The sequence below is a fragment of the Lactuca serriola genome, chromosome 4, assembly GCF_051521515.1.
Source record: "Lactuca serriola cultivar US96UC23 chromosome 4, Lser_US96UC23_V15, whole genome shotgun sequence".
NCBI classification, from domain to species: Eukaryota; Viridiplantae; Streptophyta; class Magnoliopsida; order Asterales; family Asteraceae; genus Lactuca; species Lactuca serriola.
The window spans coordinates 60,320,120-60,392,208 of NC_136411.1; the positions used below are offsets into that span (position 1 = coordinate 60,320,120).

General features: G+C 38.5%; 2 protein-coding genes across 4 annotated transcripts; both read right to left on the reverse strand.

The window, feature by feature from the left end:
• Nucleotides 1-30,247: 30,247 nt before the first annotated feature.
• LOC145098420 (zinc finger BED domain-containing protein RICESLEEPER 2-like) lies at nt 30,248-31,430 on the reverse strand. Its single transcript, XM_079036056.1, has 2 exons — nt 31,310-31,430; nt 30,248-30,726 (listed from the first exon to the last, which is right to left on the reverse strand). Exons 1-2 carry the CDS (start codon nt 31,428-31,430, stop codon nt 30,248-30,250), a joined length of 600 nt encoding a protein of 199 aa, XP_078892182.1.
• LOC145101680 (TMV resistance protein N-like) lies at nt 31,113-38,658 on the reverse strand. 3 transcript variants are annotated; one of them, XM_079038936.1, is made up of 6 exons: nt 38,043-38,658; nt 36,728-37,823; nt 36,321-36,626; nt 34,926-36,214; nt 31,807-32,136; nt 31,113-31,438 (listed from the first exon to the last, which is right to left on the reverse strand). In XM_079038936.1, the coding sequence occupies exons 1-4, from the start codon at nt 38,504-38,506 to the stop codon at nt 35,024-35,026; spliced, it is 3,057 nt and encodes a 1,018-aa protein (XP_078895062.1). In that variant the 5' UTR covers nt 38,507-38,658; the 3' UTR covers nt 31,113-31,438; nt 31,807-32,136; nt 34,926-35,023. The 3 variants fall into 3 exon arrangements, with proteins under 3 accessions (XP_078895062.1, XP_078895061.1, XP_078895060.1); XM_079038935.1 differs by having other exon boundaries at nt 34,919-36,214; XM_079038934.1 differs by having other exon boundaries at nt 31,807-36,214.
• Nucleotides 38,659-72,089: the final 33,431 nt, after the last annotated feature.

The window sequence follows — 72,089 nt, forward strand, 5'->3', positions numbered from 1 at the left end:
TACCCACCTCCTCTTGTACACTCCTCCAAAACCTCGATGTGAAACGACTATCACGATCTGATACGATCGTAAGAGGAACACCGTGTAGTCTTAAAATTTCGTTCACGTAAGCATTTGTGAGCTTATCCATAGACCACTTCTCGTTGGCTGCTATGAAGTGTGCACTCTTGGTGAAACGATCCACGACTACCCAAATCATGTCGTGTCCGTTCTTCTTCCTGGGCAGTTTAGTCACAAAATCCATGGTGATGTCTTCCCATTTACCCATGGGTATAGGTAAGGGTTCTAAACTCCCATACAGTTTCTGATGTTGTGCCTTAACTCTCGCACATGTCACACACTCGGCCATATACTTCGCAACATTGAGCTTCATCGTTGGCCACCAATAATAGGGTTTTACGTCCCTATATATTTTAGTGCTACCGGGATGAATCGAGTACATGGTCTTGTGTGCTTCTTCCATCAGAAGGTCTCTTATTCCTCCCGTCTTAGGTACCCAAATCCGATCTTGGAATACCTTCAGTCCTCGACTGTTTGTACCGAACATTAACTTTTTGCCCAAACATTCTTCCTTTCTATCATTCTTCTCTAAAGCTTCTTCTTGAGCTTTCCTAATACTTTCCACAATCGTCGAGACGACTTCAATTCTCAACGCTCTTGGCCTTTTCCTTTCAAGGTTGACTTTCCGACTGAGAGCATCAGCAACAACATTTGCTTTACCTGGGTGGTAAAGTATCTCACAGTCGTAGTCCTTGAGTAGTTCTAGCCAGCGTTGTTGCCTCATGTTCAACTCCTTCTGATTAAAGAGATACTGGAGACTCTTATGATCAGTGAAGAGCTTGCACTTCGTGCCGTAGAGGTAATGCATCCATATCTTTAAGGCAAATACTACCGCTGCCAACTTCAGATCATGAGTGGGGTAGTTCTTTTCGTGCTCTTTCAATTGTCGAGATGCGTATGCTATCACCTTTTCTCTTTGGGTCAGAAAACAACCCAACCCGACTCCAGATGCATCACTGTAAACCGGGAAGTCTTCAACTCCATCACTTAGAGAAAGTATCGGTGCTTCACATAACTTCTTCTTTAGCTTCTCGAATGCCTCATTGTGTTTCTCACTCCATGTATATATAGCTCCTTTGTGGGTCAACGCTGTTAATGGAGCAGCTATCGAAGAAAAGCCTTGGATAAATCGTCGATAATATCCGGCTAATCCTAGAAAGCTTCGAATCTCCGTGGGACTCTTTGGACGTTCCCACTTCATCACAGCCTCGATCTTTGCGGGGTCAACTATTATCCCTTCCTGGTTAATCACGTGACCCAAGAACTGGACTTCTCGTTTCTAAAAGTCGCATTTGGAGAACTTAGCGTAAAGTTTCTCCTTCTTCAATACTTCCAACACTTCTCGTAGATGATTGCCATGCTCCTCTTGGCTCTTCGAGTAGATCAGAATGTCGTCGATGAACACTATCATGGATTTATCAAGGAATGGTTTACAAACCCTATTCATCAAATCCATGAATGCTGCTGGAGCATTGGTTAGTCCAAACGATATAACCAAGAACTCGTAGTGTCCATATCTCATTCTGAATGCAGTCTTCTCGATATCCTGATCTCTCACTTTCAGCTGATGATATCCCGACCTAAGATCGATCTTTGAGAAGTAGCTCGAACCTTGCAGCTGATCAAATAGGTCGTCAATCCTCGGCAATGGATACTTGTTCTTCACCGTTGCCTTGTTCAGCTCTCGGTAGTCTATACACATTCTCATGCTTCCGTCCTTCTTCTTCATGAATAACACCGGAGCTCCCCAGGGTGATGAACTAGGTCGAATGAAACCGTTGTCCAACAGCTCCTGAAGTTGTGTCATAAGCTCCTTCATCTCCGTCGGTGCTAATCAGTAAGGTGTCTTTGCTATCGGTGTTGTACCTGGTAACAAGTCTATCTGAAACTCCACTTGCCTATCAGGCGGTAATCCGGGAAGATCTTTGGGAAAGACTTCCGGATAATCACACACAACCGGTATATTATGCACCTCTTTCTTCTCCTTCTTAGCATCGATTATGAATGCCAAGTATGATGCACATCCCTTGGACAAACATTTCCTGACTTTCATCAGGGAGATGATTCTAGAATTCACTCTGCGTTTGTCCCCATACACCATAAATGATTCCTTTCCGGGTGGGTTTATCTTAACTATCTTCTTTCGGCATAATATCTCGGCATCGTTGGTGCTAAGCCAATCCATACCCAAAACGATGTCGAAACTGTTTAACTCAATGGGTAATAGCTCTTCGTAGAATTCGTTTCCGTTTAGGTCGATGACGATGTTCCTAATACGATTACTAACAGGTACGAATTTGCTACTGGAAACTTCTACAATCAGGGCATTATCAAGTTTTTCTACAGGCAATGCTAATTTCCCACCAAATTTATGCGACACAAAGGAGTAGTTGGCTCCGGAATCAAATAGTGTATTGGCAGGCAAACCATTTACAAGAAAGGTACCTGAAGCGACGTCTGCTGCCTCCTTCGCAGCCTCGAGCGTCATCTGGAAGGCTCTCGCCTTCGGCTTCGGTGGTATATTGGGCCTTCCCGCATCTTTCTTCTTTGGGCAATCCTTAGCAATATGCCCTTCTTCATGGCACTCGTAGCACACCCTCTTGTTGGTGGTGCACTCATTGGCATAGTGCCCCGTTTTCCCACACTTGTAGTAGGTTACTTCCTCGCCACATTTTCCCGAGTGCTTCTTCTTGCACTTCTCGCACCATTTAAATTCATTTCCTCCTCCCCTGAGCTTCTTTGAACCGAACTTGCTCTTCTTTTTGTTGGGTTTAGCAGACCCTTCAAATGTCCTCTTTTCGCCAACCTCAACTTTGTTGGCAGCTCTTCCCTTAATCATATCCTCCACAGACTTGGCAGGCCAGATAGCTGCCTCCAGAGTAGGTGCCTGACGCACTGGCACCGCATACTCCCATGGGAGTCCCTTAGCATACTTGTCGATCTTTGTCAGCTCATCTGAAACAAGACGCAAGGCAAACTCCATCTTTCTGTGAAGTTGTTCGTGTATTCATCGATTGACATTCCCTTTTTCAGGGTTAGAAACTGGTTCTCTAGCTCAAGCAGGTTTTGAGCTGAGCAGTACTTTCGTTTGAATTGCACCAGAAATTCTGCCCATGTCAGTTGCAGGGGCCTGTTGGGGCTTAAAGTCTACCCCAAGGTATTCCACCAACGTACAGCGCCTCCTCGAAACTGACGCACTACAAACGTGGTCTGTAGCTTTCCTCTGCAACCGCACGTCATGAAAGCTAATTCCATCTCTGAGATCCAATCCATGAACCCGATTGGATCTTCCTTTCCCGTGAAAGTTGATGGATTGCAAGTCAGAAAATCCTTGTACTTGCATCCATTTCTCTCGACTCCGTCATCTTGGTTGTTTTGTTGAACTATTGGAGGGTTGAGTTGACCAACGGTTCCACTGTAGTCTCCCTCCTCAGTCTGCCCTTCGTTAAACTCGGGTTGTTCGATCTGAATAGTCACTTCCTCTCGATTTTGCTGGAGCAAACGTCTGGTTTCCTCCATTTGACGATCCAACATTGCCTGGATCATCGCTTGCACTCCGGCCATTGTTATTGGTTCAGTAGCGGCTTCCACAACCGGTATTTGCTCAATCACTAGGGGTTGGTTTATGTTCCCATTTGCATTCACGTTTCCGCTACGGGTCCTTGCCATCTTGATCTATACACCGAATAAGGTGAATTTAGATCTTTATTTAGGATAGATGTTTAAATCATCCTTATCACTCCGAAACGTTTATATGCTAGTTCTAATATCGTAGTCGTACGTTTAGAATCCTAAACACATAAGGTTTCCAGATCCGGTCGGCAACAGACCATAGATCCGAACAATTTACAGCATACCAGGCACAAAGCATTTAGCACATAAAATCATTTTAGGCATAATTCCTAAAATAAGCTAGTGCTCACACCTCACAATCATCGCTTAGCATTTTAAGTTTAAGTCTACAAATCCTACAATTCCTAGTTCGCTTAAACTAATGCTCTGATACCAACTGTGACATCCCCATTTTCAAGGCCAGAAAAGATCGATTTTTTTTATGCTTTGTTTAAAAATCAGAGTAATATTTTAAATAAAAGTGTTGTGGAATTTGTCCCAAAACAATATATGATAAAGATTTATCAAAAGCATTTCCGTAGAAATGTATTTCATTAAAAAGACTCGGGATGTCATGTTCGATACAGATCATAAGCATAAACAATACAGTATAGGCCTTACTACATTATTCCGTATTTACAGGCCTAAAATCCATTAATCTCTCATCCCAAGACATCACATCTATGCTCATGCGCCACTACCTGTAATACAAGAAACTGAGTGGGTCAGGCTTGGGAGCCTGGTGAGCACATAGGGTTTTCAACCCACAATAAATGAGTTTATTAACTTTATCAAACCAAACAAACCCAATTACCCGTTCACTACTAGAAAAATAGCCTTTTACAATGCGCGAACCATGACACGCAGTGATTTATGATACGCAAATGTGTGTGTCCAAAAAATAATGTCATCTCTTCCAAAATTTAAAGGATTTCAGACGCGCATTTTTGCATGCTATAAAATTAGTGTCTAAACAAAAAAAAAGTAAAAACACGGAGGGCACCTGCGTGTCGTCTAGGACTGTCACTATAAATTTTAATAGAACGCGCGTGTTCCATCCGGGGAAAATGAAATCCCAAAAACTTAAAATCCCCGCCTTCCTTTTTTTCTCCCTCCACTTTAGTTTCCCTAGTAGCTAGGGCTTTTTTTCAAGAACTTGCCCCGATCGCCCTCCTGTACTTCTCGTTCTCTCTTCAACTTCCCTTTCTATCCTTCTCACTTCGACAAACCCTTTCTCTTCTTCTCAGTTCCCGACGTCGACAGCTTCTCCCACCTCCGATGTTTCTCTTGGTGCTGGCGCCTCCCACCTCTGACCTCTGTCTAGCCCTGCCCCACCGTCCAACGCTTTCCAGCGACACTCAGCCGATGAAGCCCCTCCTCTCCGGCAATCTCACCTTGCCTGCCCTTTCCAGCAACATTAGGTCTGGTGACCTTAGGGTCACCGCTTCTATTGCTCAAATATACAAGCCCTATGTCTTATTAAGGTATGTTTTTCTTGATTCTAACTTCTCAATGTTTTCATTCTTCTATAAGAACCCTAGCTTGCTAAATCTGTTTTTCTTTCCGGCTTAATTTCTCTCTATTTCATTTACGATCGGCTAGAAATAATAACCGCCCGATCGGCTAAAAACCGCCCGATCTAATATTCGAATTTCGGGTTGTACACTGTTATTCCGAAACTTCGAAAAAATCATAACTTCTTCATACAAAGTCATATTTGGGCGTTCTTTTTAACGATGTTCTTAGTTTAACCTATTCTACGACTTTCGTTTAGATCGCTAAGGCTAAATCTCGCTCTATCGTAAATTCACTATTTACGCTTCCCGGTATCGTGTCGGTTCTGTCGCGAAACTTCGACGGGTCATAACTTCTTCGTTATTACTCAGATTTCGGCGTTCTTTATATCCCCGGAATCCTTGTTTCGACCACTACAACTTTATATAAAGATATCGTGCTTGTCTCATACTTTAATTTTGACGCTTATTTTTATTCTTTATTAATTATACATTTATAATTAAATAATAAGCACATAAATACAGATAATTCACATAATACTCAAATATTTCATCTTTATTACTTCAAAAAGAGTTACAATAGTTGACCTAGACTATTACATTGTTAAAAATGCTTATCCCCGAAACCCGGGCATTACACCGAGTGCATCCACGTGACTCGCCGAGTCCCCATTGTTCCTTCAGAATTGTAGCGAAAACCCTACTTTACTCGTCGAGTTATCTCATCAACTAGTCGAATTACCCATGTCCATACTCATCAGGGCAAAACCCTAGCCGACTCGTCAAGTTGGCTCATCGACTCGTCGAGTCCCTTAAGTCTGTTTTCTCATTCAGACGTTTTAAGGCAGAAACACCACCCCAAACTCTAGATCTAGCCTCCCAAGGCTGAGATACCACGTAAAGCTACAAGCTTTACGTCCATGTAGGTCTAGAAGGGCTAAACTCATCAAAACAAGGCTATACAAGGACATTAGCTCATGTAGGTTGTCCTAAGCTTGACAAAGCTTGTGTCGCTCAGTCCAAGGGACCTCCTACTATCCAGATCCGAAGTCTCATCTCCATATCATGCTCAAACTCATAAATGTCTCAAAAAGAAGCTAGAAAAGCCATAAACTCATAAATAAGGGGATCTAATGTTAGAGTGATCAAGGTAACAACTTGTTACCTGAAATAGGATGCCAAAATGAAGTAGATAACAGATCATCAGCCTCCCCCTTGATCCAAGCTCCTGAATCCTCAAGCCTCTTCAAGAATCCCACCAAAATAAGCATCTTAAGCCTCACACACACTTAGGATAAGGTTTCGCTCACTAGGGTTTGTTCTCTGGACGTGGAGAGTGATGAAGGAGATGGGGTGGAGGTTTAGAGTCCTTTAAATAGAGTGCAAAACCTGAATAATTAGGGTTTCCTCAAATAGCTCCAACTCGTTGGGTTAGTCATTAAACTCACGCGACCAACTCAGCCTCTACTCGATGAGTCTGGACCTCCAACTCGTTGAGTCACCCAACTAAAATTGAATATATAATCAATAAAATTTGTACCTGTAGTTCGGGATGTTGCAATTCTCCCTCACTTGAATTAGATTTCGTCCTCGAAATCGCTTCATAACAACCCATAGCTTCGAAATCAATGACCCGAGAAGCATCACCGAAAGATCTCGTGTCATACAACGATCTCCCTTCCAAGGCACCCGAACCTAACCAGGAACTCCCAATCCCGAAGCAGGACGGACCCCTCTGCTGCTGTGTTACCAGTTCTGACTCTCTAGAACCTAGAAACTCTAGTGGTCTGTCTCCTTGCCAGACCGCCCAAGTAAGATATCATCATGTTAATCGCTCACCGAATAACAGACCCCAATAACACACTGTCAACTCTGATTTTCTTGTTTCTACTAATGGAAAAAAGTTGATGACCAACAATTGGCTACCGATCACTCATGTCAGATATACCAATTGATCCAGATCGCAGCTCAAAGGAACGGAAGGGTCATATCTCACCAGGGACTCACCATCTGTACTACCATCAGAACCCATCTGAAAGATTAACCTCAATACTCTTTCCTCAGACACAAGAAAATGATCATGCCCGCTTGAAACTATCCTCTGACATCTATACTCATAAGCCCCAGCTTCCTCTCAACTACCCTCACCAACACTGAGCACAAGGTCAGCTCCCGACCCAACAGTGGAACCTCCAAAGGCTACCCATTGCACACCCAATAAATCGACTTTATAGACTTCCTTCTCACAATAGATATCTCTACCCATCATATGACACACCAGTCACTAAGTTCGCTTTACCTCAAGCGAATACTACAACCCCATCTAAAGTCGCTTCACCTCCGAACTCTGTCATCCACCATTCACTAGTTCCATGCGTCTCGTGGTCCTTCCCAAACCAACGAACTTACCCAATCAGGTCTAATACATCATATGGAACCCATTACCTCTCAAAATGAAACCCATCCAAAAATACAGAATCTCATCTTCCCTACTTAATACACAAAAAGAGCCAAACTCAAGCTCGAGAGTCTGAATCAACAGCAGAATTGGAACCACTCATCTCCAATCTGATACTCATCTCACGACCTGTGATCCATGTATCTACGTGTACATTACTTCTCCAATTCCTCCCGATTGTGGTAACACCTCCCTAACTCGGGACATCATGCTTCCCGACCGTCACGGAGACCCCAGTCTCGCCCCTGGTTTGGCCACCAGGTTCTCAAAGCCTTCGATCGCTTTAATCATCTTCTTAGTAAGATGATAAAGCATGGGATTGAAAGGAAATTCATTGAACAGAAGGTCACATTCATGAATGGCTTTAGACCCGAATGGATGGCTGTGGTGTCTACTATGAAGGCACACGAACAATTTAAGTCTTATTCTCTGGCAAAAACTGGTGGGAATTTTAAAGTCACATGAGAGTGCAGTGACTAAAGAAACGAATGTGGTTTCTGGCATGGGATCCTTGGCTCTTATCTCCAAAGGAAAGAATGCTTCTGAAGAAGAAGAAGATTTTGATCTTTCTGAATATGATCTAACAAGTGAAGATTATGCCTTGATGGTGTCAAATCCCAAGAAGTTCATCTGAAGAAGGTTCCCTGCTAATAAGAACCGAAACTGGAAGGGAAGCTACAGTGCCGAGAGAGTGAAGGAGGAACCGAAGAATGTTTCTCAGACCGAAAAAACAAAGAAACAAGTAAAACTAGGTGGCGACTCATGTTTCAATTGTCACTATTGCGGAGGAAAAAATCACTTTGCCAACGATTGTATGTTGAGAAAGACGTCATAAAAGAATGACGATGATGAAGAGGAGGCGAACCTCATACGACGATTGTAGGAAATCAAGAAGAAGAAAGTTGGATCTAATAACAATATGAATGCTCTTATTGTGCAGGGAAATACTATTGATGATGACTTCGGAGGTGTTGAAGCTTGGTCCACAGATTCTGAAGATGAAGAAGTGAGGAAGCCCACTCATCGTAGGAATTTGCTGGTGAAGGAAGAGAATGTTGCAGGAAAGTGTCTAATGGTGACTTCTGGAGTGGCACAAATGAAAGGATATACCACTAATGGGGATTAGATGAAGCGAAAGAGTGAGAAGACAGGTGTTTTGCAGCGAAATCTGTCAGTGAGCAGATCAACGAATGCGATGAGTTGATCAAGAAGGTACAATCTATTTTTGTTTCCTTACAAATCCCCATCACAAACTATTAAAAAGAACTTAATGGATTTAAAATCTAAATTTTCTAGTATAAGTGGTAGTTTAACTCAAACTCGCGTCACAAACTCTAACCTAACTGATCTAATCAGCAGGATATCCTCGAAGAGTGAGGAGAGGCGTATGTGGATTGAGCAAAAGGAGAAGGAGTTAATTAGGTCTAGGGATGAAATAATTTATTTGCAAAGAAATAATTTAAAGCTTTTAAAACAATAAAATGTTTTTTGTTTGATTGCTAAACGATTATATTCCAACATTACTCAATTGCATCTTGATTGTGAAATTGGGAAGAAGATACATCGTATGATTTTACCCTTCCTTGAGTTAAAGGAGGATGAAATCGATGCCGATCCATATAACTGTGAAAACATTATTTCTTCTAATAATGTTTCTCCCGCTTAAAAAATTGGTCTTGACAAAATTGAGTCCTTCATAAAGTCAAAAGACCATAAGGACATGCTCAAAAACTTGTTGGATGAAAATGACAGATTAAAAATCAAAACCGAAACTGTATAGAAATTTGACTCTTTGAATGCCAAGTTGAGTTCATAAAATAAAATTGATATTGAAAACAGTTCTGAATTCAATGAGGATGATGATATGAGTGTAATATATGTAGAAGATGAGGTTGACTGTTCCGAATCTGTCAAGAGCAAACCCGAAACCAACAAAAATCTTATTTCTGAAAATTTTGTTGAGTTCGCTCGTTATCAAAAGACAAGACCAAAGTCCTCAAGGAAAAGGCTGTTGTATATCAAAAGGTTCAAACTACTCCAAATCAGGTTTATATAGTTAAAGGAGTTACTCAGTAACAGATAGCCGAACTAACAACATTAGTAGCAGAAGATAATGTTGATGGCTGTGATGAGTTTTTCTGGTCAGCACAGATTGATAACGCCGATGAAACAAAAGGTCTATCTAAGAAAACATCATGGAGGGTGAAAGGTAGGTATGTGGCAGAACCATTTAATGAACCTACACGCTTTGATGTGCCAAGCACAAGTGGTACCAAAACTCCTTCAGGCAAATCGGTCATGATGTCAAGCGAAAACTGTTCACTAAAGAGCGAAACTCATGCTCAAAGACCGAAGAAAAAGGCCAACATCCACAAAAATCCAAAACAAGTATTAGAAAGAAAGCATCAATGAAATTTGAGATACAATAAGAATCTTTCTGAAAGGAAACAGTTTTGACGATCTCAAAACCCTAATTACGTTCGCTATGAAAAGTCCTTTAAGTCAAAGGAAGAAGCAAAAGCAAACTCAGCTTCTCGCGCTCAATATAATGAAAACAATTGAAAGGGGAGTTTCGGTCCCCAGAATCAATGCAACCAAAAGAGAAGTTTCAGTCCTCAGATGGACGACAACCGAAAAAGAAGTTTCGGTCCTCAAGATGAGAGAAACCGAAAGAATGGTTTCGGTCCTCGATCAACCAATGAAAGGAACCAAAGGGAAAGTAGTTTTGGTTCCCAACCAAGTAAGAGTAATGACCAAAAGCTTAATTCTGCTCCCAAGTCTCATCTTTCACGTTCTCACTCTCACTCACATAATGATCGAAAAGGAAAAGGAAAACTCTTTCCTGAAAACGAAAAGAAGACGTAGTTTGAACCCAAAGGGGAGACACGAAAGACTGCTGACGTCGATTCAATAACTGAACCTAAAGTACTCAATTCTAATAAAATCGAAGTGTTCACCATAAAAAGAAAAGATGAAACAACCTTAATAAAAAGAACCTTTCTAGTTGATGCTTCTCTTATAATTCCCTTTTCTGTAAAAGGCTCACATGGACCTAAAAAACTTTGGGTTCCTAAATCTGCTTAATTTTTGGAGGTTATGCGTGACGAGCAGTTCGACGATGAATGGTACATAGATAGTGGTTACTCACGTCACATGACAGGGAGGAAGGAAGAGCTGAGGGAATTTCGGTCCCTTCAAGATGGTGGAAACGTCAAGTATGGCAATAATTCTTTTGGCACGATCAAAGGTTATGGTATGATCACCAATGGTGATTTCTTGATACGGAAAGCGGCATATGTTGAAGGTTTACAGCACAACCTTATCAGTGTCTCTCAACTGGTGGTTGGTACTAGGTTAAAAGTTTCGTTCGATGACAATGGTTCAGAGATTATTGAAAAGAAGACGAACAATATCTTGTTGAAATCGAAGCAAAAAGGAGAGATGTACCGTCTGAATCTCAATCCCATACGAGGGAAACCAGCAGTTTGCTTGCTAACGAAGGCTCATTCAGACGAAAGCTAGCTCTGGCACCGAAGACTATCCCATCTCAATTTCAAAAACATCAACAAGCTAGTGCTTGGGGATCATGTTCAAGGTCTTCCTGTTCTGAAGTTTGATAAAGAACACTTGTGTACTGCGTATTAAATGGGAAAACAAAGTCGACATAGTCATCCTTTTCGAATAAACACAAAAATTGTTGAACCACTAGAATTACTTCACATTGATCTGTGTGGTCCATCTTCAATCGAGAGCATTGGTGGTAACAGGTATATACTTGTAATAGTAGATGACTTCTCTCGATTTACCTGAGTGTTCTTTTTGAGACAGAAATCAGAGGCCACTCCCAAGCTTAGACTCTTTATCAAGCAGGTAGAAGTTCAACTATGAAAGGTAGTTTGAAACATAAGAAGAGACAATGGGTTGGAGTTCAAGAACAAAGACTTTGAAGATTTTCTTGCAGAGAAGAGGATAACTCACAACTTCTCGGCCCCATATACTTCACAACAGAATGGAATTGTCGAAAGACGAAACCGATCTTTATGTGAAGCAGCTCGAACCTTGCTTAGCTTCGCTTCTCTGCCTCTATATTTCTGGGCAGATGCCATTGCTACTGCTTGCTTTACGCAGAACAAATCTTATCTCAACAAACGTTTCTCCATCACTCCTTATGAGATCTTGAACAATCAAAAGCCTAATGTAAAGTTTTTTCAGGTGTTCATTTCAATATGCTTCGTCTTCAATTCAAAAGACCACCGAAACAAGTTTGACGTCAAAGCAGATCAAGGAATATTTTTGGGTTATTCGTTGAATTCCAAAGCATACAGGGTCTTGAACAAACGTTCAAAGAAAATTGAAGAGACTTATTATGTCACCTTCGATGATAACTATGTCAAGAAACTGAAGACAACCGAAGGTTCTGTGGAGGAAATATTTCCAAAATCTGGTCAAGCTACGATACCAATCTCAAACCTCTTTGAGCAATACATTCTACTATTTTATGAACAAGAAAAGACTATTCACTATGAATCCAAAGCTGCAGACAACAAGGTAGACAACCTGAAGAAGATAATCGATGATGTTGCAAAGAAAATGGCAGATGAACAACCGACAACAACCGAACAGCCTAACTCAAGTGAACCTCCAAAAGATAGTTCTTATGTTCAGGGGGAGGGTTCGTATTCTCCAAATAACCAAGATTCACCATTCCAGGGGAGATTCCATCATCATTAATACCAACCAAAAGTCAAGTCCAGAGGGAGAATTCTAAGCCTGAACTTGAGGAAGTATCATCATTCGAGGGGGAGAATACAAATACATACGATGATGAAACTCAGTCAGAATTCGAAGAAGAGGTGACTGCTGAACTGGATCCCTCTTATGATCCTAATTACTCTCCTCTCTCTAAATGGACCAAAGATCATCCACAAACACAAATCATTGGTAAACCAACAGAAAAAGTTCTCACACGATTACAACTGAAAGTAAAACAAACTGCACTATTCTCTAAAGTGGAGTTTTGCATGTTTAATTCGGTCGTCTCCAAGGTTAAACCAAAGACAATCAAAACTGCACTCGATCATTCTAATTGGGTACAGGCGATACAAGACGAAGTCAATGAGTTCGACCGAAACAAAGTGTGGAGACTGATCCCAACACTAAAGGATGGTTCTGTGGTTGGACTAAAGTGGGTTTTTAGGAACAAGATGGATACGGAAGGAAATGTGATTCGCAACAAGGCAAGATTGGTTGTGAAAGGTTACTGTCAAGAAGAAGGCATTGATTACGAAGAGACTTTCACTCCAGTAGCAAGGCTAGAATCGGTTCGTATTTTTCTCGCCTATGCTGCACACAAGAACTTTGAAGTATATATCAAATGGATGTGAGGTGTGCCTTCTTAAATGGAGAAATGGAAGAGACAGTGTATGTAGAGCAACCATCGGGTTTCATGAACGAGAAGTTTCCAGATCACTGCTACATTCTGGACAAGGCAGTCTATGGTCTCAAGCAAGCACCAAGGGCATGGTATGAAACTCTAACTAGATTTCTCAAAATGTCAAAGTTTAAAAAAGGTTCGGTTGACCCAATCTTCTTTCATAAGAAAGAGGGTGACCACCTTATGATTGTTCTAATTTACATTGATGATATCATCTTCGGTTCCACAAATCCTAGCTTAACAACTGAATTTAGGAATTTGATGGAGACTAAATTTGAAATGAGCTCAATGGGTCCTATTAACTTTTTCCTTGGCTTGAATATTAGACAGGGACCCGAAGGCATTTTCATTAATCAAGAGGCTTACAAAAAGACCTTTTTTTCCAAGTTTGGAATGATGGGGGATTCGAAAGTAAAGGTTCATATAGCGTTTGGCACTAAGTTAATACCATCTCTAGACAAACCAGCTGCTGACATGACCCTCTTTCGTCAGATGATAGGGTCATTAATGTATCTAACAGCAAGTCGACCACACATAATGTTCTCTGTTTGTTATTGTGCTAGGTTCAAGCTAATCCATGCGAACCTCACCTGATAGCTTTGAAGAATATTTTTCGATATCTGAAGAGAACCTCTTCTCTCGGTCTATGGTACCCAGCCAAGTCAGGGTTCTTTGTCCAAGCATTCTCAGATGCTGATATAGGAGGATGTGGACTGGACCGAAAGAGTACCACTAGAGGATGCCAATTTCTGGATGGCAAACTTGTTAGTTGGTTGTCCAAGAAACAAACTTGTGTGTCTCTCTCCACTGCTGAAGCAGAATATATAGTCGCAACATTGTGCACATCTCAGGTCATTTGGATACAAAGTCAACTTCGGGACTATGGCATGAACATGAAGAAAATCCCACTATATTGTGACTTGGAGAGTGCAATTAGGATTTGTCATAACGCAGTGCAGCACTCAAAGACGAAACACATAGCACCAAGGTATCATTTATCAATGATCATGTGGAAGATGGTAATGTAGATATTCATTTCGTAAGAACCACTGATCAATTGGCTGACATCTTTACTAAGGCCTTGAAATCACTTTCACCTCAATAAAAGTTGGAAGCGAAATAGAGCGAACGCACAGTCCATTTCGGGTTCGGTTCTTTCGGGAACCGAAATGAACCGAACGCTTGGTCTATTTCGGGTTCATTCTTACAGAGCTCAGTTCGCCTCTCATCTCCAAGTGATGGTTTCGGTTGTATAGTATGTACACACTCTATTTCTCGTAATTTATTTTATGTTTTTCCTTTTAGTTTCATAAAATCCAAAAATATTGTTCTTTTTGTTTTTAATTCTTTTTCAGAAAATCTTATAAAATCCAAAAATATTTTTCATTTCTGTTTTTTTTTTTTTTCAGAAAATGCAAACCATAATTCAAAAATATTTTCTTTATTTTATTACTTCAGTCTTAATCTAATCAATGTATAAGGACCATTCTCAATGATGGAGCTGACGCAGGTATAATTCTTTATCTATGTATTAGCTAAGCGTCCCTAGAAGCATGTTGTTGTATGTTGACCCAAGTCTCCTAAGATTTCTAGTGAAGCCTTAATGACTTGATAAATACAAATCATGTCTTCCCAATTAGGCTGTCAAATTCACTCTAATCATGAGCTACCTTACTCTTCTCCAAATTGAGTTAAGAGTTTTCTGCTTGGTCCAATTTTATAGCAGAGGTACATTCTTTCTTTAACCACCTCAAACTTATTCTCCATCATCATTCATTTCATGAATGTAACCCTTGAGACTCTCAACACTACCACTGAGGTTTATGGTTACACAACTTTTGTGTTAATGATCTTAGTTTCGTGTCACTACGTGGTAAGTGAAACCCAAAATTCAATACCTATAATGCATTGATGGTGAACAAATAAATGTTCTAGCTTTCACCCTTGAATTAATGAAACCACTTTTGTGGAAGTACCTTGAAATCTCCTGTTATTTTTTAGAGATCCTTATGAAAACGTCTATCACCACGACTTTTCTTCCCATAGGATCTAGTTTTTATTTTTTGTTGAGATTTCTAATTAACTGTTGTCAACAAGTCACCGAATATGTTCCAAACCTACTTGTTTAACATGCCACATTTGTCTCACAAGTACTTCGTTCTATTTCGGTCTTATATCAAGTACCGAAACCTAAATTGAAGTGAAATCCACCCTTAATAGCCTTATATATAAAAGATGCCTTTCAATGCTTCTTAAAAAGTACTTGATTGTAATTCAACGGGAATCCTCACAAGCACTTTGAAGTCTTTCTTGACTTTGAAGGAAGAGATTCGTGCCCAGGATCCACTGCTTTATGTCTTATATGACATCACAAAATCCTACAAATAGGTTGATTTATTTCTTTATCTTTGACACTATCTTGCACGAAAATCTTGGATTTTCCAAAATTCTAGTTCGGTTATCACAGGCTATTCATAAAAATATAGCTTCGGTTCCTAACGGTGTAATGTAGTTATTTTCAAACGAAGGGATGGGTCAACATATTTCCTTGGTTAATTATGGCGATAACGATTCCATTAAAGGTACAAGGGGTGAGTCAGCAGGAAGTCCAATCGAGTGTAAATTTGAAAAAGAGGATAAGTATGGAAAGGCGTGTGAATTTGAACCGTTACCCAGTCATGCTTCGTCACCTACTTTATTGGGGCTGCTTATTGTCAAATCTCGCCTTTTTAGGCGTTGTTTCCCGAAAAGGTGGAATCATTGCTCCAAATTTTTCTCTCTCCACAGAATCGTATATAAGAGATTTGATTACCGTGATCTTATTCTTTACCAATCTTCAACTCTCTCAAGCAAAAGAAGGCAATTCGGCATTCACTGTTCATCCTCCTCTTCATCAAGCTTCAACAATGGCAGACTCTTCTTCAGCTCAAAAAACCTCTGGTCGCTCCAATCTTCTCTCAATCAAGCCTAATCAAAACTTGTTGATCGATCTCACACCGTTCCTCTACGATACTTACATGTATCAAGTGGTGGAATGTCTTAAGTATTCCCCACTAGTCAACGCTCTATCAACATTGGAAGTCGTACCCATGGCGTGCCACTCAACAATCTACTCCACTGCTACTTATGACAAAGCTGCAAAAAAGATTTATTTTGATATTCTCAACTAGAAGGATTCAATTTCAAAGAACTGATTATGCTCACTACTAGGGCTTTCTTATGAAGCATCCATGGTGAATCCTGATTCCATCTCCACATGTCATCTATTTTTGATGTTCTACAACATGGGGTATGCCGAAACCCTAACCACTATGACCAAGGTCAAGAAATCATGCATTCCTCCTCAATGGAATGGACTCTTCACCATCCTTTTCAAAGGACTTTCAGAATGAAGTGCAGGCTCAGATGGTGCTAGCAAGTCTTTCATGAATCTGCTTTGTGGGTTGTACCATGGTATCAACCTTGATTATGGTTCGGTTTTATGGCTTCAACTGGTACAAAGTTTGTCATCCGCCTCTCGCTTCACTGAAATTTCTTGTGCCCGGTTCTTGAACATTATCACTCAATGGACAATGGAGCGATTTCATGTTCCTATCATGGCAGATTCCTTACTCTTCTCCATCGCTACATTTCACTCCATGAAGATTATTGTCACCAATCCCTCGAAGTATCTCTTCATTGGCTCTATTCCAGAGTCAATGTATGCTTGCGTGTCACCTAAAAATAAGATTATCCAGGAGTACAAGAAGCTCCCTTCATCTAGTCCAAGGGAACTCAATCCAGAAATGATGAGGTCTATTGAAGAAGAAAACAAACCTGCTAAGAGAGGAAAAAACAAGAAGACAAAAAGGGCAAAAAGGAGGTAAAGTTTCAAAGGTGCAGACTCCTAAGGAGAAAAAGTCTGACAAGGCAGCACCTTCCCAGCCCAAGCAGAAGAAGGTCAAGAAAGCAGTTAGGAAGCTTATTCTTGCATTATCAAGTGATTCAGACTTAGAGTACGTGCCTTCTGGTCATCCACTGATCATTCAAAACGAATCAGAGAGCGAAAGCTCAGATGATGAAGGTTCGGTTCGTGGTGACACACCACCTCGTTCGCCTACACTAGAGGTATCAGTTCGCTCCCAAGCACCTTCTCCTCCACCCATTTCCATCCCTATTTCCTTTCCTCCCATTTCCCCTATCATCACATCTCAACCTTCCTCCACCATTCCCATACATACTCCTATATTTTCTGAAGCTACAACCACAACCACTACTGGAGTTTATGTAACGCCCGTGTTTCTAGGCTTGCCATTTTTAGCAATGTAATAGTCTAGGTTAGCCATTGTAACCCCAATTTGAAATAATAAGATGTGTTATTTGTGAATTTGTGAATTATGTGAGTTATGTGTTTATTTGCTTAATTATGTGATGTAATTAAATTAAGAATAAAATAAGCGTCAAAATTAAAGTGTAAGATAAGCCCGATATCTTTGCATAAAGTTGTAGTGGTTGAAACAAGGATTCCGGAGATATAAGGAATGCCAAAATCCGAGTTATAACGAAGAAGTTATGACATGTCGAAGTTTCGCGACGGAACCGGCACGACGTCGAGTGACGTAAAACATGAATTTAAGATAGAGCGATATTTAGCCTTAGCGATCTAAACGAAAGTCGTAGATTTCGTTAAACCGAGAGCGTGCGTAAAAGGAACGCCCAACTCTGACTTCGTATGATGAAGTTATGATTTTCTGAAGTTTCGACGTGGCAGTATGCAGCCCGAATACTCAATTTGAGATCGAGCGATTTCTAGCCGAAACAATCTAAATGAGAATCGAATATCACATTGTTAGTAGCGAAACGATGAAAAGATAGGCGAGAACGGACGTCGGACGAAGAAGTTATGATTTTATAACGAAGTTTTCCTGTCTGAGCCTTCTAAAAATAATTAATAAAAATAAAAGTCAAAATTAGCCGACGGAGTCTAAACGAACGTTGTAGAGCGTAGTCTCACCTTCGCGTGGATATAAAGAACGTTGAAATCGGAGTCCGTATGAAGGAGATATGAATTTCTGAAGTTTAATAAAATATTTAATATTTATTTTTATTTTACTCCAATATTATCCGAAGAAAGGAGAGGCGGTCTATCCGAAGTACGCAGCGCGTACTGCTGTACGCCCCGCGTACAGTGAGGTGCACTCGAGTAGTCCGAAGTCGTAAGCGATGACGTAGAGGGCCCGGTGACATAAGCGCTGACGATCTGCGAAGCATTACGTCCCGCGTACCCCCGAAGTTACGCCCCGCGTACGTGCGAGGGACAGCCTATAAAAGGGGTCCGAAGGCAGCTCATTCTTCACACACAATTCCCGCATTCTCTCTAGTCCTTTGCCTCGTTTTGCGTGTCGATTGTACCCCGAAGCCCCGGTATTATTCCCGAGCCCCGAAGCGAGATCCAAAGCCCCGAGAATCCCGAAGAGCGTTATTCCCGAGCCGAAGCCCTGCCCGCGAGGAGCCGGTTTTTGTGAAGGTCTTCCAGATCTACGGAGAGACGCTACTTCTATAAGCCGTAGTACTGTCGGATCATCTTCTGATCAAGTGAGTGTGTAGTTATTTTCTCTCCAACGCAATATTATGAAGTATTTAATATAAAATACGTGCTACGTGTATATATTTTGTGGTTATATGTGTGAATGTATATTCTCTATGAAATACGTGTTATGTGTGTATGTCTCATCTGTTATGTGGAATATGTATTGATTAAAGCATGCTATACAGGTTTTTAAACAGTGTATAAAAATGTATATTTTTATCTACTAATATGTTGGGTAGAACATGGGTAGATAATTGGTGTGTAATAAACAGATGAGAGGCCTCGGTGTTATTGGTGTTATTCTAGTCATTCAGCAGAGTATGGATGACGACCACAGACTATTCTAGACTGTCCTGTGGAACACTAGCAGGCTCATTACCTGTAGGTGTTGTGAACAACGTGTTCACCGGTGTACTCTATCCCCCACATGGTTGCCTTTAAGGCACTTATTGTTGAGGAAGCCCCTCTGCAGTAATGTCCGTCCCGATGAAAATCCTAAAATAAGTTCCTTATAATAGACGTTATTTTTAGGAACGTAAGGTGAGGATAACGGGAATGGGTAATCGGGTTTATTGTTAATTGATGAAATTAAATATAATTATTGTGGGTTTGAAAACCCTATATGCTCACCAGGCTCCCAAGCCTGACCCACTCAGTTTAATTGTATTACAGGAAGTGGCACAAGAGCTTAAAATGGGCAAATCATCAAGTTATTTTTGTTTACAAGTCTGCATATGTATATATTTGTTGAAAGACTTGTAATGTAATCGTTTATGCTTTGTGATCTGTATTGGAACATGACATCCCGACTTTTGATTATGAAATGAAATCATGTTTCTATATGAAATGTTTTGATAAATATCTATCTTATCATGTTTTGTTTTTGGGAACAAATTCCGCATCTCTTTTAAAAAAATCAAATGGATTTACTCTGAAAATGTTTTAAAAAGCATAAATGAAATCGGTCTTTTCTGGCCGAGATTTTGGGGATGTCACAGTTTAGACCAACGTATCTGATACGGGGGTTCGTACTTCCGCACCCGAAACCCCTATTACTACCAAACATCTGTCCCCTACCCAATCGATAAAAATCAACACCGTTCTTGGTGGTGAGGATATCGATTTTGATACCTTCTACTACAGTCCATTCAGGTTGCAGAGCGATGATGATGACAATGCTCCTGTAACCAAGAAGCACCTCAAGGATTTGCACGAAAAGCTTGAAAAGCTTGTGGCATCTTCCTCCTCTTCCCACGACTCCTTTTCCGAAGCTGGTGTAAAGGCTTTGATGACCACCTTTGTAAAAGAGCATGAAGCTTCAATTGTTAAGGCAACATCTGCTATAGATGCCTCCACCAAGTCCTGCAAAGATGCGACCGAAAAATTCGAAAAACTAATTCTTGATGCTAACATTTTTCTAGAGTCATTACAGGGTGCAACTGAGTTAAATGCAAACAAGGTGAACACCACTGTGGAAAAGCTTGTCGTGTCTCTTGAGACAGAAAAGCAACACTTTGCCACCATGCGTCAGACTATCCAGACAGATAACGTTGCATTGTGAACCTCTATCAATGAGCATCTTAAGAAGCTTTAAGAAGATTTGGCCAAGGAAAGAAGGATCATGGATGAACTGGCTCTCAAAATTACTCAGCTAAATACCAAGTCCCTACAACTTACTTAGGCAAACAAGGAGATTGACAACCTTCACTCAGAGAGGACTGTTGTCAAGAGTTGTGTCTCAGATGTTCATATCGTTCTGTTCAACGTTCTAGAAGCTCACGAATCAATTCTCACTCTTTCTGTCAGACGTCATCTTGCAGAAAAGCTTGGCCCAGCACTTGAAATGCCAAGTCACATAAAGGGTGTTTCAGAGACTGTTGTCCTTCCGAAACAAGGGGGAGAAGGAATTACAAGCACTACTCAACCTCCTCCTACAAGCAAAACTGCTCCTCCAAGAGTCCGATTTAACGGACGAAGGGTAATGAAGCTTCGAGTTCTAGTGTGAAGGTCAATGGGAAATATGTTCTAGAAGACAGTGATGAAGAAGAAGAGACCATTGCTGATGCTCTGAAGTGAAAACATAGGGAAAGGGAACATGATCTCAATGCTAAGGCTGCTAGGGAAGCCGAAGAGAAGGAGAGAAAAAGGAAAGAAGCTCACGATCTTTTGGAAAGCAGGAAAATGCTTTTTCCTATTTGGTCATTGGAAAGGCTAATTAAGGAAGCTATTGAATGTCCAAGCACACATTGGCTTGAGCCGGTTGTGTCTCTAGACCGTGAGAACTCTAGGGATTCACAGTTTGACATGCCTATAACCCGAAGGCATTTATATTTCACTGATTCCTTCCTATTGCTGAAGTTCCCCATCCTGATCCAAAAGTTGATAGGGATCTGATTGACTTTTATCTTGAGTTTGCACAACCTTAGTATCTTACCAGGAGTGCTCAAAAGATAACTTCTATCAGGGTTCTAAAACCGATTGCAACAGGGAAATTCATCAACGTCAAATTCAAGGTGACCAGAGGTTCAGCAAACTCTGAGCATACAATTTCTCTAGCTGATCTTCCAAATCTCAATCCTCACGACTGGATCTTGCTATACAAAATTTTGCTCTCTAATCCAGATGAATATGAGCCGATCATCAATCATATCAAGAGGATGTTGGTGTGCTACATTTTAGAAGTGGCAAAGATGGATCAAGAAATTGCTTCGGTCCTTAAAAAGAAGCCAATGGTTTTACCCATTGGTTCATCTAGCGACATCAACAGAATGACAATGGGGAAGATTGACCCGAAGCTCAACTCTGTGATGTTCACCAGAGGCGGAGGTCAAAAATGCTTGTTCTCTCTAATTGACAAACATCTTTTCACCACAACTTGCTTGGAACACATTTTAGATATCATTCGTAAGTGCAAGCAAAATAGTGAAGGTGATAAGAAGTATTTCACTGACATGATTAGGTGGTACATCAATTTTCGACAAGTCCTGCTCGCTATTATTCAAAAGTTGTTCAAGTGGTTAAGCATACTGAGTGAATCAACCAAAGTGATGTCTCACCTCAATTGATGCAAATGGGGAGATTGTTGGGACCCGAAGTGTTGCATCGGTGGCTCGCTCCTTAGCCCAGTTTTGTTACCGGTTTGGGCCTTTCCAACCGTGTTTATTTTTATTAGGTTTTTAGTATTTAAGGTGCATGCATGCATCCTTGGTGATTATCGCTTTCATTTATTATTCTCAGTATTGTACTACAAACCCTAGCTCGCCTCTACAGTGGAAGTTCTTCATCGAGCTCTGCTGAGGCGTGACTATTCTTGAATCATTAAGCTATACTTTGATTCCATCTTGCGTTCTTTGTGTTTGTTTGTTTGTTTTTATTGATTAACCTGTTGAAGAATTAATCGATCTAAGAGTTTTCAACTCATCATTGATTTTCCTTTTGAACACTTTCTATACCAATTCCTTAGTTTGAGTTCAGACACACCCGAAAGTGCGCCCGAATCCCTCAAACCAAGGCTCTGATACCAACTTGTAACATCCAAAGAATCCAAGCCAAAATTTTCATTTTTAACCCATTAATAAAACCATAATTATTTTTCAACATATAAAAATCATAAACTGTGTATCTCAAGAATAACATAACATCAGTCAAATATATCATAGTATAAACATCCCAGGCTGAAAAAAATGGTGTGTGCACTGCAATCTTCCCGAGCTCCTCTTTTGAAAACTAAAGCACCTGAAATCAAAAACTAAAACTGTAAGCACGAAGCTTAGTGAGCTCCCCCAAACTACCACATACTATAAAAAACACATATAAAAAATAACATAACTCTGGGACTACTCCCACTACATCGGGACGGATCCCGACATCGGACTCCTTTCCAGCATCGGGCTCACCCCGACATCCGACCGCATTGGGCATCGGGCTCACCCCGGCATCGGTCTTGCCTCGACATTAGGCTTACCCCGACACATACACAACATAACATATATCATAAACTCATAACATAATCACACAATCTACATCGGGCTTGCCCCAGCATCGGACCGAAGCCCGGAACAAATACATATAACACATAAACTAGCATACATCGGGCTTGCCCCAAAATACATAATACATGGCATAATGACTAACTTACATCAGGCTTGCGCTGGCATCGAGCTTACCCCGGAACACGTAACGTATAACATAATCACATATACTGCATCTGGCTTTCCCGGTATTGGACCAGAGTCCGGAACACATAACACATAACACATGACCATGCATGAATCATAGAGACATCAAGCATACATAACTACTTCTCGGGACCGCCACAGCATCAGACCGAATCCCGGAAACATATAGACTGCATCGGGCTAACCTCGACACCAGGCTCACCCCGACATACTTTACTACTTAAACGGGCCGACATTGGTGACTTAGACTCGTTCCTATTGGAGGAAAACTCACCTCTCAAACTGGATGTTGAAAACTCGGGCGAGGGTATCTCTGTCAGCTGCTCCAACGACTCCCCGACTATTATGACCAAAAATAAACACTTAGTCAAAAACTAAGAATACATCTAAGGGTAAAATGACTATTTTACCCCTTTGATCTAAATTGGACCATGACCGAGGCCCATAACTTTCTAGTCTTTCCAAACTCACTAAGGCCCATTAGAGTCCTCCAATGGCCCAATTTTCTAAATTGGGCCCAACTCCTCAAATGGGCTTTCCACCCAAACCCAAACTAGCCCTTGTGCCCTTAACTGTCTTATGGTGGCCCATCATGGCCTAACATCTTCTAAGCCCAAAGATTGGCCCAAACCGAGGCTCAATAACGTAAAATCCAGAATTTGAGTGTACGCTGAGCGTACTCTTCTGTACGTTGCGCGTACAGCTTGTATGGCTGGTACGCTGCGCGTACTGGCGTGTACCCCCAGCGTACTCCCCTGACAAGCCATATTCTTCAAAACTTCTTAATCCCTTAAGACATAACTTCCAAACTTCAGATCTGAGTCTAATAATCCTTCTTAACGCATAAAGTTGATCACTTGGTGGCTTGCACCCCACCAATTGAGATCAACATGCAAAAATAACAACAATCTTCATGGAAATGGCTAGATATATTGCATGGATGCAAATGGGCCTTAAAGCTTGCAACTTTACTGCTCAAGGGACTCAAATAACTTCATGGGTGGCAACCCTAAGTCTAGAAACGGATTTGCACCATAAAAATCCATTCTTGAAACCAAAAAGGGACAATATCCATGAGAAACTAGATCTATGATGTAGAAGCACCAAGATGGAAACTTTATACCTTCAATAGGCTGGAAATGATGTAAAGCCTCTGGATCTAAAAAATTTCTTCAATCTCTTGTTTCTTCTCTAAACACCTTCTTCTTCAAGAGCTCCAAAATACTCCTCTAATGGCCATCCAAGCTCCAAAATCACTCAAATGAGGGCTAAGGGTCGATTTCTAGGGTTTAGAGGGTGGAGGCTGAAGATATTAGGGTTAGGTTATGAGATAAGGGGCTTAAATAGGGTCTAAGACCCTAAAATAGGATTCAGGTCTGATGGGCGTACGCCCAGCGTTCATATGGTACGCCCGGTGTACTCCGAAGAGCATTCGCTACCATCCTGGTCAGTACGCCCAGCGTACTGCCTTTTTCACTAGTACACCCATCATACTCTTTCTATACGCCCAACGTACTTGGCTAAGCCTGAAACCACTAAACTTTTGAATGCCATAACTTCTTCGTTATAAATCCGTTTTCGACGATCCTTATATCCACGAAAAGGTAACGAGAAGCCCTACACTTCTATCAACTCATATATTCCTTAAGACTTTCCGAACAAAAGTCCATTTTCCACAAAATCCTAAACTGATACTTTACCGAAATACCCCTAGGCTCCAAAACACAAATCGAACATCCAGATCACTTCTAATACATCGCTTGCACCCAAAATGGCCTAGATCTTACACTTTTCAAAAGCCATAATCCTTATGATGACCATCCTTCGGGCCACAGCCTCAGACTAGGAGTCAATTCAGAACAGGGCTTTACATTATAAAAGAAAATATAATGTATTTAAAATTCAACACATGTAAATGCTCCTACAAGTGTTGTGTCTCTACGTGCCTCTTACTAGATGATTCCTGAAAAAGCATGTAAAACGAGCGTCTACTATAAAAATAGTTGGTGAGTTCACAAGTTAAAAATAATATTGGTTTAATGAATCGTAATCAAGTTTTGATAGAATTTTCATAAATAATAGTACATTGCTAAAATGATTAAATAAGTTTGCATAAACAAATTTCATTGTCATCATGAGAAATAAAGTACGTTGCCAAAACAAGATGCAAAGTTCATATTCTCATGGAAAATAAAGTTCGTTTCTAAAATGAGTAAATAAGTTTCATTGTTAAAATGAGTATACAAGTTTCGTTGCTAAAATGAGTATACAAGTTTCGTTGCTAAAATGCGATGTAAGATTCGTATGTGCATCAAGTTTCCATTCATGAGCTCACAACCCAAGCCTAATCACCGAATCGTTCCCTATTGAATACTATGTGTATCGCAAACATAGATAAATAAATGGTAAAATGCACTCAAGCGAATCGTGCGAGTGAGGAGTTGTCTACCTCCTGAAAGTGCTATCCATAATAACCATAGGATCAAAAGAGTTAATGAGTTGTGTCGAATGATTCCAGGAACTTAACCGCGATACAGTCCTCATGAATTAAAATAACATACACATATATACAAAATATAGCAACCAAGTTTCATACAAGTCACAATAAATACAACAAACATAAATAATTTATGACATGCTTTTCCACCCCAAAACATTTAAAAACAGAAAATAAGGGGAGTCGTGAATACTCACAATGATTTAAGATGATGCAAATGATGTCTTGAACTAAGTTCCACTTGTACCACAATCGATTCCTACACGATGTTACACACTAATGAGTCTCTAATCGAAATCTAATACTAGTATACTTACTACTACAATAGAATTATGTCAATATTGTGTGAAAATTTAATATTTTTATGTTACAAACATTTTTTTTTGTGAAATTTAGATTTCTATGAATCAATTTGTTGTATAACAAATTCAAGTGGAATTTCCCATTATTGAAATGTTAAAATTTAACATTTTAGGAGGTGTTCAATGATTAAATATTTAAAAAAATAAGTCAGTTTAGTTTCAAAATTTCCCAAACTTTGCATTTTAGTTTTAATTGAAGTCAAAGACATTATGATAAGTTTTCTTGCATTTTTTATTTGTCTAGCTATTTTTCACCATTTTAATTTCTTGAATAATCACAAAATCATTAAATCTAATAAACAGTTAATAGAAATTACCAAACTTCTGATTTTGGTTCTAACTATGTTAAAACAATTCCAGATAAATTTTCATGGATTATAGATATGTATAACCATTTTAACTACATTTAATTCTCTAGATAGATATAAATTCATTAAAAATAGCAACCAGTTAAGAAAATTCCCCAAACTTTGTGCACTACTGTTATAAAACACAGTAAATCTGGAAAAAATATAAAAATTTATTTTCAAATAGTTTAACATGATTTTTCGGATTTTTGTGTATTTATTCTATCAAAATAGAGATAAATAGAAAAAAATTTCAAAAATTCCTCAAACTTTTTTTAGTAGTGTTATCAGACATACAAAAAGTGAGAAAAATATAAAAGTTGGTTTCCAATTAGTTTAGATATTTTTCTTGGTTTTATTCACTTAAATAAGCATTAATTCGTGAATAATTATTAAACAGTTAAGGAAAATTACCAAACTTTTTGTAAACTTCATATATAATGTAAATAATCTGGGAAAAATACCAAAATTGGTTCTCAAATAGTGAAACCTTATTTTATGATTTTTGTGTGTTTATTTTAACAAAATGAAGATAATTAGAATAAATAGTAAATAGTTAAGATAATTCCTGAAATTTTTTGTAAATTTATTTGATTTTGTATGTAACATTTTAAAATATCAAGAGTCATTTGTAAACAGTGGAGTCCGATTTTTGGATTTATGAATGTTTAATCTTAGGAAAATAGAACAAAAATAGCATGCAGAAGAGAAAAATCATCCAACTTTTTATATAATATCCTAATGTGATATAAGACTTTCTAGTAAAGTTTCATGAATTTTGGATGAGTAAAACTACTTTTCCCGTTTTTAGTCCATTTTAAAAACAAAAATCATGGAAAAATAGTTATGCATTATGAAAAATCCTCAAAATATATTTTTGAGTATGAAACATGACTTAGAAGAATCGAAAATTATTAAATGCTCTTTTAATATCTCGGAACTTGGTTTTATGATTTATTTGAATCAATCATAAAGAAAATTAAAAACCATAGAAAACGGTAACGAAAATTGATGAAAATTCATGAAAGATGTCTAGTAACTTTATGGGTCATCCAAAAATTTATTATGAATTTATGTACCTAAGAAAGTATTTTATATGAATTATTAATCTATTTTATTGCAATAATTATAATAATTTGAAAAAAATGAATTATTTTCTGAAAATTTACAGATCATCTTATTTTGTTGTTTGGATTCTAGGAAAAATTGTATTTGAATATAAAAGAAGTTTTAGATATTTGTTTGGGAATAAATCCTTTATGAATATATTTGAAAGCTTTTAACAACAAACTATGATCATCTAACATCTAAGCTTGAAGATCATCACATGCATGTTGGTTTGAAGACCATTCATGAGTTTTAAATGATCTAAAATCATTTTTGAAAGAAAAATTAGGGTGCATGTTGTGATTTTCCCCCTAAAACTTGTAGAAAAGTGCATTATGTAATCCAATAAAAAACTTGTAGAAAATTCTGAAAATATCAGGAGTCTAATAAAAAACAATCATTCAAAATGTAATCCAAAACAATTTAAATTGTAATATAAAAAAATTAACTACCTTTATTGTCAAAAATTTATCACCATCATTCTCCTAAAAATTTCATCATCATTGTTTGCCTCATTGCTTGTTGTGACAAATGAAAGCGAATTTGACGCTTATGCATGCATCTATGGGGTTGTCAGAGGTAAACGGTGGTGGTTTGGTATTGTAACGCCTTGTTTTGATTTGTTCTCAGTTAGGGGTTGGATAAGGTAATTCGGATGGTTCAGGTATTCGGTTTGTGTTTTGGAATCTAAGGGCATTTTGGTAATTTGTCAGCTCGGAATTTTATGGACACCGGATGTTCGTTCGGGATATCATATGACGAGTATGAATTTATAATAGTATAGAGCGTCTCGATACCTTTTCAAGGATATGTAGATGGTCAAAATTGGAGTTGTATCGATAGAGTTATGGCCTTTGGAAGAATTAGGGTTTGGGGAAAACCTTAGTACGTGGGGCGTACTAGGGAGGTACGTGGGTCGTACGGATGTGAAGCAGGTTAACAAGGCGTAGTGTAGAGTATGCGCAGTGTAAGTACGAGGTTTGGGTCGGGGTGCGAGACCTTGTACATTGGGCACACGATGGCAAATTGAAAACCCTAATTTTAGGGTTGTACCCTATATAAGCATTATGTTAGCCTCTTTCTTCATTTCCTAAGTCATCCCCCACTCTCTAAAACCCTAGAATTCATCCTTAATCCTTCTTGGTGGCATCTTGAGCTTATGGTGTCCACTTTTGGTGTATTTGGTCCATTTCTATGAAGATGGAGCTTGGTGCAAGGATGGGAATCAAGGAAGAGCTTTTGGATCTTACTTATGTGTCTCATATCCAGCTTGTTGGAGGTAAAAAGCTTTGAAATTGATCATTGATGTCATAGATCTACCATTTATGAGTTTTGGTTCATTTTGGTCCCAAGAATGAGATCTAATTGTCTTGATTCCATTCCAGGAGCTATAAGTTGCCCCTCTTAGTGTTTCTGAGGTTCAAGGTCCATAAAGTTGGCACCTTTAGAGTTTAAATCCATCTATGCATGAGTTGGGACCATTTTCATGATAGTAGAATGTTATATTTTGAGTTTGGGTTCATTTGGGGCATGCAAAGTCACCAAGTTAGTGACTTTATGGGTCTAGACATTGTTTAGGACTCAGATCTGTGGTTTGAACCTTTAGACTAGGCATTAAGTGCTTAATGGAAAAAAAATAGGATCAATAAAGGAGTACGTTGGGCGTACAAGCATGTACGTGCAACGTACAACTAGGTATGCCCGACGTACTCAGTCAGAATAGACTTCGCAATTGTGGGCCTTGGTTTGGGCCATTTCTAGGACCTAGTTGTTGTGGGCCTTCGTGGGTCATCTAAAAGCAAGCTTTTGGACTAAGGAAATTATTGGGCTTTAGGGTAAGGCCCATTGGAGAGGTCTGTGCCTAATTTGGAAAATTAGGCCATAAGTGCGCCATAATTGGGCTTTGGATAATTATCGATTAATGGGTCATCAGAATGCAAAGTGTATTGGACTAGAAAGAATGGTTGGGCTTTAAGGTAAGCCCCATGTAAGGGGTTTGGGCCTAATTTGGAAAATTAGGCCATTGGTTGATTTATTTGCCTTTGGGCCTTTCAGATTGTGAGTCTGGGTCTTAGTTTTAGACAAGGCTAGGTTAGGGGTAAAATGGTCTTTTTACCCCAGGTAGGGAGTTGTGGTTATGGATTGGAACCTAACGGTTAATTGGGTGTTGTCTTGCTATTAATAGTTCGTAGATCTGCCAGCCAGCAGCCAAGAGTGTTTCTATATGATTCAGCAGTGCGATGTGAGTCTTCTCACTATATCTATGGGTCAAAGGCACCAATGCCGTCCTATTTCGTGTTATGTGGTATGCTAATTGTCTCTGTGATACTTGAATGGAAGACCCCGGGGGGAAACCTGGTAGTTGGATATCAGACCATGGGGGGAAGCCTATTGCATTCTAGGAAAAAACCATGGGGGGAGCCCATGACATAATTGATAAAGACCATGGGGGAACCCATGGCAACTATATATATGTGCATGATAATCTGTGGTTGTATGTGGTATGGTATTTTGGAAAACTCACTAAGCTTTGTGCTTACAGTTTTCAGTTTATGTTTCAGGTACTCCGGTTTTAAAATGGAAGAGCTCGGGATGATTGCAGAGCACACACCACATGATTCCGCTTTTTGTGAATTACTCTGGTTTAATGATGTTTTTGCTAAATATTAGTTACTTTGGTTTTATGGAAACAATTTGTACTAACGATTTATTAATCTAAAAACAAAAAAATTTATGTTCTGTTTTTCGGGACGTTACAGATACACGGTGGTGGTGCAGGTGATAAACAATATCAGTGATGGACCAACCACAAAAGAAATTGAAATGATAGGGACCATTCGTGTAATATAGAATAACTAGTTACCAAAGCCTATTAAAAACTAACAAAAGTGACTTCATAGACATGTAAGTTGTAAATTTAATAACCTATTACACAAAATAATATGAAAAAAAATAATAATAATAATAATGACCAAATCGAATCAAATGCAATAGTTGGTTGTGCTTAGGGGTGTTCACGGTTCGATTTTTTCAATTTTTAGCTCAAACCGAAGCCAATCCGTTAGTTACGGTTTTTTTTCAAGTGAAAACCGAAGTCACCGTTTAAAAATTAAAACCAATTAAATGCTTTTATATACTTCAAAGCCGACTCCAACATCAAGTAAGTCAAATTCCACCTAGTGGAAACATCTAAACAAACAGTTCCAATGACATTTAACTTTTCTATCTTCACACATTCCTTAAACTTAGCCATTCTTGAAGACGATGATCTAACATACCTCACAACATTTCTAATAACTTGAACTGCATGATCATAAACTTTTAAACCGTCACACACAATCAAGTTTAACACATGAGCACAATGCATATGCGAGTATTGAGCATCTAAAACCACATGTTCCCAATTTTGTATTTTCTTTTTCAGAAAAGAAATAGTTGTATCATTAGAGCTCGCATTATCCACAGTGATTGTAAAAACATTCTCAATACCCCATGTAATTAGACAACTCTCAACCATTTTACCAATTGTGTCACCCTTCTGATTAGAAATAACTTCAAAATTCAAAATCCTTTTATGCAATTTCCATTCTACATCAATGTAATGGACCGTTAAAACCATATAATTGATGTTTTGATGTTTTGACTTGAAGTTCATGCATCAGTTGTAAGACAAACAGATTGTGAAGATTTTCATAAAAGCTCTTTCAAATTATTCTTTTCATCCACATATAAAGATAAGATATCTCTAGCAATTATAATCCGACTTGTAACTCTAGCTCGAGTCGAACTACACTACTAATATAACGAAAACCTTCTTTTTAAATAAATCTAAATGGTAGTTCATCAATAATAATAATTTTAGAAAGAGCTTTTTTTACCCAATTTCTTTGTAAAACGACCAAATTGTAAGTTTCCATCCTTACCCTTTCCAAAAAAAATTATAATTGTTTGTTTTTATCTACTTGACATTTAAGTGGATCAAACTTGTATAACTTTCTCAAATGATTTAACATAGCACTATTACCATGCTGACTTGGTTCATACACATAGCTTTTCTTACAGTGAATACATGTGGTGCATGTTCCTTCAGGTGGAACTGGATCCGGTTTTTTGAAATGTTGCCAAACAATAGACTACTTTCGTCCCTTTCTTTGGTTATGATCAGGAGCACCTCCATTTTGCTCCACATCAACGACATCATCTACATCAATATCTTTCACATCATCATCATCATCATCATCAATGATGTTCACAGGTTCACTAATTGGAATGTTGATATTATCTTTATCCATTTAAGGACCTGGACCAAAACAAGTGAAAACGCAGCAAACAAAAAATCAGATCAAACAGAACCAAAGATCAACAGTTGAGTGACTTGATTCAAATACAGTAAAACAGAATTGCATTATGAACCGTTGAAAAATATCTCAAAAAAAAGTGCAACAAAAAATTATGTTAACCATTCAAATCAACAAAAACAAATTAGTAATTCTCTAAAACTGTGAATCTGTGATGTTAAGTTGTTAACCATTTCAATGAGTAAAACCGCAGAGAGCCATAATATTGAGTATGAATCAAAATCTAAACACATAGAACCTACAACTTTGATATCTAAATGAATTAATAATCGATTGATAGTGTATTAGCTTTTATCAGAACATAACATACCTTAACAGAGAATGAGCGACGAAGCTGTAAGCTGGAAGAGGAGTTGTTGCAGGTGGAGGCGGCGTTATTGCAAGCGGAGGAGGAGTTGCAGTAGGCGGAGGCGGCGAACGGCGCGGTGTATTCGGACTGTCGGAGGGTGCGTATCAAACTTACGACAATGAAGATTGAAGAATGAAGATAGAAACAACGAGTGAGAAACAACGACTTCGATTCGTGTTTGCGTCTTGCGATTAGGTTTCGTCGTTCACTCGTTTGGACGTTACTTTCTTAATTGGGCACTTAGGCTCCATTTAGGCATTTACCAATCACAAATTAAGATTGGCCTAGACTCTGGATTAGTTAAATATTGTGGGTTATAATTTTGTTATCTAATATCTATATATAAAAATTAGTATATAACAAATACAATTTTATATATATATATATATATATATATATATATATATATATATATATATATAAACTCTACGGTCCGGTCCGGTTTTTATACGGTTTGAAATCTTAAAAACCGTAAACCAAACCGTTCACTACGGTTGAAAATTCCAAAACCACAAGCCAAACTGTAAAGGAAAATATAAACCGTAAAACCAAACCGGTGACCAATTTGGCCGGTTTCACGATTTCAAACTGAACCGCGATCACCCCTAGTGCTACAATGAGATTTTCCCATCCTTTTAACCTCAAACAATAAAAGAAAGGAGTGACAAAACAGGAAAAAAAACAATATCAAGAAAGAAAGAAATACGCAGGTCTTCAAAGCTTTATAATGTTACAAAGTAGTAAGTATAATGCTCTTTTAAGATATTTTAATCTTTAACTTTGATATGCAAAAATCTTGAAATCATGTAGAAAATTTGCCGTAATTATTTTCTCCAGGTTCTCCCCCACAAAGAATACAAAATTTCAATTTACACCCCTTAACAAAGACCTCCCCTTCAACTCCCCACACTTTTCCCATTTTCCACATGCTGCAAAACATTGTCAACAACAAATACCCTCCTGATTGATTTGGTTTAAAATATAATACTTTTTGTCCTATTATCATCACCATGTAACCTGCCAAACACCTAAAAGTGCACCTAAAACAACACCATCTCACATATCATGAGGCATTTGGTCAACCACTTTCAGAGACAGTCAGGTTGCGTTTAGTTACGGAAAAACAATTTTCATTTTCCGTTTTTTGTTTTCCCTTTTCGATTTTCATTTTTCGTTTTTATTTTTCATTGAAAAATTTAGAAAACGCGTTTAGTTAAACTTATTCGTTTTTCATTTTCAGTTTTAGAAAATTAGAAAACATGTTTAGATGTGTATTTTTCCATCGGTTTTTATTTTTAGAAAACGGTAGCGGTGGTAGGGTGTGGATGTGGGTGTGGGTGGGGGCGGTGACGGTAGCGGGTCGACGACGGTAGTGGTGATGACAGGCGATGGTGGTGGCGGCGGCAATTATGTCAGTAATGGTGGTGATGGCGGCGGCAGCGGTGGTGGTGGTGCTAGTGACGGGTTAGTAGTGGTGGTGGTAGGTCAGTGATTGTGGTGGTGGTGTTGGGTGGTTGGGGGTGCGAGTGTGTGTTTTTGTATGTGTATGTGTGTGTTTGTGGGGGTACGTGTGGGTTTGTGTGTGTATGGGTGTGTGTCTGTGAGGGTGGGGGTGGGGGTGGGGGTAGGTGTGGGTTTGTGTGTGTGGGGGTGTGTGTTTGTAGGGGTGTGGGTGGGTATGTGTGTGAGTGTGTTTGTGTGTGTGTGTGGCTGCGTTGGTGGGTATGTATGTGTGTGTGTGTGTGTTTGTGGGTTGGTGTGTGTGTGTACGGGAGGGTGTGTGTGTGTAGGTGGGTTGGTGTGTGTGTGCGGGTGTGTGTGTGTGTGGGTGGGTGGGTATGTATGTGTGTGTGTGCGGGTATGTGTGTAGGTGGGTGGGTATGTATATATGTGTGTGTGTGTGTGCGGGTGGGTGTGTGTGTGTGGGTGGGTATGTATGTGTGTGTGTGGGTGTGTGTGTGTGTGTGTGGGTATGTATATGTGTGTGTGTGTTTGTGGGTTGGTGTGTGTGTGTGTGTGGATGGGTGGGTATGCATATGTGTGTGTTTGTGGGTTGGGGTGTGTGTGTGTGTGTGTGTGTGCGCGTGGGTGGGTGTGTGTGTGGGTGGGTATGTATGTGTGTGTGTGTTTGTGGGTTGGTGTGTGCGGGTGGGTATGTATGTGTGTGTGTGTGTTTGTGGGTTGGTGTGTGTGTGTGCGGGTGGGTGTGTGTGTGGGTGGGTATGTATGTGTGTGTGTTTGTGGGTTAGTGTGTGTGTGTGTGTGCGCGCGGGTGGGTGTGTGTGTGTGGGTGGGTATGTATGTGTGTGTGTGTTTGTGGGTTGGTGTGTGCGGGTGGGTGAGTGTGTGGGTGGGTATGTATGTGTGTGTGTGTTTGTGGGTTGGTGTGTGCGGGTGGGTGAGTGTGTGGGTGGGTATGTATGTGTGTGTGTTTGTGGGTTGGTGTGTGTGTGTGCGCAGGTGGGTGTGTGTGGGGGTGGGTATGTATGTGTGTGTGGGTGAAGGGTGTTAAGGTGGGGGTAGGTAGAGGTGAATGGGGTGGGAGTGGGTGTCTGTTTATATTTTAGAAAAAATTTTAATTAGAAAAATATAGAAAACAATGATTATCAGTTTTCCAAAAATTTCCAACCTATTTGTAATTTTAGAAAACGGAAAATTTTCATTTTCCATGAAAAATTTAGAAAGATAGACGAACTAAACGTGTTTTCAAAATTCTCATTTTTCTTGGAAAATTTTTCCGGAAAACGGCTCATTTTTCCGCAACTAAACGCACCCTCAGTATTTCCAATGAATCTAAAAAACAGAATCAAACAGAGAAAGAGAGATGGAGGGAAGACGTTTTGGTGTTTTCCGGTGGATCCAAAAATAGAAACAGAAACTAAGAGGGTGGGATCGAGCTCAGATTGACAAGAGAATGGTGGTGGCAGCAAGGTTTCAGTTTGGAGTTTTAAGTGTAGTAGCATTGTATTTTCTGATTCAAGTATTGTCGGATCAAAGTTCAAAAATTAGATCAAAATAAAACAGTTTATAGAAGAAGAAGAAGAAGAAGAAGAAGAAGAAGAAGAAGAAATACTTCTTACAACAGTTCTCTGTGAATTGGCTCCTGCTCTGGGTGCCTGTGTTATTCATGATTTGTATGTAGCAGAAGATTTCAGATTCTGATGCGTCTCTATCTTGGTCAGAAAAACACCGGATTGAATTCAAGAAGTGGTATGGATCCAACAATACGCAGGCCTTTCAAGGAAGAAATGCTGTGTGGAAGACGAGTTATTCCTGTACACTTTATATTTAACTCTTCTAAACACTCTAAACTTCCAAGTTCCTCTGGCAATTTCTCCACCTGATTGCAAAATGGGAGATCAAAATATCTCAAACGTTTCATCTTACAGATGCTGTTTGGAATATGCTCTAGAGAGATACACTTTGTAAGGATCAGCTTCTCTAAACATTCCAACTTGCCAAGATCCTCGGGTAACTTCTCAAGGAGTTTACAAGATTCAAGTTCTAGAGATTTCAAATGCTTCAACATGCAAATGCTATCTGGAAGACATCTAATCCGTGCAGACAACAAATTTAGCTTCTCTAAACATGCTATTTGGCCAATATCGTCGGGTACCTCCTCAAGAAGCAAACAAGATCTAACTTTGAGAGATCTCAAACGTCTCAACATACAGATGCTATCTGGAAGACGTCTAATACCCGTAGACAGCAAACTTAGCTTCTCCAAACATTCTACTTGGCCAAGATCCTTGGGTAACTCTTCAAGAAGCCGACAAGACTTAAGGTTGAGATGTTTCAGATGTTTCAACATACATATGCTATCCGGAAGCCGTGTAATACGTGTAGACAACAAGCTTAGCTTCTCCAGACATTGTAACTGGTCAAGGTCGTTGGGCACCTCTGGAATAGAGCCATCCAACGTAAGGTGCCTTAGGCGTTGTAAACCAAAAATGCTTCCTGAAACACTCTCAAGTTTTGTGCAAGGCTGAAGATTTAGAGAGACACTCTTTTGACCATTTTCGGTCGATGGGGGATGTTTTTCAAGATAAAAACAGGTAAACTGTAGCTTTGGCAGATTATCACGGGAGTACCTTGGCAATTCTCCCAAGGACTCCACAATCACGTCTAACTTAGGTAAAGAAAGAAGCTGAAGCGGTTCCAATTGTTTGATAAACGAAAAAGATCTGAACCTTGAGCAACCAATTAAGTTCAAGTATACAAGCTTTTCTAGAGATCCAGCAGGCGCTTGAAGTTCTCTCAAATCATTACATCGATTAAGGTTTAACCTCTCAAGATTCGGAGTCATCTCAAGGTTGAGGGTCCTCAACTTTGAGAAGCTAAGGTCCAGGAACCTGAGCTTCTTAAGAACCTGTCATATGCAAAAAAAGAACAAATATAAGATAAGATGAGTATTGCAGTATGAATGGACATCATTTAAACGAATCATCATGCAAAAGACATATCAACCGTTGTACCTTTCTTTCCCCGCTTTCCCAAAGTTTTGTGATTCTGCTGCTAGGCAGTTCAAGTCCAACAAGGTTATTTGCTTTAAATGCTTGTGGTAAAGACAAAACAGGGTAACCCTCCCAACTCAGAAACTGTAACGCATTTGGAAAGTATTGTTTAACTTGATCAAACTTCCGATGGGTACCAAAATAGTCATCATCTATCTCAGAGAGCAAAAGAACTCTAAGTTTCTGCAGATTTCCAAGCCCTTTCATAACGATTTCAGGACTCAGTTTCACCTGCTCCAGTCGTATACATGTTGTCGCATCAGTACCCTATAATAGTCCAAAAGCAGCCACCATAAAATTAAAACTTGTGTCATAACTAATGAAAATGTGTTAGTTTTCTCCAAATTACAAGTAAATTTTATCCTTACCACATTACGGGACAGCATATCTTCAATTTCCTCGCGAACCCACAGCCGGCTGTGTTTGTTGGGCTCACGGGGGTGCGATCGCCGAACGATATTCCTGCCCAATTCTTCTATCCTGTCATGCATGCTCAAACGCTGATTTGAGATACTTATGAGAGATTTTTGCTCAAGTACTGTTAAACCATATAAAGCATGTAACCCACAGCTTTCAAGTATTCGAATTGCATCCTCTTTCTGCAACCCCTTCATGAAACATGCAACATCTAGAAATATTTCCTTGTGATCATCCTCTAGGCTGATATAGCTTAGTTCCAATTTTTTTAGAGTTTCTTGAATCGGAATTGTTTCAAGTCTTTTTAGTGCATCCCTCCATAGAAACTCTTCTTTACCACGCAGAAACGAACCCAATACTTTGATCGTTAGAGGTAGACCAGCAGCATAATTAACAACTTTCTTTGACAGCGCTTCATACCCTTGAACTGGAATAGATCGCCCAAATGCATGCCTACTAAAGAGGCAAATTGCTTCCTCATCCGACAAGAAACTGACATTATGAATCATATTCACTCTGTGTGCAGTCAGCACTTGCTTGTCTCTTGTTGTGATGATGATTCTACTACCGCCCTTAAACCAATTAGTTGCACCGGCTAACGCCTCAAGCTGGTCAACATTATCAACATCGTCTAGAACAACAAGAACTTTTTTACCAGGAAGACGCATTTTCATCATGTGTTTCCCGTCATGAACACTGCTTACATCCATGTCTTCATCCTTAAATATATCTAAAAGGACTTGTTTTTGCAACCAGCGCATACCCGACACTCTTGAAACTTCCCTGATGTTCTCTACAAAGCTTTTACCTTCAAAATGAAAAGATATTTTATCAAAAATAGCTCGGGCCAAAGTTGTCTTCCCACAGCCTCCCATCCCCGCAATCCCTACCATGCGAACATCATTGTTCCAACCAAGCCCTAAAGATGACTCCAGGTCTAGCATCCGGGGTTCCATGCCTATTAGATTTTCATCATTGCTCAAATAAATAGGCCGTAACTTGTGTAAAATTTGTTCAACAATTTCATTGATGACTTCAGCTTCTTCCCTGTAGAGTAAAAAAGCTTTCTCAAGATCCCACATCAAAAATTCGTTTTAGGTCTATAACATACAATCCTCTGCCTAGTTATTCCATGTTTCATCTATCTAGAAGACTCAATTTTGAGTTATAATTTGACAATACAACATGAAGTTGACCTTTCTACATCACCAGAAATAAACACACCAAAGAATAGTAATGCAGATGTATGATTAAGCAATTAGGTACCTGTTTCTCATATCCCACCCAACAAGATGCCCCGCTTCTTCCACCGCCTCTTCCCATTTTCCAACCTCTTCGTTGCTATGCTTCGAGAAGGCTCCTCCAACTTCCCCAATTTGTTTACGGATTTCCGACAGATCCACGTCATAATAGATTGGGTAAGCAATACGTTCGATCTTTCTCTGGCACTCCATAATCTTCACAAGTTCCTTCAAGCACCAAGACGAAGAAGCATAGTTTTTGGATAAGACAATGATAAAGAGCTTTGACTCTTCGATTGCTTTGAATAACTCGTCTATCTGTTTTCCTTTCTCAAATTCCTCGTTATCCCTGAAGGTGGGAATACTTAGCTGGTTAAGAGAACCGTAAAGATGATCAACAAAGGTCCTACGTGTGTCTTCTCCTCTAAAGCTCAAGAACACATCATACTTAAAACTCTTCTGATTGGATGATGTTGAAGATAACGCCATTAAAATCCTCTGAAAAGGTCGTCTTATATAAATCGAAGCTTTCTTTTGGAAATTCCTACGAAATAATTGCAAAGAGACTGCGAATTAGACGCGTATGTGTGAACCACACAGCATAATAAGCCGCAAGGAAGATCGGATGAAGTATGGGTGAGATGTGACAGCCCCAAGCCCCAACCATATATTTCCTCCGCTATTAGCTTTTTTAACTTCTAAATATTAGTATAAAGACAAAATTTCAAAAATGATATCTATGGTTTTCAAAAATATCAAGTTTAGTATCTAAGTTCAAAAAATCTCGTAGATAGTTTATGTATTTCAAAAATTTTAACATTAGGTCCTTTCGGCTCACTTCGTTAGCATTTCACCGTTAACTCATTTTTTAATTTTATATTGCAGGGGTAATTTCATCATTTTAGTTGTAACCTTCTCTCTTTAAAAGAAATTGCATGTCCGATTTTTGGGCAAACCCTTTACCTTTATCAGTCGTCATCTCTCTTCTCCCTTCCACTATTGCTCGACTGTTGCACCCTTCACGACATCCAATCGCTTCTGATTCAAAGATGGTGACTTGCAGATGTGGGAATGAAGCAATGAAGATCATTTCATGGACGGATTGTAACCCTAGAAGACAATTTTGGAACTGTACAACATATGGGTTCCTTCGATGGTCTGATCCTCCTATGTGTGCTAGGGCATTGGTGGTGATTCCAGGTTTGATAAGATCAATGAACCGATTGGAAGAGAGGGTTGCCATTGCAAGTGCAGAATTGCGGAACTACCAGCTGATGTTGTTTTGTTCATAGGTGTTTTCTTTGGTATTATTTTAATCTCTAAGTGTCTTGTGAAGGTTTGGATGGTAATGGAGTTTTGGGTTTTGGTTTGTAACCATTGCAGGGAGTTTTTTTTATTTTAATCGAATAGGAGTTTTTTTGCTTTCAGTTTATGTAGAGGGTTTTGGAATTGGTGTTGTTGTATTTGGTTTGTGTATCAGAATAATGTATAATGGAGTTATAATGGTAATGGTAATGGAATGTAGTTTGTAATAGTTGATTGTTCAATTTCTTGAATGTTTTTGAAATGCAATTGTTAAGTGTATTGTAAATGCTCATTTAAGATGGTTTTGATTTGCAATTGAAATGTACAATGTTATTAATTGATCTGTGAAGGGTAGTACACAAAACAGATTAATTCATTACCAAAATGTGCATACTGCATACACACCATTACATGCAAATTTTTAAAGTTCTTAACACAACCATCATACTAAGTTTCAAAAGACCTACAACACAAGCTTGACTTAAGTTTCAAAAGACCTACAACACAAGCATTACAAGTAATTCCTGAAAAGTTCTTAACACATCTTCAAACAATTACACATGACTTTAGTTTTAAAAGACCTACAACACTAGCACCAAGTCCAACTACTAAAAATACTTTTCAACCCCCTCCAACTTCACCACTACATCCCTACCCTTTACATGTTTTGGAATTGTGCCCTTTGTTATGACACTTAGAACAAGTGACTACCATATATTTCCTGCTCAATCTACCAGCTTGGCTGTTTGGCTCATCAACACCCATCCTTCTCTTCTTCTTAGGCCTTCCAACCTACACATATTGATACACTATAGTTAAAATTAAATTCATTCCATGTTCACATGTTTACTATATAATTGGTTTACTTGAAATACAAACCTGTGTTTTATGTTTTGGTGGAAGTAAAGTGAATGGGCAGTCACTTTTAGGCCACATTGAACGTTCATTCAATGGATCAATTTTGTTGAAATACATGGTTTTCCATGTTAATAACCTATATAGCAAGGATGGACCCATTCATCAACATGTGGGGCATTTTCACCATTTTCAATTTTGTCCCATATAGAACAAACAGCATGTCTACATGGGAAACCTGTAATCTCCCAAAACCTACAACTGCAACTTTGGTCATTCAAGTTTACCACATACTGGTCTTGCCATGTGCTTGCCACTTGGTACTTTCCTGCCCCATTGTATTTAGCCACATACTTAGTTGCATCAGTCTTAATCTTTTCAAACACTGTAGTTGCAGTAAGGGCTAGAAGTCCTTCACACTTATCTATTTCCTTTTGCACCACACATAACCTTTTCATGAGATACTCTCTAATATACTCTAAGCAAGTGATAATAGGTTTATCCCTACCTTCATATAACTTAGAATTGAATACCTCACAAAGGTTATTCAATAAATAATCAGTATGTGCGCTTCCTGAATAATAGATATTAAGAGAAGACAATTACACATATAGTAAACACACAACAGGGAAGATTAACATTTATCAATAAATTTCTAGAAACTTACCACTAAAGTGATATTTAGCCCAAGTGTTTGTCGGGATCTTACACAACCAAGCATGAGCCTCTTCATTGATCTTCTTCAACTCATCCATTGCTCTGTTAAAATGATTAACTGTTGTTGCTCTACCACACTCCCAAAGATGGTCACTTAAGTCTTTTCATTTCCACTGTTTCTTCATGTTTTCCTGGATATGCCTCAAACAGAACCTATGTTCTGCACTAGGGAATACCTTCTCTATTGCTGGTATTATTCCCTAAACAAAAGTTAATGTATGTAACATCAGTTACCTTCTCTATTGCTGGAATACCTTCTCTATTGTTGAACAATTAAGTTTGCTACGTATCTGGAAGTGCAAGCTTTAACCACCCTTGTTTGCAAACATTTATGCTCATCCTATACTGTTTTCACCAACCAATCCTGATTTTCATTAGCCCTCGATATTTGGACTGCCCATGGACATGTACCTTTATTGGCAATTACATTTTTACCCTTGCACTTTGCCCTACTTCTAGTTGAGGGCCCACCACCATCAACTACTTTAGATGGCTTACTTACAACACCTTTACATATCACCCTAATCCGGATCTTGTCATTTTTTGCTAGGTATAAAGACCTCCTTGTTGCTACAGCGTGTGAGTTCATGTATTTTTTAACATCATGCTTGGTTTTAAAGACCTGGCCAATCTGAAATGGTTTTACATGAACTTCTCCATGTGAGCATGTACTTGACTTACTCAACTCTTTTAGCAGTCTCTTCCTATCATCTTCATGAAATCCCACAAATTGATTATAATTAGTGGCAATAACTTCCAACTCATCATCGACCATGTCATTCACTTAATCTTTTGAATGATTGTTCAAGATTCCATGTTCATCTACATCAACAGAATTATGGAATTCACTCATGTCTACATCTACATCAAATTGTATGTTAGACTCATCCACAGTATATTCACTGTCATCAGAATCATCTCCACTATCCTTAGAACCATGGCCACTCTCAAAATAGAAAGCCTCTCCACTATCATCACTCACCATACCCTCTAGATAATCCACTTCTGGTTGTTGTTCAAATGAAGTTTGAACATTAAACTCAGCATCATAATCAACATAAAGTGAGTAATCCTCTATAAATGATTCACAATCATCAACTGTTGCAGTATTAGCTCCATCATCAGGTGGGCAGCTTGGTTCCTGTACATGGTAAGTTCCCAATGGTTCTTCAATTTCAACTGCACTAGTGATCACTTCTTCTTGAGTTTCAAGTTCATGATTCACCACTTCCTCTTGAATGACATGACTTTGTTTGCTAGCTTGTGACCTTATAAATGGCATAATACTCTTTGAGTAATCATGCCCTTCATGAACATTTAATACTTATGACTGTTCATAATCAGGGTTCATAGACTTGTTTAGATCAAGCTTTCTACTACATGATCCTGCTTCTCTCCTACAAGGTTTCTTTCTATTCATTTCAGGTGACACACTATCAGGCTCCAACTCTTCAATAACAACTTTAGAAGGAGACTTGTAATTGTTGGATTAATGTCTAAGTTGTTGGGTTTTGAGCATTCTAACACTCCTAAGTGTACATGCAACCCTAAATACCTTGGATCTATGTTTTCTCTATTATACATGCAAATAAGAATATCCAAGGTATTATCCTAATCTAGCATACAAACACAATGACCATAGCAAGATAAAATACATACCTCTTTGGAGAAGAAAGTCTTCATGAAGCTAGAGTGCCTAGTGCCCCAAGTGTGACACCTCAAATGGAATCACAATCATCAAAACACTTGGAATGACTTGAGAGAGTTCTACACTCATCAAAATCGGCTAGCCCTCTCTAGAATCCTTCTAGTGCCGATTTTGTCAAGAATAATATCTTTATATAGTGTTACAATTAGGGTAAACCCTAATTGTCATGACTTTCCATTTCCTTGGATCCATGGGTACAAATACACCATGGAGCATCCATGGACTATCCTATGGGTTTTAGCCCAACTTGATTATCCATGGAGCATTAGCCCACTATACAAGTATGGATGATTTACACAATCAACCCATATATTTAATTAGTCTTCTTTTGATCACTTAATTAATCCTAGATTAATTCTTGATCAATACTAATTAAATAATCTTATTATTCTTATTATTAATATACTAGAACTTATAATATATTAATAACCATAGTGTCTTATTTCTCTCATCCAAGTGCATGATGGTATGCAACCCAAATGGACCATGCCGGGTCGGGTCAAGTCTTACCAATTATAGTTATGGACTTAGACATTAATCCAACATAAGTCCATAACTATAATTAGTAAGACTTCACCCGACCCGGCATGGTCCATTTGGGTTGCATGGCATCATGCATTTGGATAGACTATAATGAGAGAAATAACGCTTAAGGTTTGTTAATATATTATAAGTTCTAATATATATTAATAAGATTATTTAATTAGTATTGATCAAGAATTAATCTAGGATTAATTAAGTGATCAAAAGAAGACTAATTAAATATATGGGTTGATTGTGTAAATCATCCATACTTATATAGTAGGCTAATGCTCCATGGATTGTCAAGTTGGGCTAAAACCCATAAGATGCTCCATGGTGTATTTGTACCCATGGATCATGGAAATGAAAGGCTATGACAATTAGGGTTTACATGGTGTAACCCTAACTATATAATGATCTTATTCTTGGAGAAAATTGGCCACTATGGATAATAGAAAGGGTAGCCGATTTTCATGAAGTGTGAAGTTCTCTCAAGTCATTCCATGTGTATTTGGTGTTGTGTGAACCATTTGAGGTGTCACACTTAGGGCACTAGGCACTCAAGCTTCATGAAGACATTCAACATCATAGAGGTATGTAATTCTAACTTGATATATTCATTTGGATCAATGTTATTATGCTAGTTAGGATGAATACCTTGGAAAGATCATATTTGCATGTATAATAGAGAAAACATAGATCCAATGTATTTAGGGTTGCATGTACACTTAGGAGTGTTAGAATGCTCAAAACCCAACAGTGGTATCAGAGCCTAGGCTTGCTTTCTCTTATACTTGATGCAAATGTGTTTTTTCAAAGTTGAATCTGTCCAGAACATAAAACTCGACGAGTTTATGCCAAAAACTCGATGAGTTCTTCATGTTGGGCATGAACTCGATGAGTTTCTCAAGGAACTCGACGAGTTTTTGGTGCTGACAGCTTTCTGTTTGCTGTTTTGGCTGGAATTAGACTAGGAACATTACCCTAAGCTGTTTTTGAACTTATAAACTTGTTTTTGATGTGGTAATGTTCATGCTAATCCAATTTCAAAGGTAATTTTCAATAGATTCATGTTTTGTATTAGTTTAAAAGTTATGCTAATTACATGAAAAAGTTTGATGTGAGTTATCTTTGTTCATATGAGTCAGATTAATAGATAAGTTAATTGATTATGTGTTTTCAATCCATTTTAATCTAAGAGATGATTCTAAAATGTGTTTGTGTAACTTGTCCTCAAGTTACATGAAAGGTCACTTTTAAGTTTCATAAAAACTCATAAAAGTTGGCAATGGTTACAAAAAATGAAGAGTCTTGTCCTCAAGTTATGGAGGTTCAAGAGTCACTTCATTAAGTAACAAAATGTGTAACCTTAATTAATTCCATAAGTTACAAAATAAAGAAAAGTTACATTCTTTTATTAGTTTGAAGTTTTCCATAACTTGTCCTCAAGTTATGGAACTTGAAGAGTTTTTTAATTAAAACTACTTTAAACACATAAGTTATGAAATTAATTAGTTTTGAATAGTTTCAAAACTTGCCCTCAAGTTTTGGAATTTGAAAAAGTTTTCACTCATGAATACTTCAATTCCAAGTTAGCCCTTAGAATTTTAAAAGTTAAAATTCAACCCTTATACTTTATAATATTATAAGTTAATAATATATATATATATATATATATATATATATATATATATATATATATATGTATGTATAAGAGTAAAGTCAGTCTTACCGTTAGTAGGCCTCATTCATGAAGCCAGTCTATAAGGGGGGTATAAGGTTACTGCCTATAAAATGGCAGTTTAATGGGTGTCCACTCTCACCCACCGCTTCCTTGACTGGTAGAGGGTCGTTAGCCGAACGAATAGGACAAGGACTATAATTCTCCCTTCATTAAAAGTATTAATGATAAATACTAAGTAACTAAACCTTTTATAAATACCCAATCTTAGTTACTTAGGAAAAAGTGAATAAGGTGCTTATCCATGAAATTACACTTTGCACTTTGTTTAAGTCAGTTAGTGGAGCATGTGTGGTTAACCGGCACACTAACTCGTATTTAACAAGGTAGGAAAAGGGTAACTTAATATTTATCATAGTATCGGTGGAGCGTGTGTGGTTAACCGGCACATCGATTAAGGGGTAAATATTAAGGGTACCCAGTATATTTGCATGGTTACTTCACACCTTGTTTTGTGATCCTCCGCATCCCAGTCACAAAACCTGAAGGGCACACTCGAGATTGAAACATGCCATTGAAAAGTTCAATGAATCTCAAAGATCTAGGAGTTTCAAAACCAATTAAAACCTAATAATACATTTCGTTTATCTTGGTGGAAATTGGTGAATCGTCATTCACCTACCTTCAAATATTTTATAGCTTGGATTACGGCATCCCTCTTCCAAGTTATAAAAGTATTGTGTTGGGTCCTAGCCTTAATATTTCATATTGGGTGTTATATTAAGGACTTTAAATCAACTATCTTGAATATCTCCCAAAAAAGATGTCTGGTTTAGACATTTATGATCTTCCCAAATCTCTTGAAACAAGCTTTCCGAAATGAAGATGATATCCCATGGAAATCATACTTCTTTCACCTCCTCCAATTATTCTCCCTAACCCACAGTTACTGAAAAGTTTAAGGTCACTCAAGCCCTATGTCACACCCCAAAACTAGAAAGGCTGAAATGTTCTGGGATGGAGGACGCCATGTCAAGTATCACAACATATGCAGTATAGCAATCAAAGTACAACAACCATTGCATTAATAGTAAAAATTTTTACATAGGTTACATTTCATAGCAACATCAAAGTAAATACATAACATAACATAGATGCAGTTCGGTTCTAGGCTGACTTCGCAAAAGCTCCCAGGATGTACCTGTTATCGATGACCTGAGAATATAAGTTATTTTGAAAGCGAGTATCAGCATTTTTATAATGCTGGTGAGTTCATAAATATTTAGTGTCATTTGTATAAATACACATTTTTATTCAAAATAACTTTATGAAAGATAGTAGTCTATAATCTACGGTGTATTAGCGTTATTTCCAGAAAATCCTATATTTTTCTAAATAAAAGCAGTCTTTTACCAAGACCCGACAGATTTATGTTTTAATGAGTAATTTTCCCCAAAATACTATCATTACCATAATACAGTTTTGACTTTAAAGGAATTATGAGAAAATCACAAGTAAAATACTAGGGGAAAATAACATACACCTCAGCAGTAATACTGCTGACTAAAGCAAATGAAAACATAGACTCCAGGAGAGTATCGAATGATACGCCTGGCTCGATCTAACACAAGGAATGTTAGGGTGAAAAGTCATGCTTGGATGTAATGTGTTTAGGCTTTCCTCTTTGTATGTGTAAATGGGTTGAGTCTTTTCCTATAAATAGGAAGTGAGTGACTCCCATTATGTAAGAGTCCATTTTGGAGTGTTAGACTAGAGAGAGAATTTGTATACAAACCCATTTGTATAATCTTTCTAGATCTAATAAGAGCTTATAAATATTTATTTACTCCTTGTGTTCTTGAATTTGTATGATGAATCACTAGATCTTTCTAATTCCGCACATGCCATCATAATCAACACCACTACAATTAGTATCAGAGCGGGTGTTCTTGATTTCATCAAGAATTGATCCTTGATGGCGATCTTGATTTGGTGATTCTTCATGTTCTTATGGATCTTCGTTATTAGAGTGTTTTTGTGTTCTTGAAGTCAATTTTTTTCTTGATTTGATCCATAATTCGACTTTCTCTCTCCAGAATACTTGTTTGTATCACTTTCTCTTTCTAGAAAACCCATTCAAAATCACTTTCTCTCTCTAGAATTCTTCAAGTTTTTGTGATCATGGTGGGTTTGCCATATGATTCTTGGATTGTGATCGTTAAAGATGTGAAATACAAAGTCAATGAAGATCAATTTTATGGGTTGTTGTTAAGCAAATTGATTTCATGGGGTAATTTGGTTTCTTATGGAGGTTTGAAGGATGATCATAGAAGCTTGGTATTTCAACCACTTTGTAAGATTGCATGGTTGAATCAAATTTCCTTGTCCATATTAGTTCGTAGTAGAAATCAAAAAGAAGGAGAAGAAAGAGATTTGTTCAATAAGAAATACATTTCTCTAATTGAAAACCCGAATGATCTTCGTGCACTTAAGTTTGTTGAAGTTCTTAACAAAGGAGTTCAATGTGATGTTCTTGATGTTCAAGAAAAAGGAGTTCATGTTGATTTTCAAGATGAAAAAGTTTTTTGCTCAATTGGAGTTCAAACCGATGATATTTTGTGTTCTTGTGATTTGTTTGAGGGAATGATTCCTTATCGGAAGCCGGTGATCCAAGAAAATCACAAGTATCAAACTCCAAAAGATTTGATTCAAACTCAAAATGTTCATGTTGTTGAAAGTGGGTTTGTTCATGAAGTCAAGTCTTCAAGATGCAAAAAGATGAGAAAGAAAAAGAAAAAGAAGATGAATCGGAAGAACAAGCAAGTTTACTCACAAAAATCGTCATATGTTGTGAAGCCAAAATCCGTGAAGCACATTTGGGTTCCAAAGCAACAATCTCTAGAAGTTGCATTGAATTTGAAGTCAAAACCCAAATGTGTTGGTGGTTCTTTGGAAGATGTTCTTGGATCGTTGAAGAACACGAAGAACACGAAGAACGAGTTGTACATCTCGCATGGTGGGTGGTACAATGTTCGTTTTGGAGATTTTCTCATTCCGAAAAAAGAACCAAGATCTTCCAAATTTGATTCATTTGTTGAAAATGGATCTCGATTCGTCAAAAAGGTATCTCAAATTCTCAAATGGATTCCAAAACGTCCATGATTTCGATTCGTATTTTACGTTTTTCAATTTTTGATCGATTTGCCTCATTGGATCAAATTCGTTTCAACCCTGTTGGTTGATCCAATTATTTTTGTTTTGATTAAATCACAAAATAAAATTGTTTTCTATCACCTCAATTTTAGTTCGTTCATTATAAGCCCGTTATGTCGAACACATACTGTTCATCCGATTTATCATCAAGACCAACTTTTGTTCTTTACTGTTCATCTGATTTCAAAGCCCATTCTTTGAAAATGGATCTATTACTATTCATCGATCGTTCTTATTTTCTTAGTCAGATGACTCTCGTTTGATGATCGATGTCTTGTTCTCATTCTCATTGTTAGCATCCAAATTGAGCCAAGAAAAATTAAGTCATCTTTATTTTCCTTATTCTTGATCGATTTCACCATGTGAATCAATTTGGAATCAAATTTGGAGATGCTCATCTGAAATCGATAGTCAATATTCAAAGCTTGGTTCGTCTGTGACATTGAAATCGAAAGGTTAAGACTGCAATCGATTTCAAAACGGTGATAGGTGTTGAGTTCAAATCGACTGAATCAAATGGATTTGGAGTTGATTTCGACTGTTGATTCAACTCGTTCTCGTCTGATTTGAAAAGTCAAACTATGAAACACTCAAATCTGACATTCTAGAGCTGATTCAGTGGGTTGGAGATTGATTTTGCTCAATATAAGTTGATTTGGGGCTATAGATCTTGAAATCAAGTCTAATTTGGAGATTAATTTCGAAATTGGTTGGATTTGTGATACTGTTGACGAACGATGGATGGGAATGAACCGAGAACAGATGGCTCGATTGATTCGATGTTCGAAGGGTATGCTTGGAATGGATAATCGATGCTTTGCGATGAATCAATGGTTTTGGTAGTCGAACTGGTGATGGTCGATACTTGTGGATTTGCGATGTTTGGAGTTTAGATTTTGGAATGGATTCGCTTTTGGATGACGAGTTGGAATGATCGAGATTGAAAAACTGATTCAGAAAACTCGATTTTGGGATTCGCTTTTGGTGAAAGTTGCGAATTTGATTTTGAGTTTGATTTACTGGAAACCGGATTTGGAAGTCGATGTTTGGTGTCGATTTCTTGCCTGGATGTTGATCTGAGGTTCTTTGATTATTTAGATTTGAGTTGTTATGGTTAATAGATGATTCGCATCTACAGGGAAGCAACAATTATGAATGTTTAATTGAAGGATTGGAGTCGTTATTGGAACGGGATATATGGGAGCAGTTCGCATATAAAAGAAAAAAAAATGTTCGCATATTGATCTTGTTTGGGTTCGCATCTGCTATGTTTGTTCAATTTACATTTGTGTGAATCAAAATCAAAATGCGAAGGAGATAATGATTCACATTTTATGACAAAATGAGATTGCGAAGAAGAAAATGTTCGCATTGGATAACAGAATAAAAATGCGAAGGAATTGACTGGAATATGCGAAGTGTTAACTGCATATGTTGATTTGGAGAAGAACACAAAAAGTTTCAGTTTGCACCCCTGATCTTTTCACGAAATGACAAAAATAGTCCAACTTCGCAAGTTTGAAGAACATGCAGAAATTGTCAAAACGAGTACCTGTAGTTTCGCATTTTTGACAGTTTATACCCAACTTCGCAAAATGGGTAATATAAGCTGAAAAAATGCAGAATTTCAGTTTTGGTCCTTGCAGTTTGTGCGAATTTACACTTTATGCCCGGTTTCGCAAATAGGCTAGAGTTTCGCATATTTGGCTGTTTTTGGAGCAACGGGTCCCTGCAGGTTTCAGAAAGTGACAATATCTACCCGATTTTTGAAAAATCTTGCAACTTTCACCCAAAAAGTCAAAAAATTTCATAAATTGGAATGTTTTGTGGTTTTTTCGTGATTGTTTTCCCGTGCAAGATTTTTGGTGATTCATTTTTGGTACACATCAAGGGGGAGTATCGTGAAGACTATTCCTCGGGCGCTTCTCATCCTTAGTGGGTTTTATAATCATTTTTTTTTATTATAAAAAGGGGGAGAATGATGGGTATTCGAAGCTTCTCGGGTTTTTCGAATATTCATTTGCGGATTTGAAGACCAGTGTTACTTCGAGGGGGAGTTTGGTCTTGATCGCGCTAGCTCGTTAGAGATTAAAGTCGGACATCCAATCCTAACTTAGAGGGGGAGAATGTTAGGGTGCAAAGTCATGCTTGGATATAATGTGTTTAGGCTTTCCTCTTTGTATGTGTAAATGGGTTGAGTCTTTTCCTATAAATAGGAAGTGAGTGACTCCCATTATGTAAGAGTCCATTTTGGAGTGTTAGACTAGAGAGAGAATTTGTATACAAACCCATTTGTATAATCTTTCTAGATCTAATAAGAGCTTACAAAGATTTATTTACTCCTTGTGTTCTTGAATTTGTATGATAAATCACTAGATCTTTCTAATTCCGCACATGCCATCATAATCAACACCACTACAAGGAAGCACAGCCTCCAGACAATATCGAATGAACGATACAGCTAGCAAATTCTAAAACAAGGAAATACAGACTCCAGACAGTATCGAATGAACGATACAGCTAGCAAAGTCTAAAACAAGGAAATACAGACTCCAGACAGTATCGAATGAACGACACAACTAGCAAAGTCTAAAACAAGGAAATACAGACTCCAAACAGTATCGAATGAACGACACAGCTAGCAAAGTCTAAAACAAGGAAATACAAACTCCAGACAGTATCGAATGAACGATACAACTAGCAAAGTCTAAAACAAGGGGTGAATGTGAACTCGTATGTAACCATGCTGATCAACGATAGAGTATCCGATGACCCTCCAGGTCACGCGTAGAGGTAGTGACATTATGTCACCCATGGGCCTTACCGGCGCAGACTGTAGCTAGCAGTCAGGGTGTGGTAGTTTCGGTCCCGTATAGATCTATACATATGATGTTCGCTCACCTTCCCGGAGACTCTGGTTACACGGCGATGGGGCTATGAGGCGTCGTAGAGGGAAATAGTGTGTCACATTCTATCTAAAGTATTATAATATTAGTATAGACTCCCAAGTGAACTGACTCCTTAGTAAATCTTCGTACTAGAGAGAGAGGTAGTGAGAGAGATATAGAGGGAGATAGAGAGAGAGAGTAAATAGAATCTCCTAACTATTCCTATAATAGTTACTAATGTTTCAGGTATATGAATGATGAATGGAAGGATACCCTTACTACCCAAAGGAAATGAACTGGTTGATGGAAACCTTTATGTATATATAGGTATACATGATATATAACTAATATTTAAACGACCTTCGGACGGATAACCAATACCCACCAGACCACATCCCAACGAGGAAAAGGAAATAGGGAGAACTAGCCGTTCTAAGTCCTTTAAACATTATTTATATAACTATACAAATATAGGCATGCATTTAACGAAATAAAAGCATAGAAGAAAACTTTGGTAAAGCCTTTGGAAAATCTTTACAAATAAGAATTTACGACTTGATGTCATTTTGTAAAACAAGCTTTGAAAACCTTTGGAAAACCTTTGAAAAACCTTTCATAAACAAGCTTTGAAAATGATTTGATAAAATAGTTTAAGTGAAGAAAACCCTTGTTTGAAACACTGCTACAACAGATTTTAAAGGAAAACATACAACACGAAAGATAGTTTGAGAAGGATCTAAACAAGTAACAACGTTTTGGAAAACCATCTGAAGTAATATACTTGGTAAAACAGATGAAAGTGTAGTAAATCCTTTTGCATGCGGGTTATTAATCACATATGATTGATATGATAACTAGCATGTTTCAACTTGTATTCCCCCCATGAAAGCATTTAAAAACATTTAAAAGGTTAATTCAGGGGTATGAACTCACCTGCAGCGAGTGGATCAGATGGAAGTGTCGGTTGAGTGCTCGGTGTCAAGTGAAGACTTGAACACACTTAATGACCCTAGTAACATATGAATGTTGAAATAGTGTCTAAGGCTGCAACTATATTAGGCAAGTATTTGACCCGGTTGTGCATGGTCCTTTTGGGTTGCCTTCACCATAGCAACTTGACAAGATGATTTATGATGAGAGAAGAAATATTATTAATATATTATGAGAATAATATAAGGAATAATAATATTATTATTTGATTAATATAAGTCATAAATTAATTAGGAATTAATTTGGTGACTTAAAGAGATTAATTAAATAAAGGGGTATAAACTGTCAATTGTATGATAGTTGGACTTTGGGCTATAAATCCCTTAGGGATAATAGTGGACGATTTCTAGGGCTTAGGATAAGCTTAGAATTCGTCCAATGGCTTATCTATTAGGGTATTGGATTGCTTAGGGCCTAAGTTATCCAATTAGGGTTTAAGGGTGAAACCCTAGGAGCCTTACAAGTATAAAAGGACCCCAAGGGTTAAGGAAATTGGCACTTGTGCTTTAGAAAGAAACCCTGGCCGATTTCTCTTCCCTCTCCTCTCTCTCAAATCATCCTCTTGCTAGTTGGTGTTTGTAAGCCATTAGAGGAGTGACAATTGTGACTCTAAAGCTCCAAGAATAAGAAGATCAAGCAAGTGATTCAAGGTAAACTTCTAATTCTGATTTCATATTGTTATTATAGTCTATTAGCCATAAGAAGTCTTGGATTCAATGTATGTTCAATTAGAGAAACCTAGATCCAAGCATTAGGGTTGCATGTGCACATAGGAATGTTTATATGGCTAAAACCCATCAGTGGTATCAGAGCCTAGATTGGTTTCTATTAAATTGATGCATTGGTTGCTTGTTTGATGCCTTCAAAATTCGATTTTTGTGTTACTGTCTGATGGACTCGGCGAGTCCCATAGTGGACTCGACAAGTAGGCTCGACTCGGTGAGTCCATTGGGGTACTCGGCGAGTCCAAGCGTCAGAAAGAGGAAACTTCGGGATTTCTTGCTGTTTATCTTTGAGATACTTGCCTTAATCATATTAGATCAATATAAATCCGATTTTATGATATATATGAGTATATTTTTGATCAAATTGAACATATTTATCAATTAACAAAATATTTATTTCCTTATGTGATAATTGATTAATTATTTTAATTTAATTGGTAAATTGTTTTGCAAGAAATCATTAAATAAATCAAATATGGATAATTATGTGATTAATTGTTAATTTGGATTGTTTGTTATTTGATCCTCTATGTTTTAAAAAGTTTAAAACTTTCCCTCAAGTTTTGAAATTTATAGTTTGTAATTAAAAGTTTAATTTAGACAATTTAAATTTCAAACCCTAGAATTTTTACAAGTTTAAAATTCAACTCTATACTAATATAATATTACAAGATTAATATATATATATATATATATATATATATATATATATATATATATATATGTATAATTAAAATGCTAGTCTTACCGTTAGTAGGCCTCATTCACGAAGCCGGTCTATAAGGTGGGTATAAGGTTGCTGCCTATAAAATGGCGCTTAATGGGTGTACACTCACACCCACCGCTTGCTTGATCGGTGGAGGGTCGTTAGCCGAACGGGTAGGATAGGGCAACCTCATCTCTTCATTAAAAGTATAATATGAAATACAAAGTAACTACATGTTTTTCAAAATTTCCCAATCTTAGTTACTTTAGGAAAAGTGAATTGATGCAATCCCATGAAATTACACTTTGCACCCTTGCTAAGAATTTAGTGGAGCGTGTGTGGTTTACCGGCACACTAATTGGTTCTAAGCAAAGGTGGCAAAGGGCGATTCATTGTTTATCATAGTTCGATGGAGCGTGTGTGGTTTACCGACACATCGAATAGGTGATTGTTACAATGAAGGCACCATGTGAATTTGCATGGTAATTCACACCCACTTTGTGATCCTCGGTATCCCAGTCACAAACGAGAGGGGCATATTGAGATTTAAACATGCCATTGAAAAGTTTCAATGAATCTCATCCAAACCTAGGAATTCTCAATACATTTAGAACTTAAAGTTATGTTTTTGTGGTGGAGAATTAGTGAATCGTCATTCACTTACCTTCAAATTGTTTGCATGTTAGATTACGACATCCCTTTTCTAATATGTAAATATTGTTGTTGGATCCTAGCCCTAATTTTTTCTTATTGGGTGATAATTAGGGATTCATATTCTAATCTATCTTTGTCCTTTCTATTTGTAGATGTCGAACACAAACAACGCTGCTGCTAGTTCATTCACATTGATGAGCCTTTGTCAAAAGGTGACTTTCGATGGGACGAACTTTAGCGAATGGATAAGATACATTCGCATAATTGCTCGCTATGAGGACATGGAGTATGTCCTCGATGAGAAGCTCGAGAAGATCAACCCAGAAATCGCTACTCCGGCTGAAATGACTGCTTTTGAAACTCATGAACGTGATGCAACGAAGGTACATTGCATCATGATAGCCACCATGAATGCCGAATTCCAAAAGTCCTATGAGAACATGTATCCATACGAAATGCACCAAGACTTGTTGTAGAGATACCACCAAAACGCGAGGCAAGAGCGTTACGAGATTTTCACTAACATGGTTTCCGCCAAAATGGGTCATGGAGAATCTCTTACCGTGCACCTACAAAAGATGCAAAGGTATGTCGACCGTCTTCGCAATTTGAATGTTGACTTTGGGGAAGACTTGGCGATCGACATGGTGCTTCACTCTTTGCCTCCGTGTTACAATCAATTTAGGATGACCTACCACATGAACAAAGAAGAGGTCACCCTAAGTAAGCTCCAAGGTCTCCTTAGGGTTGCTGAAAGCAACCTCAAGGACAAGTTTGTTGCACCCGCTCCCAATCCACCCGTTGCTCCTGTTTTGGCCATTGGGCAAGGAAGAGGCAAGAAGAGGAAGGCTCCGTCTAAGAGCCACCGCAAGGGAAATTCCCGAGATGGTTCCTCTTCTAGTGGGACCAAAGTTGATCCCGCTAAACCCTGTCCTAACCCTAAGGAGGCAGAGTGCCATCATTGCCATAAAATAGGGCATTGGAAGAGAAGCTGCCCAGACTACCTGCAAGCCATCAGGGAAGGAAAGATCAAGCCATCTTTCGCAGGTATATATACAATTAAATCTAATGACTCATCTCATGCTATTTCTTGGGTCCTTGATACCGGTTGTGGTTACCACATTTGTTCTGATTTGCAGGGACTAAGAAGAAATAGGGATGTGGAGCATGGAAGAATAAATCTAATCATGGGGAACAGAAGATCATCGCCTGTGACCAAGATTGGAGTGTATTCTTTAGTGCTTAGGAATGGTTTATCTTTAGATTTGAACAATTGTTGCTATTCGCCAGAAATGGCTAGAAACATCATTTCATGGTTTGTGTAGACAAGGTTTTAGATTTTCTTTTAATAATGAGAATGGTTCTATTCTTTCTTATCTAAATGGTGTCTTATATTTTGAAGCAATACTGTGTAATGGAATTTATGAAACTGTTATGATTGTAGATAACTTAGGAAATGATGTTTTATGCATGGATTCTTCCAATGGTATGTATAGAGCATCCTTGTGGCATTGTCGTCTTGGACATGTCAACAAGAAGCATATAGCCCAACTCCAAAAGGATGGAGTGTTGGAGTCATTCGACCTTAGGGAAGATGACACATGCGAGTCTTGTTTGCTTGGAAAGATAACTAAGTCACCCTTCACAAGTACGTGTGAAATGGGTGCGGGTCTATTGGACCTAATACATACCGATGTATGTGGACCGTTTAGATCAACCACGAAGGGTGGGAACCGCTTCTATGTGACTTTTACCGATGACTATAGTAGATATGGGTATATCTACTTAATCAAGCAAAAGTCAGAAACTTTTGAAAAGTTCAAAGAGTTCAAGAATGAAGTGGAGAATCAATTGGGCAGGAAAATCAAGATGCTTCGATCCGATCAAGGAGGAGAGTACCTAAGTCTTGAATTCCACGACTATCTCAAGGAGTGTGGAATAGTTTCACAATTGACGCCACCTAGAACACCGCAGTTGAATGGTGTGGCAAAAAGGCATAATCGAACCTTGTTAGACATGGTTCGCTCTATGATGAGTCGTGCTTCACTACTTATCTCTTTTTGGGGGTATGCCTTAGAGACTGCCGCCCATATCCTTAACCGAGTCCCTACTAAGAAGGTTGCCAAAACACCTCACGAGATGTGGACAGGGAAAGCTCCCTCGTTGGCACATATCAAGGTTTGGGCTGCGAGGCTTTCATAAGACGAGATACACACGACAAGCTTGAACCTCGTAGTAAGCGATGTATTTTCATCGGCTACCCACATAAATCCTTTGGATATCTCTTCTATAGACCGAAGGAAAATGTTGTTTTTGTTGCGAGGAGAGGAGTTTTCCGAGAGCAAGAACTCATAATCCAAGGAGACAGTGGGAGGAAAATTGAGCTTGAAGAGATTCAAGAGTCGATAGATTAAGGAACCTCTACCGCTGGCACTCAACCCGAGGAGGAAACTCCGGTTGAACCGATTGACGAGTCCTTGCCTCTTAGACGTTCCGAAAGAGTTAGAGTTCAACCCCAGTTTTATGGTTTTCATATTACTACCGAAGGGGATACGTATATTAGTGATGGTACACTAATAAATCTAGATGAACCTAATAGCTATAAGGAAGCCATGGCAGGCCCGGAGTTTGTGAAATGGAAAGAGGCAATGGACAGCGAGATCCAGTCCATGTATGACAACCAAGTTTGGAATTTGGTTGATAATGTGCCCGGACGTAAGACCGTTGGGTGCAAATGGATCTTCAAGAAGAAGACCGACGTGGATGGAAAAGTACACACATATAAGGCGCGATTGGTTGCGAAAGGCTTTACTCAAACTCCTGGAGTTGACTATGATGAGACCTTCTCACCAGTTGCAAAGATAAAGTCTATTAGAGTGATGCTAGCCATTGTCGCATTTCATGATTATGAGATTTGGCAAATGGATGTCAAGACCGCTTTCCTTAATAGGAAGTTGGCTGAGGATGTTTACATGTCTCATCCAGAGGGGTTTGTGGATCCGAAGCATCCGAATAGAGTGTGTAAGCTCGAGAAGTCCATTTACGGACTTAAGCAAGCGTCTCGTAGATGGAATCTTTGCTTCGATGAGAAAGTCAAAGAGTTTGGATTTGTACGAAGCGAACATGAATCATGTGTATATGTCAAAGCCAGTGGGAGTATAGTAAGCTTTCTCGTTCTGTATGTCGACGACATACTAGTCATAGGAAACGACGTCCCGACTCTGCAGGAAGTTAAGTCCTGGCTCGGTAAGTGCTTCGCTATGAAGGACCTCGAAGAGGCTTCCTATATTTTGGGAATAAGGATAGTGAGAGAGCGAAGTAAGAGACTAATAGGACTTAGTCAGAACACTTACTTAGATAAAGTACTGAAACATTTTAGTATGGAAAACTCGAAGAAGGGAGAATCACCGATATAAAGTAATGCCAAGTTGAGTAAGACTCAAAGTCCGAGTACCGAAGCTGAAATAGCAGAAATGAGCCGAGTACCATACGCTTCCGCAGTTGGCTCAATCATGTATGCTATGACTTGTACTCGGCCTGATGTAGCCTTTGCTCTGAGCATGGTTAGCAGATATCAAGGGAACCCTGGCAGAGCCCATTGGATTGCGGTCAAGAATATCCTTAAGTACCTTCTGAGGACGAAGGAATGGTTCTTAGTCCTCGGAGGGAATGATGACTTGAAGGTGCGAGGGTATAGTGACGCCAGTTTTCAGACCGGCAGGGACAACTACCATTCACAGTCGGGCTGGGTCTTTACCCTGAATGGAGGAGCAGTGACTTGGAAAAGTTCCAAGCAGGAAACCGTAGCTGATTCAACGTGCGAATCAAAGTACATTGCAGCGAGCGAAGGGTCAAAGGAGGAAATATGGTTGAAGAACTTCATCGGTGATCTTGGAGTTGTACCTACCATAAAGGAGCCCATGGAGATTTTCTGTGATAATGAAGGAGCGGTTTCCTTGACCAAGGAACCGAGAGATCATGGTAGATCTCGACATATCGACAGAAAATATCACTTTTTTAGACATCGTGTAGAAGAAGGACAACTCATAGTGAAGAGGATATCATCAGAAGATAACCCAGCAGATCCGCTTACGAAGGGACTGAGTAGGGTTAAGCAGTTGCAGCATGCTAGGAGTATTGGGCTCAAGGATGATATTAGTATAGATTAGATAGTAGGAGAAACGTGTAATAGATAAATGTAATTAACATATGATGATTAAATAAAAGAGTATTATTTATGAGTAATGTTACTATCTTATGTTAATTGTTTAACTATTGTTTCATTTTGCATGTTTTGACTTCCAGAATAATTGAGTTTATTAAGAATAATCGAATTGTTTAAATTATCCACAATCGTTCATATGTTGGAAGTAGGTATGAATGAAGATTGTCATGAATTGGTGTGTAGATAGTGTGAATGGTATTAGACATAGCAAAGGTTTGCTGCAACGTTCATGAGTGCTTATGAACTGGTTTTGAGCATTGGAACAAACCCGCGCTTGCTGGAATCACCTTATGGAATATGATAAAAAGAATCGCAAGACGATAATATCATATAGTATTAAAACCAAGATATATGGTTTGTTATTTGTTAATTGGTTGTACATTGATAATGCAAAACCGCACTAGTAACTTGATGTTATAAAACACATTGTTGTGTATAGTTGATTAATGAATAAGTAAATGCGTATAAGTCGAAGTTTATCTGTTACTTTTATTCTAAGAGGGTAAAAGCGATATCTCGGCCGCTCGATGATTTGATTTGACTTATGTGCCGGGCCCGGTCAGAACTGAATTGATGTGTTCGATTAAGTTCTATGTCAAATAAATCGGAGATCGAGAAACCAAATGCTAGACAAATTAGTTCCATAGAATTGTCAGCATGATATCTAAACAGAGGACTATACGATCCCTTATCTGAAGGACAAGATTGATTAGATTAGAGTTTGACAGCGTTTTTGAGAGCTACGATTGCTAATCGGAATATACTTGTATATAGTTACTAGACTTATCCAAGTGGGAGACTGTTGGAATAGTGTCTAAGGCTGCAACTATATTAGACAAGTATTTGACCCGGTTGTGCATGGTCCTTTTGGTTTGCCTTCACCATAGCAACTTGACAGGATGATTTATTATGAGAGAAGAAATATTATTAATATATTATGAGAATAATATAAGGAATAATAATATTATTATTTGATTAATATAAGTCATAAATTAATTAGGAATTAATTTGGTGACTTAAAGAGATTAATTAAATAAAGGGGTATAAAATTTTAATTGTATGATAGTTGGACTTTGGGCTATAAATCCCTTAGGGATAATAGTGGACGATTTCTAGGGCTTAGAATAAGCTTAGAATTCGTCCAATGGCTTATCTATTAGGGTATTGGATTGCTTAGGGCCTAAGTTATCCAATTAGGGTTTAAGGGTGAAACCCTAGGAGCCTTACAAGTATAAAAGGACCCCAAGGGTTATGGAAATCGGCACTTGTGCTTTAGAAAGAAACCCTGGCCGATTTCTCTTCCCTATCCTCTATCTCAAATCATCCTCTTGCTAGTTGGTGTTTGTAAGCCATTAGAGGAGTGACAATTGTGACTCTAAAGCTCCAAGAACAAGAAGATCAAGCAAGTGATTCAAGGTAAACTTCTAATTCTGATTTCATATTGTTATTATAGTATATTAGCCATAAGAAGTCTTGGATTCAATGTATGTTCAATTAGAGAAACCTAGATCCAAGCATTAGGGTTGCGTGTGCACATAGGAATGTTCATATGGCTAAAACCCATCAATGAAGACATATGTTTGCATATAATTAGTGATTATAACACTAATTAAACACGTATAAACATCCTAATGTGAAGAAAACACTTTGGTCAAATGCTAGGAGGCTATTGGGTTGCAATAAAGGAGTGTATGGCTTTATACGGAAATGTATGATCAAATGACCATGTTTGTTGGAGTTTAAGGCCCAGGGGAGTTTACTCCTGGCCGTAAACTCTCAATTGGGTCTCCAAACAAGTCTTAAAACTACTATAACTTAAGTGGTTAAGTGCTCCAAGGCCTAAACAAGAGATTGGGTGAGTTTAAGGTCCAAAAATGGTCTTGTGTGGAGTTTACAGCCTGGGGACCACTTCCCCATGAGTTTACGGCCGTAAACTCATGGCATGAAGTGCCAAATCGTTGATTCAAGTCCCGAACTCATTGAGGTATAATTCTAGGTTAATGTCCAAGGCTAGGTGAGGTGATTAGGGCACATTTTGCACCATTTGAGGGAGTTTACGGCCTAAGAAGATCCTGGGCCGTAAACTCTCATTCAACCCTTCAAAACCTAATGTTTAAGGCCCATAACACTTCAAGGGTATGATCTAAGCTAGTCTCTAAGCACAAGGAAGGAGTTAGGGGCATTTTGTCACCCTTTTTAAGGGTTTACGGCCTAAGAAGTTCTTGGGCCGTAAACACCTTGTTCATGCTATTTTTGGATGATTTCAATGGTATATGGACATGTAATAAGCTTTAACACAACCTAGGGTAAGAGAACTTATAGTTTGGGGACGAAAACTTGAAGATTCTTAGGAGAAATCGGGTCTTGAAGAGAGAGGGTAGAGAGAGAGTGGAAAGAGTGTAAATGAGGTTCACTTAACCCTTATATAGGGTGAGCTTACTGCCTCGGAGTTTACCACCCGGAGTTTACCGCCCGAGTTTACCGCCGGGAAACTCTGGTTTATGACATGATTTTTGGTGTTAGGGCTTTAGTGGTTACTTTCTAAGACTTTATCGTTAAGTGTGAAAAGCTCGGAATACTAAAACAGATTTTAAATTTGCTAGAAGATGGAGAAAATGAATTTGACTTCCAAATGAAGTGTTTGACTGTAGAAATTATATATATGAAATATTCGGGTTGTCACATCATCCCCCGTTAGAGGGAATTTCGTCCCGAAATTAGGGTTTAGGCAAGGAAGTTGGCATGAACAATCGGGTAGAGAGATGAGAGTACTTTTTATTCGGTTGGTCCTCGCGCTCCCAAGTGAACTCCGGCCTTCGCTTGATGTTCCAGCAAACCTTCAGTTAACAGGATGCAGATTTCGTTTCATTCACTTGATCGCTCGGTTCGTGATTCCTACAGGTTCCTTTACGAAGTTAGGGTTCCCAATGATTTCTATCAAGACAAGTGGGATTTAGAGAGTTACGTCGGGCAAGCACTTTTTCAAGTCTAGGACGTGGATTGATTTGGGGTGAAACTTATGGAATTTCGAAAGTAGTCGTGGTCTGACGAGGGTTGGACCAATTTTTGTAAAGAATTTCGGATGGTCCTAAGCTCTCGGAAAGATAGAGCTTTTCAGTACTTAGAACATAATGTACTTCTATGGTGAGATCATCACTAGCGTGATCGCCATTTTGAAGTTCCAGACGTCCTCTCATACTAGGGGTGTAGTTCTTCGGGTTGGTTCTTAGAAGGCTCGCGTTATCCTTGGATTCGTGTTTCCTGCTGATTGGCTTTCAGAGGTTTTCTGGATCATCGGATGAATTGGATATCTACTGGTATCTATTTGTTGCAGGGCGTCTATCTCAACCTAGTGCAAAATGAACCTGCACTTCTGATTCTTGAGATGTTTCTAACGGAAACTCTTAGGGTCGGTGAGATAGGGTTTCACCAGACGATTGTTTAGAAAGTTTTTAAACTTTTCATCATCGTTTAGTTGACGCTTTCACAATATGATACCTAACAGGAAAGAATCATGCTCTTACTTGCTTTGTTGTTTCATGAATAGCAATCTCTGTTCAGGGCTAACTCAGCCCTTAGAGATTTTCTAAAGTGTTGGACTATCTCGGTAGGTGGTTCTACTATTTCTGTGTGAGATAGTATTCTTGGAACACCTAGTAGTCCAATGAATCTCTAAGACATGCCCTATTCTCTAAGGTTTCAGTTTATTCCAGTTGAAGAAAGCGCGTGTTATTGTATAACCCATCGACTAACACCTAGACTGGTGTCGAGTCTATAATCTCTTCGGGATCTAGGTTATAAGGCTTAACGCAACCTACTTTCGTACTTTATTCAAGTATTCTTGGTTGCGGAGGTTATCTTGTGGTTCTTGGCATTCTAGTATTCACTTCGGAGAATGCATTCTATCGTCTACAGGGCGACGGTGACTTCTTCCACGTGAGGAGTCAGAGTGTCCTAGGCACTACTCGTCAGTAACGGGGTGGACGAAGTGCCTGAGTAGTGCGTGTATCCCTTGCAACTACTCTTCCAGTGTTTCTAAGTTTCCTCACTCTAAATCAAATTTAGAGAGTATAGGGTTTCGTCACTCGGATCTTTTTATTCCTCATCCACTCTTCTTAGAGTTTCGACCCATCATAGCTTCCGGGTTTCCGGGATCTCTACTGAGATGCTTAATTCGTGGGATTAAGCGTGGGCGGATGGTTGCAATCACGATTTTGAGTCTTACGTCTTGGGTTATTTTTCTAACTGAGGGTGTTAGCTACTAGGCTGGCTTAACCGGGATGAAGACAAATTTCGAATTTGTGGTCATTTTAGTAGCTCAAACCGCAGTGGTTCTCTTGACTCCAACTCTTATTCTATGGGATAGGATGAAGGATTTTATTACAATATTCGTGGTGAAGCTCATACTCGGCTTAATCACTAATACTTGGTGTACGCAAACCGTATATAATTGAGATCCACAGGACGTTCAGTTGTGTAGCCCCACCCCAGACCCACAACCCAACGAGGAACAGGGAGTAGGGAGGAAGCACACATCTTAAATCGTATTGATCTAAATTATATACCACTCTAATGAATGTACTCAGTAGTAGCAAGTTAATCCCATGAGTTTCTTTTCTTGATTCTCGAATCTGATTGTGAGGTGCTAAGGGTCTTTCTGGGGGATCTACGGAGTAGGTTTCGGGTGGTTATGGTCTTCTGGAATACCTACAGTGTCTTTCGCTTCGGTTTTATTTTGCCTAAGGAGAGGTTGGTTAACAACGCGCGATACCCTTCTCCTGGGTATTTTGGAAGGTTTTAGATAAGAGAGACAACCGACGAATTGCATTAGGTTTATTATTAAGTTAGGAAGAACTTTTGTTTGCTGAAATGGCTATGGTGAAAGTTCTTTTTACACAACACTAGGAATTTACACATGGTTGTACTACGTCGAACCATGATTGATAGGGGCGTCGAAGTTGGCATACATCGATATGATATAGAATGAGGGTCGATAGGGCCATGTGCTGAATGGGCACACAAGTTCTTGGCATCTCGGGTTTCGTCCCGTGTATCGCTGTCACGGATACTTGGACCGATATAGTCGACACAGAACTATAGAGGGTCCTGAGGTTTCGGAATAATGTACTTTTCATGAATGGATTCTCACGAAGCCTTTCTATAATCGCCTAGCATACACTAGTCATGTATAATTAAGGTGGGAAGGACTGTTGACTGAGCGACTCCACCCTAAATCCACAACCAAATGAGGAATAGGAAATAAGGCAACATTACTCACTCGAGGTCTATCCATCTTAATTATACATGGCTTTAACGTATATATCGAGCCATTATAGCTTTACCTGATGAAATTTTGAATTTTACAACAGTGCCGCGACTTTCGCCTTAACGAGAGAGTAATTACAATTAGAATTAGCCTTTTAATGTTTTTGATTAGTTATCTAGGATTGAGAGACGTACCAAAATTTCTACCGGCTTCCTTGATGCTTCTCCCTAGGTATTTAGAGTTAGACTCCTCCTGCGCCTTTTTCGTTTCTTTCAGTTGGGCAGTCCCGCTTGGAGTGCCCAATCTCACCACATAGATGGCATACTGGACTGGTTGCCACATTGGTGGTTGATGTGATGAACTCAACCGGGGTTCTGCAGGTACGAGCAGTATGCCCCTTCTTGTTGCACCTAGCGCAAAAGAATTCTCGACAAATACCATGATGATGGTAGCTACACTTGCTGCAGCGGGGAAGGCTTCCTAGGTATAGTCTTCTAAGTGTCGGGATGGAAGGGTTGGTAGGGGTATTGACTGCCTCAGCTCGTTGCCCTTCGAAAGGTCCTTGAGCCGAGGTACTTTACTCCTCGTTATTGATCTTTCTCTTTAGTGGAGTTGGTTGAGGTTCGTGGGTGGCTGGGTACACAGGTGTTGGTTTCTGCTGTCCATTGCTAGGATCGGGAATCTCAATAGGGCTCCTGCTAACATTGGCGTTGTTAGCATTCAGATGAGCCATGACAACTGCTACGGCTGCCGAGGCTGCAGCTTGGAACGTAGCTTCATCGAATAGGAGAGTCGGTTTCTTGCCAGCGGATTGGTTATGCTTCTTTGGAGGCATGGTTTTCCTACACGGAAAAGGAACACAAGCTGATGAGAGACGATGTTTAACTCTAGACGTATCTATCCTTACTATAATAGGCATAAATTTTCCCGCGCCTCAGATATTGGTTATCTAAGTGTCGACCTACATCCCTATGATGTAGTCCGGGTATTCAAGGTAGGAGTAAGAGTATCGGAAATCCATAAGATGGGGGTCATTCCTACTAATTTATCTTTATATTGGAGAGATTTGCTCTTCGGTTTTGGAAAGATTTGAGGACAGTTCGGAGCGAAAATCACAGAAGAAAAGGCTCATGAAGACTTATGGCTAAACACTCTCAATCGAGGTTTTGAGATCTGATCTAATCGTATTACTTGCGACGGGAAAAGGCGACTCACATAACACATAGTGTGAGTAGTGTAACCACTAACTCACTAAATTGTATTATTTTATGGTTGTATTAGCGCGTCGATAACGAGGAAAATACACTTTTCGGGTTCCATGTATTGGCTCCCTCTATCTACCTCTTATCCCTGACTGGGACAGACGTTGGTTTTCTTTGGGTAGTTACCTAGGGTTCTCTTCTCGTGTAGACATATTGAATTTCTACTCCGTCTTACTTCCGATTCTAACTCTGAGTGTCATCGCTTCATGATGGATGACTGGAAATCTCGGAAGTTCAGGCAAATTTACCACCGATGTCCCTAAAAGGTATAGGCACTTGGTGGTTTCAGTAGTCTCGTCCTAGTTCATTTATTTCTGAACTGAAAATCTTCTCAATAAACTTCTTCTGGATCTGAATCAACTCTTCTGTCGAACACTAAAGTGGATAAGGTTTTCTACAGGGTTCGTGCGAGAATGGAAATTCTAAAGAATCCTAAGAGATTATTAAAACATTTCACTGGGTGATCCATATTGAGTCCTACTACAATTACATCGGAAATCATATATAATTTAGATCCGATAGGCCTTCGAATATGTGATACTACTCTATACCCACATCCCAACGAGGAAAAGGAAGTAGAGCGAAACCACACATTCTTAGTCTATAGGATCCTTATTATATATAACCTTGGAAGCATACCATCTGTAATCATAGGTATATAAATAAGGATCTTTTTAATTTTTCACACAAGGTTATCTACGGATCCTAAAATACCCTTATGTTATTTTAATTACTTGCTTGATTCTTAACTTCTGAATATGATTTTGGGATTAATGTGAGTCTTTTAGTATTCCAAAATACTCCCATAGGATTTTAAACTTTATGTTTGGCTTTAGCATTCCTATTTGGTAAGTTTCAGATTCGTTGCAACACCACCATCACTCCCAAGCACACGTTGGTCGCATCTCGAATAAATGTAGTTGATCAGGTTACATTTATTCCAGCTTACGATTACATAACTGCCCAGGTTTGATGGTAATGGTCAACATCCAAAGACTTTTATTTTGTTCTTCCTGTGATACTTCGTTCGAGTGTTTAGATTGTGGATGTTCTTATATTTTGGTAAAATATGGTTATATTTTAAAGTATAATTCTTGGTCATAGTGTTTTATCCCAGTGTATTTATAGGTTGTATATCTTTTATGAATTGATACACTGAGCACACTATAAACAATTCTCTGATACCAATCTGTCACACCCCAAAACCGGAAAGGCGGAAACGTTCTGGGGTGGAGGACGTCATGTCAAGTATCACAACATATGTAGTATAGTAATCAAAGTACAACAAGCATTGCATTAATAGTAAATTTTTTTACATAAGTTACATTTCATAGCAACATCAAAGTAAATACATAACATAACATAGATGCAGCTCAGTTCTAGGCTGACTTCGCAAAAGCTCCCGGGATGTACCTGTCTATCGATGACCTAAGAATACAAGTTATTATGAAAGCGAGTATCAACATTATTATAATGCTGGTGAGTTCATAAGTATTTAGTGTCATTTGTATAAATACACATTTTTATTCAAAATAACTTTATGAAAGATAGTAGTCTAGAATCTACGGTGTATTAGCGTTATTTCCAGAAAATCCTATATTTTTCTAAATAAAAGCAGTTTTTACCAAGACCCGACAGATTTATGTTTTAAGGAGTAATTTTCCCCAAAATACTATCATTACCATAATACAGTTTTGACTTTAAAGGAATTATGAGAAAATCACAAGTAAAAATACTAGGGGAAAATAACATATACCTCAACAGTAATACTGCTGACTAAAGTAAATGAAAACATAGACTCCAGGAGAGTATCGAATGAATGATACGCCTGGCTCAGTCTAACACAAGGAAGCACAGACTCCAGACAGTATCGAATGAACGATACAGCCAGCAAAGTCTAAAACAAGGAAATACAGACTCCAGACAGTATCGAATGAACGATACAACTAGCAAAGTCTAAAACAAGGAAATACAGACTCCAGACAGTATCGAATGAACGACACAGCTAGCAAAGTCTAAAACAAGGAAATACAGACTCCAGACAATATTGAATGAACGACACAACTAGCAAAGTCTAAAACAAGGAAATACAGACTCCAGACAGTATCGAATGAACGACACAACTAGCAAAGTCTAAAACAAGGGGTGAATGTGAACTCGTATGTAACCATGCTGATCGACGATAGAGTATCCGATGACCCTCCAGGTCACGCATAGAGGTAGTGGCATTATGTCACCCATGGGCCTTACCGGCACGGACTGTAGCTAGCAGTCAGGGTGTGGTAGTTTCGGTCCCGTATAGATCTATACATATGATGTTCGCTCTCTTTCCCGGAGACTCTGGTTACACGGCGATGGCGCTATGAGGCGTCGTAGAGGGAAATAGTGTGTCACATTCTATCTAAAGTATTATAATATTAGTATAGACTCCCAAGTGAACTGACTCCTGAGTAAATCTTCGTACTAGAGAGAGAGGTAGTGAGAGAGATAAAGATGGAGATAGAGAGAGAAAGATAGAGAGAGAGAGTAAATAGAATCTCCTAACTATTCCTATAATAGTTACTAATGTTTCAGGTATATGAATGATGAATGGAAGGATGCCCTTACTACCCAAAGGAAATGAACTGGTTGATGGAAACCTTTATGTCTATATAGGTATACATGATATATAACTAATATTTAAACGACCTTCGGACGGATAACCAATACCCACCAGACCACATCCCAACGAGGAAAAGGAAATAGGGCGAACTAGCCATTCTAAGTCCTTTAAACATTATTTATATAACTATACAAATATAGGCATGCATTTAACGAAATAAAATCATAGAAGAAAAGTTTGGTAAAACCTTTGGAAAATATTTACAAATAAGAATTTACGACTTGATGTCATTTTGTAAAACAAGCTTTGAAAACCTTTGGAAAACCTTTGAAAAACCTTTCATAAACAAGCTTTGAAAATGATTTGATAAAATAGTTTAAGTGAAGAAAACCCTTGTTTGAAACACTGCTATAACAGGTTTTGAAGGAAAACATACAACACGAAAGATAGTTTGAGAAGGATCTAAACAAGTAACAACATTTTGGAAAACCATCTTAAGTAATATACTTGGTAAAACAGATGAAAGTGTAGTAAATCCTTTTGCATGCGAGTTATTAAGCACATATGATTGATATGATAACTAGCATGTTTCAACTTGTATTCCCCCCCCCCATAAAGCATTTAAAAACATTTAAAAGGTTAATTCAGGGGTATGAACTCACCTGCAGCGAGTGGATCGGATGGAAGTGTCGGTTGAGTGCTCGGTGTCAAGTAAAGACTTGAATACACTTACTGACCCTAGTAACATATGAAGACATATGTTTACATATAATTAGTGATTATAACACTAATTAAATACGTATAAACATCCTAATGCGAAGAAAACACTTTGGTCAAGTGCTAGGAGGCTATTGGGTTGCAATAAAGCAATGTATGGCTTTATACGAAAATGTATGATCAAATGACCATGTTTGTTGGAGTTTACGGCCCAGGGGAGTTTACTCCTGCCTGTAAAATCAAAATTGGGTCTCCAAACAAGTCTTAAAACTACTATAACTTAAGTGGTTAAGTGCTCCAAGGCCTAAACAAGAGATTGGGTGAGTTTAAGATCCAAAAATGGTCTTGTGTTGAGTTTATATCCTAGGGACCACTTCCCCATGAGTTTACGGTCGTAAACTCATGGCATGAAGTGCCAAATCGTTGATTCAAGTCCCTAACTCGTTGAGGTATAATTCTAGGTTAATGTCCAAGGCTAGGTGAGGTGATTAGGGCACATTTTGCACCATTTGAGGGAGTTTACGGCCTAAGAAGATCCTGGGCCATAAACTCTCATTCAACCCTTCAAAACCTAATGTTTAAGGTCCATAACACTTCAAGGGTATGATCTATGCTAGTCTCTAAGCACAAGGAAGGAGTTAGGGGCATTTTGGCACCCTTTTTAAGGGTTTACGGCCTAAGAAGTTCTTGGGCCGTAAACACCTTGTTCATGCTATTTTTGGATGATTTCAAAGGTATATGGACATGTAATAAGCTTTAACACAACCTAGGGTAAGAGAACTTACAGTTTGGGGACGAAAACTTGAAGATTCTTGGGAGAAATCGGGTCATGAAGAGAGAGGGTAGAGAAAGAGTGGAAAGAGTGTAAATGAGGTTCACTCAACCCTTATATAGGGTGAGTTTACTGCCCCGGAGTTTACCGCCCGGAAACTCGATATTATGAGGTTTATGACATGATTTTTGGTGTTAGGGCTTTAGTGGTTACTTTATAAGACTTGATCGTTAAGTGTGAAAGGCTCGGAATACTAAAACGGATTTTAAATTTGCTAGAAGATGGCAGAAATGAATCTGACTTCCAAATGAAGTGTTTGACTGTAGAAATTATATATATGAAATATTCGGGTTGTCACACCCTATTGGCAAGTAAAAGTCTATGTGTGGTCACATCTTGGAGATGTAGTCACATATTGACAAGCCGGGAGAGTTGGGTGTCAAAATCTCGAGAAATTTGGTGGTTCAATCACTTTCTAAGTCACATTGTGAGTTTCTTTGGGACACCTATGAAACAAACTATGACAAGACCCTTAATGATCTTATCTATTTGCTAGGATCAACTTCCTAAAACTTTATGGACATTGACAATGATGACATTGGATATCCAGTAAAGCCCTCTCTTCCCAATGGAAAGGGATCGACCATAGTCAACTCGGTTGACCAAATGGTAAAGAGAGAGGCTAAGTCTGAGATAGTCCCATTATCAAGGGTCCATTGCCAAGGGAAGGGACATTGGTTATGAAGCTACCAATTTACCTAAGGGTGTTAAAGTCAATAAGTTTGACTCTACTTCAGGTAAAGTCCACTATCTAACTCTGCTAAGTTTCTATTATGAGATTCTTGATACATGATGTGACTGGGTCACATGGTGATGTTTTAAGAATCAAAGAAAAGCGAAGAAACTTAAAGAAAGAATATGTTGAATCTGATCGCGTAGATGGATTTCTATCGCATAGTTTGAAGACCGGATTCTTGAGCTGCTTCTTAGGAGTTATGAGATATTGCTTAGGAATAGATAACAACAAGTTTTCATATGGATTGTAAGGATAAGTTTTTTCATAAAGTTTCAAAATAAAAGGAAATTTTTGTTTTTTATTTATTTTATGTATCCTTACAATGGCGTTTGTGGAAAATTGTTGCTTATAAGATTCCACTGATAGCAATATTGGAAAGTGAATTTGATTCTTTCATTTGTGGTAATGTCTAAATTTACCAAATAAGGAAAGATCCTCATCACCCAAGTTTCAATTGGACCAAGACTTGGAATCATGCAAGTTGTATAGCATGATGGATGATAACTTTCGAGCATTGGAAAATTTAAGACTAACTACTTGTTCACATGTATATATGAGTCAAGTGAAGGACTAAGGGATCGAGTACACATTCTTGTGCACTGGTCAAGTCCACCACAAAAGATCGATAACATTATTCGTCATAATTTACTATAGATTAGTAAATATGGTTATACTTACAAACTTAAGTGTAATTCTGAGACATTGGAAAAGGTTCCAACGTATGGCAGAGCGAATAAGAAGAATCAATTTAGGCAGAAAGAGAAAAGTTTCTCAAATCTGAAAAGATGGGAGAGTACTTTAGTATCATGTTTTAAGACCATCTTAATGATTTTGAGACCATATCATAATTCATCCTCTAAGTGCATTATGATAGTTAAGAAGAGGAGTTATGAAGTGTTTAAGTGGTTAAATCAAGAAGATGATTCATACTTCGTTCCAAAAAAAATTCTTAGATTTATACTCTAACAATGTAACTTGAGTGACATGTCTTAAAGAAGGTTTAAAACACTTGTCAAATGTAAGAGTAAAAGTTTTCTACTCTTGTACATTTGAAATTGGTAAGTTGTGATGTTTTGGATAAAACAAAGACCAACTAAGGCCAATTGTGTGAAGTGTTTGTCTTGATTAGAATCCACACTATCTCTTGAATATCAGACAAGTGAGTCTTATATGTCAAGAGGACAGTAGGAGTCTTTAAGGTCTTGAAAGTCTCAAGAACTAATCAAGAATAAAACCTAAAGTTCTTCACTAGCACACGACTTGATGTTTATAGCCTATCGTGTTGACATATTCTGTGCCCATTCCAATTAAAGTTGGCGTTACATATGAGTTCTTCAAGTTCTTAATTGGTTGCATAACAACTTGGAAGCAATGGCAGGCCCTTGAGCTGCCAGATGGCAAGAAATTAAGATTGAGTTCAGTCCATATGAGTTTGGATTTGTCATTATCCTTGTCTTGTAACTATGGTTTTGACAATTCCCATGGATAAGAACACATACACCATTAAATCTAAGTGTCATAAGGTTTCTCTCCGATTCATGAAAATGAAGGTGAGGAAACACTTTCACTAAGTAGATTTTAGCTAGATAGCAATTGTGATATTTGCATTCTCAAAGTCGTTAGTGGAGCGTGTGTGGTTTACTGGCACACTAACATGGACTTGTGAGAAGTGGAAAAGGTCTAAACAATCAAGACTATGATTACGGCATCCCTTTTAATAGTTCTTAAAATTGTTTAGACACACCTTTGAGCTATCTAAGATGAGGTGTATGATATTGATAAAGTTTTATCAAAGCAATCTAGTATCAGAAATCTGAACTTTGGTAAGAAAGTCAATAAATTATTGATTTCTAGAAGTCCAGCTGATTTCTGAGTACATGTCAAAGCTAGTGGGAGCATAAGTGTTATGCTAATAATCATCATGTTAGTGAGAGCATGATAATTATGATAAGTATTGCAAGTTAGAAATGTTAATTATAGAAAACAAAAAGTTTCAATTGGGAAAGAGTTGTGTTGCTATAATTAAGGGAGAGGAAATTATACTTCATCTCAAATCTCTAAGCTTAGATCGTGAGATTTTAATCAATTTAGTCAAGTATATATATGAATGATATGTTGGAATGGCTCAACATAAGAAAATTCTATATATGGGTCCATTATTTGTGTTCTAAAATTCGATTATGATTACGGCATCCCTTTTCATAATCTGAATTATGAGAACTTGGCAAATTGAAATGGAAATATTATAGCAAAAGACTGGTCTAGCCTTTATATGAGACATCATGAATCGTGTCCCATATGCTTCGGATATAGGATCGATTACATGTGCTATATTCATTCTTTCTAAAATTTTCCAAATGCTTGGGGAATTAAAAGGGAAAAGGTCTAGAATTGGATATGACTAAAAGGATTAAGCAATTGTTGAGGACAATCTAAGGTTTACCAAAGACTAGTTGCTCAAGGACAGT

Coding starts and splice junctions, on each gene's coding strand:
- LOC145101680 (XM_079038936.1), bottom strand. CDS start 38,506: ATGGCGTTATCTTCAACATCATCCAATCAGAAGAGTTTTAAGTATGAT. Junction 37,824..38,042: donor GGGTGGGATATGAGAAACAG/GTACCTAATTGC, acceptor TTTACTCTACAG/GGAAGAAGCTGAAGTCATCA. Junction 36,627..36,727: donor ATATGCTGTCCCGTAATGTG/GTAAGGATAAAA, acceptor GGACTATTATAG/GGTACTGATGCGACAACATG.
- LOC145098420 (XM_079036056.1), bottom strand. CDS start 31,430: ATGGATAAAGATAATATCAACATTCCAATTAGTGAACCTGTGAACATC. Junction 30,727..31,309: donor TGATGTGGAGCAAAATGGAG/GTGCTCCTGATC, acceptor ACATTGATGTAG/AATGGAAATTGCATAAAAGG.